The sequence below is a fragment of the Arachis hypogaea genome, chromosome 17, assembly GCF_003086295.3.
Source record: "Arachis hypogaea cultivar Tifrunner chromosome 17, arahy.Tifrunner.gnm2.J5K5, whole genome shotgun sequence".
Taxonomy (NCBI): domain Eukaryota; kingdom Viridiplantae; phylum Streptophyta; class Magnoliopsida; order Fabales; family Fabaceae; genus Arachis; species Arachis hypogaea.
In genome coordinates, this window is record NC_092052.1 from 109,339,357 (window position 1) to 109,411,445 (window position 72,089).

General features: G+C 35.4%; 3 protein-coding genes and 1 long non-coding RNA gene across 8 annotated transcripts; 2 read left to right on the forward strand and 2 right to left on the reverse strand.

Annotated features, from left to right (window-relative positions):
* Nucleotides 1-5,821: 5,821 nt before the first annotated feature.
* On the reverse strand, nucleotides 5,822-10,195 carry LOC112764868 (uncharacterized). Of its 2 annotated transcripts, XR_011875487.1 has the most exons (5): nucleotides 9,867-10,195; nucleotides 8,969-9,156; nucleotides 7,745-7,906; nucleotides 6,189-6,398; nucleotides 5,822-6,014 (listed from the first exon to the last, which is right to left on the reverse strand). It is a non-coding gene; the product is annotated as an uncharacterized lncRNA (long non-coding RNA). The 2 variants fall into 2 exon arrangements; XR_011875488.1 differs by lacking the exon at nucleotides 8,969-9,156 and having other exon boundaries at nucleotides 9,867-10,167.
* A 5,926-nt stretch (nucleotides 10,196-16,121) lies between these two features.
* LOC112766094 (cytochrome P450 82A3) lies at nucleotides 16,122-21,486 on the reverse strand. Of its 4 annotated transcripts, XR_011875489.1 has the most exons (5): nucleotides 20,465-21,486; nucleotides 17,156-17,546; nucleotides 16,913-17,034; nucleotides 16,666-16,710; nucleotides 16,122-16,534 (listed from the first exon to the last, which is right to left on the reverse strand). XR_011875489.1 is itself a non-coding variant. In XM_025811950.2 (4 exons), the coding sequence occupies exons 1-2, from the start codon at nucleotides 21,416-21,418 to the stop codon at nucleotides 16,917-16,919; spliced, it is 1,584 nt and encodes a 527-aa protein (XP_025667735.1). In that variant the 5' UTR covers nucleotides 21,419-21,486; the 3' UTR covers nucleotides 16,122-16,534; nucleotides 16,666-16,710; nucleotides 16,913-16,916. The 4 variants fall into 4 exon arrangements, 3 of the variants coding, with proteins under 3 accessions (XP_025667735.1, XP_072079315.1, XP_025667734.1); XM_025811950.2 differs by having other exon boundaries at nucleotides 16,913-17,546; XM_072223214.1 differs by lacking the exon at nucleotides 16,122-16,534 and having other exon boundaries at nucleotides 16,708-17,034.
* Nucleotides 21,487-24,026: 2,540 nt separating this feature from the next.
* LOC140180678 (uncharacterized) lies at nucleotides 24,027-25,111 on the forward strand. The gene is made up of 3 exons (XM_072221948.1): nucleotides 24,027-24,102; nucleotides 24,283-24,525; nucleotides 24,603-25,111. The coding sequence occupies exons 1-3, from the start codon at nucleotides 24,027-24,029 to the stop codon at nucleotides 25,109-25,111; spliced, it is 828 nt and encodes a 275-aa protein (XP_072078049.1).
* Nucleotides 25,112-33,039: 7,928 nt separating this feature from the next.
* LOC112763642 (protein ALP1-like) lies at nucleotides 33,040-34,097 on the forward strand. The gene is made up of 3 exons (XM_025809263.3): nucleotides 33,040-33,255; nucleotides 33,342-33,564; nucleotides 33,649-34,097. Exons 1-3 carry the CDS (start codon nucleotides 33,040-33,042, stop codon nucleotides 34,095-34,097), a joined length of 888 nt encoding a protein of 295 aa, XP_025665048.1.
* Nucleotides 34,098-72,089: the final 37,992 nt, after the last annotated feature.

The window sequence follows — 72,089 nt, forward strand, 5'->3', positions numbered from 1 at the left end:
CCACAGAGACTCCAGCTGTAACAGCTCAGACCACCCGCTAGCACGATATTGTTAGCTTTGGCACACAAGGCCTCACGGTTTTGCCTTTGACGATAGGGATGATGGCCAAAGCCCCACACTCACTCGTCAAAACGCGTCATGCTAGGGAGAGGTATCCACACCCTTATAAGGCATGCTTCGTTCCCCTCTCCAACTAATGTGGGCCTTACAATCCACCCCCCTAAGGGTGCCCAGCGCCCTCGCTGGCACATCGATCCGGGCTCTGGCTCTGATACCATCTGTAACAGCCCAAACCACCCGCTAGCACGATATTGTCCGCTTTGGCACACAAGGCCTCATAGTTTTGCCTTTGACGATAGGGATGATAGCCGAAGCCCCCCACACTCACTCGTCAAAACGCGTCATGCTAGGGAGAAGTATCCACACCCTTATAAGGCATGCTTTGTTCTCCTCCCCAACTGATGTGGGACCTTACAGTCCACCCCCCTAAGGGAGCCCAGCGCCCTCGCTGGCACATCGATCCGGGTTCCGGCTCTGATACCATCTGTAACAGCCCAGACCACCTGCTAGCACGATATTGTCCGCTTTGGCCATCATCCCTATCGTCAAAGACAAAACCGTGAGGCCTTGTGTGCCAAAGCGGATAATATCGTGCTAGCAGGTGGTCTGGGCGGTTACACCAGCTACCCGTCCTTCCAGTGATGACACCCCTTCACACCCTGCTTGAGTGAACATCGGGGACGATGCTACATTTTAAGTGTGGGGAGGTCGCCATCTCTGGCGTATTTTTTTGGTGAACCACTACATACTCTTTTTATTTTATTTTGCTATTTTTCTGTATTTTTCTCTTTATTTTTATTTTTATCTCTCAGTACTTATACATTGCTACTTTTATGTATTTTTACTCTATTTCTGCATTTTACATTTTAGTCATATTTTAGCCATTTAGTTTAGTAGCAATTCTAACTTATTAGTTATAGAAATTGTGGATTAATTAGTATAGTTTACCCTTTTTAGCATAAGGTAGCTTAGTGTAAATTGAAAATATAAAAAGGAAGTAAACTAGGAACTTGAACATAATAGACACAATCCACACAACTTGTATATATAGCATTATATGTTAGTTAGTTAACAACATTTCATCAAGGAGAAACACTAGAACTTTAAAGCCATTCAATATAAGTTTTACATTGAGAATAATGGGAATTTTTAACTAAACCTGCATGACATACATAATTGATATATGATTTTTGAGCTAGAGAACACACAGCTTGTGAGTTTTGAGCTTAATTGTATGGTTACATTCAAACCATAATTTTTATTCCTGTGTGTTCCACCCTTCTTTTGTATTCTAGTGTTCTTTAATTTGTTTAAATCTATATGTCTGATTATAGAATAGAAATACATACCAAGAGAGTGATTGAGGCCATTATTTGATTTTAGCTCACTTATCCCAAAATAGCCTACCTTTTACATCACCCTTGTTAGCTCCCTTGAGCCTTTAAATCCCCTTTTATTCTATAAACCACATTACTAGCCTTAAGCAAAAAAAAAAAAACAAACTAAAAATCCCAAGTCGAATCCTTGGTTAGCTTAAGATAGAAATTGTGTAGGGTTTACATGTGGGAAAACCTATTGGGAACATGGATGATAAAAACAAAAGGGTAGAAAAGTTGAAAAGAATAAAATAATTCAAAATAAAAGTTTTGGGAAGCATGCTCATGTGAAATCAAAATAATTGAATTACCATGTGCATTAAAAAAAAAGAAAAAAATGTTATTTTTCAGTAGTTAAATAAAGGGGACACAAAAGAATTCCCCAAATGTGAAATAAAGCAATGCACATGGGATAAAAATAATAAACATTGAAACATGAGCATGTAACATCAAAAGTGGGAAAATATGGGAGAATAGGTGAAGAAGCTTTGCTTTACAAAGTATGCATGTTAGGTGAGATCTTAGACTAATTAAGGATTCACTTTTTAGCTCACTTAGCCCTATACATATACCCTTACCTTTACCTTGGCCCCATTACAACCTTAACTAAAGACCTCATGATTTTTGGTATGTCTACATTCTATAATTGTTGATTGGTTAGATGAAGAACAAAGTTATAGAAAGTAAGAATAAAAAAGAAGAATAGAGTGATTAACCCAATAAACACTGAGTGATTAGAGAGTAAACACAAAATCCAGTGAGGGTTCAATAGCTCATTAACATATATCTCTGCTTGAATTATTAATTGTCTTACAAGTTTATAAAATGTTTTTCTCTCCCATCTCAACTGTAAAAGTGCTTTATCATTATCTAAGGTTTGGCTATATATATATATATATATATATATATATATATATATATATATATATATATATATATATATATGACTCCTTGAGAATGTGAATTAATTCAACTACATGCAAGCTTTATATACAAGTGAATAAAAACTAGAATTGCATGATGCATCTAGGTAGCTGCATTTAGATTAGATAGCATTGCATGGCATTCCACCACTTTAACCTAACATTACTCTTGGACTTAGCATGAGGACATGCTATTTGTTTAAGTGTGGGGAGGTTGATAAACCCATATTTTATGATATATTTTGTGCTTAATCTGAGTGATTTATTCAATCCTTCACCCACTTATTCATATTATTTGCATGGTTTTACTTTCCCTTCCTTATTACGTGATGTATGTGAAAAACATGTTTCCTATGCTTTAAAATTAATTATTTTAATTACCTTTATTCCCATTCGATGCCGTGATTAGTGTGTTGAGTAGTTTCAGATCTTCTAAGGCAGGAATGACTTAAAGGATTGAAAGGAAACATACAAAAATGGAAGGAAAATACAAAACGGAGTTTTTGGAGAAACTGGCATCCACGCGATCGCATGGGCGATGCGAACGCATGCCAAGCGCGAAGAAGCAGCGACGCGGCCGCATGACTGACGCGACTGCGTGACAAGGAAAACTCCGAATGACGCGAACACGTGACCCACGCAGACGCGTGACAGAGGCCATGCACCAGAAATTGCAGAAAACGCTCATAGCGAATTCTGAAACCCTTTTTGGCCCAAATCCAAGTCCAGAAGGCATAGACCAGAGGTTATGAAGTAGGGGAATTCATCCATTCAAAGGGAGTCTTCACTTTAGTTAGTTTACATGATTTAGATTTAGTTTAGAGAGAGGTTCTCTCCTCTCTCTTCTCTCTTAGGATTAGGATTTAGGATTTCTCTTAGTTTTAGGAGTGACTCTCGATCCCAGGTTCAATGTTCTTTTACTTTATATTTATCTCTTGTTTTCAGATACTTTAATGCTTGTATTAGTTACGTTGCCTATTTGGCTTATGCTACATTCATGTTACAGATTACTCTTTGGAATTAATGTTATTTGAGGTATTTCAATTTAATATTGCTTTCTTTTATTTACATTATTGTTATTCCCATCTGAAGACATTTTTATTCCAGTAGATTTACTTTTCTCCTTTTGGTCTTGGTTAAGAAATCAGTAACTCAGGAGTTATTAAACTTAAACATGATTGATAATTGTTATCTTTGTTAATTGAATTGAACTTCAATAATCCCAATCTTTTCTTAGGAAATAAATAGGATCCGAAGATCAAATCAATTAATCCCTTGACCTTCCTTTATCTTAGTAAAGGTTAACAAAGTGGAATTAAGATTCAATTCTCATCATCATTGATAAGGATAACTAGGATAGGACCTCTAATTTCTCATACCTTGCCAAAAGTCTATTTACAGTCATTTATTTATTTTACTTGCCATTTAAATTGCTTGTTCTTCATTTACTTCAATTGCTAATTAAATCATTCGCTCCTCATTCTCAAAACCCCAATTTACAATCTCCATAACCAATAATAAGAACATACTTCCCTGCAGTTCCTTGAGAAGACGACCCAAGGTTTGAATATTTCGGTTATCAATTTATTTAGGGGTTTGTTACTCGTGACAACCAAAACGTTTGTAAGAAAGGTTGATTGCTTGGTTTAGTAACTATACTTGCAACGAGAGTTTACTATAACCTCTAAACCATCAATCTTCAGTTCTTTCAATATGTTATTATTGTGTTGATTTTGGATGGATATTTTTAGATTTATTTGCAGCCCAATTAAGACCAGTTTGGATAAACAACTTAATTAAGTTCTTTTGAAAAAAAAAACCTAAAACATAAAAACTTATATTAAAAGTAGTTTATAAAAAAGTTATTTTGTGTTGAAAAAATTATCATAGAAGTACTTATTTTAAAGTTGTGTAAAAAATAGAAATGATAAAATAACTTTTGAGAAGAAGAAAAGTTAAAAACATATCTAAAAAATTGTACCAAACGTCATTAATGTATAACTTTTCATAATTAATTAGTTATTAATACATTATTGTAAAAGTTATAATTTATAATGAGATCGAACACCTAATAATTTTTCCTTTTAATTAGTCTTCCTCCTCTATTGGAGTTTTTTTTTAAATAAATATTTTATTTATGGATATATGTAATTTATAATTTATTTATTAATTTGTGCTGCTTAATTTATGTCATTTAATGTGTAAACGAAATAATTATATACGTATCTTATTTACACTGTAAATGAGATAAGACATAATTTTATTTGGGCGAGGACTCTGGTGTAGAAGGGGTGTGGCTTCTATACATGTAGAAATGTTGTGGCATTGTGAGATGATGACAGGTGTTCATAGAAAAATAGATTATGTGCTGTTGCAAGTCATGTGCAGTACGTGTTCAGCGTTCATCACGTGAGCAGTATGTTAATTTTCGTTGGTGATTAAGTGGATTAACACTAATTAGCATTCAATGATAATGGACTCGATGATGGTTTGAATTTTCTTTTTGTTAAAGAGGAGGCATTGCTAAGTTCAAGATGTAGATCCTGCTGATTACAAAAATATTTTTTAATAAAACAGACTCGATATAAATAAGATGGGTCATGAGAGGATTTTGTATTGTCATTTGAGCTAGTAAAAGAAACAAAAAAAAAAAGAAAAATTAAGAAAATGATGCTTTTGAAATAGAAAGGAATGCAGCATAAATGCCAAAAAAAAAAAACATTGGATGCAAGGAGGGGAAAGAAGAAAATAAAATGGATGAAAAGAAAAAGAAATTCATTTTGGTTTATAGAGATTTAGTGCATAATGGGATTAGATAAAGTTGGTTTGTTAACAATGCTGAAAAAATATAGTAGATAATAGCATGAACACTACAAGAAATATCGTTAAAATCAACGGCCAAATCGACGGCTTAACCGTCGATAATATTAAAATTCGACGGCAAAATAGACGGCGGAGGTGGTCGCTATTAAGCTTGTCGATTTTTTAAAATGCTAATAAAATCGACGGCTTGCCTAGCCATCGATAATAATTTAATAAAATCGACCGCTCTTCTGTCTGTAATATGAGTGTGAGGATTTTACGTTCTTACTAAAATCGACGACATTGCCGTCGATATTATTATATAAAATCGACGCCATTTCGTCGATATTTGATTCAATAAAATTGACAACATTTTCGTCGATAATATGCTTACTAAAACGGACAAACCAGCTGTCGATATTTGATCCAATAAAACCGACACAGTTTCCATCGATTTTTGTTTATAATATGCTTATTAAAATTAACAGACAGGGCGTCAATATTTGATCCAATAAAATCGAAACAGTTGCCGTTGATTTTATTATTTAAATACCGACAAATTTTTTTTTTGTCTATCTTAATTTAAAGTAGATACTAATAATAATAATAATAATATTAATAAACCCAAATAATATAATAGAAAAACACTATAATCACAAATTAGTAACAGAAATTATGCTTATATATAGCAAAATATGTTAGATTTCTTTCTGCCAAATGAAAAAAAAACAAGGTATTAAATATAAAATAATAATGGTTACATAATATGTACCAGTCTCAGCGCTAGCAGCGTCCAAAGATTGCTCTCCAGTAACCATTGTTACAATAGCAGCCGAACTTTGCCATTTAGAAACTATTAATAAAAAATAAATTAAAAAATAAAAGAAGAAGAAGGAATCATTATATATAACAATTGGTATTGAATAAAATTGAGCTATATACAACAAGTTTCTTTTTTATTTTTTTTTAAAGAAAATGATGTCACACATATTATTATATTATATATTCTACAAGTATAAATAATAACCTGGAAGATCAGTGGTTGAAACATTATTGGCAGGTGTAACATGGGTTATTGCTGCTACCGTTATTGGTTCTTGTACAAGAAAATTTGTGATATTTTTGCTTTGAACCCTGCAGAATTGAGTGTGCCTCTACGAAGTTTCTGGACAACAAGACACTTATCTCACCATTTCTGCCTCCCAAGACATAAATCTGTCTCATCAACATTGTTTGCCTACAATAACAATGACCAAAACATATTAAAATTATATATTTACAAAGATAAATTATACAATACTGATCATAGATAAATTATATATTAAATAAAATTGATGATGACTTAAAGCCATGTACTAAGTAATTTATTAGAACAGAGGCATAAGCTTTGAATTCAATATCTTCAAATAAAGAGATTAAACAAATACTTTAATTTATGGTTGCTTACCCTAGTACAAACAAAATCAAAATATACAACTCTTTTAAGAAAAAAAATTCACTCAAAGCATGAAATTTTTAATGAAACTTAAGATATTTGACTAAAATAAGGAATAAGACTAGCACACCATTCAGAATTAGCAAACTTAGAATAATAGTAGACTAATACACCAATCAATTGACAAGTAAACAATACATATAATTCATGCAAAAGTCCTCTGAGGCCATGAAAGATTCTCTAGTACAAATAGTAGAAGACAATAGCTTATGATACTCATTTATATATATACATCTACATGGTATGGACAAGGGATTATAATTGATGAACCATGACCTTCAAAACTCATATTCCAATACGAAAATGTAATCAGTGTTCTTCTATTTCAACTTATGAGTCTCACGCAACATTTTCTCAATAGAACGCAAAGATGAATCCATGCTTGTGAGTTGGCTTTGCGTGTATGCAATCCACTCATCTGCCATGGATCCAATCTACTCTCAATAAAAGCACCAATTAAATAAGTAACTACACTGCAAACAATTATCAAATCAATAAAGGGAATAAGAATGTATAGGTTAGAGTAAGAAGCAATGAAACAGTGAAAACAGCCTTGAACACAGGGAGCCCTGCACTAAGAATTCATAAGCATTATCAATGGTTATCTTTCATCCACTAGCAATTCCCTTTTAACAACCCATTTTTTCCAATCCGTTGCAAATAACTATGAGTTAGCACTGGCTAAATATCATCTGTGATGCACAACACTTACACTCTATAAGCATTTCTATTTTAACAATAACATGTATGTTATTTATATTTATAAGCAGTATCTTAAATAATAATGTAATGCAATGTCTGCAATAATGTAACAATATCATCTTGAATAATGTAAAGACTGCAAAATCATTATGCTGGTTATCTCAGCTACCTAGATTTCATAATTTTTCAACCATATCATATCAATTCATATGACATTGCTTGGTGTCCAATTAATGCAATAACTAAGAAGGATCAAAGACAGAACTTCAATAGATTGCGGAAAGCGGATATTGCCCAGCAAGTGATTGTGATACAAATCATTAGACAAATTAAAGCATAGAATATTTGAACTTAAGGAGTAAAAAATGAAACACAAAATAAATTACCTGTTCCCAGTTTTTCTTAACCACTGTTAAAGCAGAGTCATATGACTGTTGCCTCTCCTTCATTTGAGAAAATTTATTCTCAAGAGCTGTATGCTCTAGCTTCTGCGTTTCTAATTTCTGCATAAGCTTTTGATTTTGAAACTGAAGTACAGCAATATCAAGCTGTAATAAGAGAGCCACAAGTTCAATTAGAATCACCCATGCAGGTTATTACCTTAGTTCTTCCCATATGCTAGTGCTTCCAAGAGCCACAGTCAGGCCGAGAAGTGGCGCAGGGACCGGATCAATGCACAGCTTACAAGTCTAAGGAAACTAATTCCAAAAACTGATAAGGTACAATAGCTCATTTTAATTTTAATGTGTCTTAAATACTATAAGGTATTGCCATTTGAAACAGGGCATAGTTAATTTGAATGATACCATGAAAATATAAACATAATTAATGAATTTGTGAAGTTTCTGATCAAGAATATGTATATAGAAGGTGATTTAAACAATGTCGGATTATAAAAATTTATAGATATGATTTATAATATATGAATTTTCAATTCAAGTGTAACAAGTTGATCTTGCAGATGGACAAGGCAGCTTTACTTATGTCTTTTGAAATCATGTCTTTTGTCTTAAAGCAAAACAAATTAGCCACTAAATGTTCAAACACTTTTGAGGCTGAATCAAGTTGCCAACACTGAATAGTGAATAATGTGTCACCTACCATGACCACTTGGTATCATGAATGAATGGTCATTGTTTGCAAATATGATAGGAATCTAAGAGTTTGGTTGCTAAATCAATAAGCATACACTTGCATTTCCAAAACAGGATAAGAGCTTTTTGTGGTAGTAATTGAACAAGGTACCTTAGTACTTATATCAAGACATAATAAATCTTAAAAACCATTCGATTGTTATTGGAAAGAGTTGGATTTAGAATCCAAACTAAAGTTTGAATTAAGTTATTACTACTTCCATCAGCTGTTAAGTGTTATTAAAATACAATCCAAAAATAACAAAGAGTGAACAGAGCAAGTAACTAACAAATGCAAGCACAAATGACTAGAAATATAATATGCATCCAAACCAAGAATAAATGATTTGCTATCTGTACTTGTTATACTTGTTATCAATTTTTACTCTTTTGAGAATAGACATATGCTGACTCCACATTCTCTTAAAGCAAATTAAAGGCCCAACCCCAATGCCTATAATATATATAGTAACTCACCCTGCATGTACTTCAAGGTCCCATTAACTTTGCTTTCTATCTTCTTCTTCTTCTATACCATTGCTTCTCATTACTTATTAATTAAACAAGCCCAATATGAGGCACTCTCATTATATTTTAGTATTTTTCTTCACTTTAATTCTTACAACTCAAGCAAGACACCATCAGCTAAAGGGAGAGAAATCAACCTGAAAGTAGTAGTTAGCAAGAGGCTTTTATATTATATACTTTTCTATTCTGCCGAAAGTAGTAGTTGTAGTGTAGTGTGCTGTGTGGCAAAATAAGCTTTCATAAGAGATTATGTAGCATATTAGTTAATGTCAAAATAATAAGAATTATAATGATATAATAATTACTCATGCTCAAATTATAAAAAAGACTAATATAATTACTTTAGATCCAATAAGAGATCAGTGTGAAGAAGGATGTTAGGTACTAGAGATCAAGGAAAGAAATTGAGTCGTAATATGCAAAATGAAAGTAGAGGTGAATCTGCTATCAAAGAGAAAATCAGAATAACATTGATTATGAATTGAATTCTTAGTTACGATAGAAAGAAAGAGTTCAGCTAATTATAGTAATGACTAACTATACATAACTAACTTAATATAAAGTTGTTATCACTAACTAAAGGTAGCTACAAACAAAATTGATGAATGGAGGGTTTTTGGATTTCGATTCTTAGTCTTAAAACTGTAATTATAATTGTAATTATGTATCATGCATCTCATGCTTAGCTTATTCAAACCAAGCAATAAATAAAGCATATTTCATCAATCATGATGATGTCTTCATCAGCAGCAGCTCCTTCTAGTTACCGAAACCCTAATTCAATTCCAGCAGTAGTGAAGAGAAAGCGAAGTCAACCAAGAAGACCAGGCAAGAAATTAAAGAATACCTAGCTTGAAATCTGTTATTATATATGTGAATTGATGAATTGAAGCATGCAGATCCAGAGGCAGAAGTAATAGCTCTATCGCCAAAGTTACTAATGGCGAAGAACTGTTTCGTGTGCGAGATATGCAAGAAAGCAGGGACCAGATCCTACAGTTGCACCGGCGAGGGGCCGTGGAAGCTTCGGCAGAGGGAGAAGGAGGTGTTGGTGGTGGGCACGGGTTGAACAAGGGAATTTGGGGGAGTTTGCGTCTTTGAACTTTGGACGCGGGAGTGGACGCGGAAACATATGTTTTGTTAGAAACAAGAGACTGAGAGAATAATATGAAAAGTGTATTATTGAGTTGTGATAGAAAGTACAATATACAAGAGGTATTTATAGCTGCTAAATGAATCAGAGTAATAAAGGCATAGAATCCTATAATTAATATACAGATATACTACATAAATATAGACGATACTAAGTGATCCTAATTGATGCTAATGATTCTCTAACATCCCCCCTCAAACTCAAGTGGGAGCTAAGGATACCAACTTGAGTTTGGATAACAAAGTCCGAAAGCGAGTCGGGTGATGAGCTTTCGTGAAGATATCAGCAGTCTGATCCAGTGTCCCAACGGCAATGAGACGAACAGCATCAATAAGGATACGTTGTCGAACAAAGTGACAATCAATCTCAATGTGTTTGGTGCGTTCATGAAACACATCATTATGGGCAATCTGAATAGCACTGCGGTTATCACAAAAAACATCAGTAGGAGACGACTGAAGAGCACCCAGATCTTCGAGAAGCCAACGAACTGAGATAACCTCAGCAGTGGTGTCAGCGAGGGCACGGTACTCAGCTTCTGTGCTTGAGCGAGCAGTGAATGTTTGCTTCTTAGCACGCCAAGAGATGAGAGCGTCGCCAAGAAACAAACAGTAACCAGTAGTAGAACGACGATCAGTGGGATCACCAGCCCAATCAGCATCAGAGTATGCCTGAAGGGTCAAAGAGGAATGGGCAGAAAAATGAAGGCCATGAAATAGAGTGCCTTTGACATACCGAAGAATGCGAAGAACTGCCGCATAGTGAGTAGTACGAGGAGCTGACAAGAACTGGCTGAGGACATGAACCGGATAGGCAATGTCTGGTCGGGTGACAGTCAAGTAGACGAGACCTCCAACTAACTGGCGATAAAGTGTCGGATTATCCAAAACAGTGCCATCCATAGGGGTAAATCGAACATTAGGCTCAAGAGGAGTAGACTCAGTGCGACTATCTGTAATCCCAGCGCGAGCAAGAAGATCTGAAGCATACTTAGCCTGAGAGAGATAGATGCCATCATCGGTGGAGATGACCTCAAGACCAAGAAAATACCTGAGAGAACCAAGATCTTTCATCTCAAAAGTACGGTGAAGTGAGGCCTTGAGAGCAGAGATACCATCAACATCATCCCCAGTGATTATCATGTCATCAACATACAAAAGTAGAAGAACAACTCCACGTTCGCTTTTACGAATGAAGAGCGCATTCTCATGAGGGCTAGAAGTAAAACCAAGACTGCATATGGTAGTGCTGAACTTGTCAAACCATTCACGAGGAGCTTGCTTAAGTCCATAAAGTGCCTTGCGAAGGAGACAAACCTTATCAGAAGGACAAGGATATCCCGGAGGTGGTTTCATATAGACTGTCTTTTTCAAATCCCCATTAAGAAATGCATTCTTCACATCCATCTGACTGAGAGACCATTTTTTAACCGCGGCAATGGCAAGAAGAGCTCGAACAGACGTAAGGCGAGCGACAGGGGCAAAAGTCTCTTCATAATCAATACCATACTCTTGCGTACAACCTTGAGCAACCAAGCGGGCCTTATAACGGTCAATAGAGCCATCAGAGCGAGTCTTGATCTTGTATACCCATCTACTGCCCACAACTTCCTGATCAGAAGGAGGATCAACCAGATCCCAAGTGTGTGCTTTTTCAAGTGCCTGTAATTCTTCTTGCATTGCTTGTTGCCAATTTGGATTTGAGGAGGCTTCTCTGAATGTCTTAGGTTCATGTTGATGAAGAATAGTAGAAAAGCAATGGTAATCAAGAAGATGAGGAGGTGGATTCCTTACCCTAGAAGAACGAGCGGGAGGAGGAGGCATGACGGTAGGAGCAGGATCATCGTCCGGTCTGGAATCATCGGGAAATGGAGAAGGCGGAGGAACAGGAGGCTGTGGAGGGTCACTCGAGATAGAACCTGTAGAATCATCACTAGGAAAAAGATCAACATTGGGGTTAGTAAACAAAGGTGACTGAGTAGTAGGAATCGACTCAAAGGATGAGAACCGAGAAAACATGTGGTGCTCCCAAAAGACAACATGACGAGATATACGAATACGTTTAGAAAGAGGATCCCAACAACGATAACCCTTGTGTTCAGTGCCATAACCAAGAAAACAACACATACGAGCCCGAGGTTCAAGTTTACTATGTTCATGAGGCTGAAGAAGAACAAAACATACACAACCGAAAACTCGAAGAGAACTGTAATCTGGGGGGGTATGAAAAAGACGCTCAAAGGGAGTAACATTACCAAGAACAGAAGAAGGGAGTCTATTGATAACATGAACAGCAGTAAGAACAGCTTCACCCCAAGTACGCTCAGGACACGAAGAGGAAAGGAGCATTGCACGGACGGAGTCAAGAATGTGACGGTGTTTGCGTTCAGCTCTACCATTTTGTTGAGACGTACCAGGACAAGAAAATTCAGACAGAGTACCCTGTTCTGCAAGAAAGGCTAAGAGTTTGGAATCACGGTATTCCATAGCATTATCACGTCGGAAAACCTTAATGGCCTTGGAAAACTGAGTTTTAATCATAGTAGCAAAGGTGATATAGATCTGAGGTAACTCATGGCGATTAGTCATCAAATAAACCCAAGTAAAACGGGAATAATCATCAATGAAAACAACAAAGTATCGAGCTCCGCCCATAGAGGCAGTGGGAGCGGGGCCCCAAACATCAGAGTGAATGAGATCAAAAGGAGAGCAAGCAAGAGATGAATTATTGTGAAAAGATAAAGCAGGTTGTTTGGCAGTTTGGCAAGAAATACAGTCAAAAGATTCATTCGGAACCTGACCTAAAATACCCTGAGATACAAGAGGACGCAGTTTTCCTAAGGAGGTGTGGGCAAGACGTTGATGCCATAAGTGAAGGGTAGAGGGAGAAGAAGCAGCACAGAGATTTGGTACAGGAGGAATATGAAGACTTTCGAGTTCAAACAACCTTCCGACCTTACGTCCAGTCCCGATGATCTGTCCCGTCCGAGGATCCTGTACACGACAACCAGAAACAGAAAAGGTGACGTCAAAACCCAGATCAACAAGTTGACCAACAGAAATAAGATTGAAGTTTAATTTGGGAATGTAGTAAGTATCAGGAAGAGTAAGAGATGACTGAGATATAGAACCCTTGTGTGTTGCATGCAAGAGGGAGCCATTTGCAGTATTGACAGAAGGTCCATGTGTAGTTGCAGACATGGACGAGAAAATATTACGCAACGGAGACATGTGATTAAAGCAACCCGAGTCAAAGTACCATTTAGAAGTACCTGGAGGGCTCGATAAAGCAGCAGGGGTATTACCAGAAACAGAGAGAAGACGCTGTAGAAGAGATGCAATATCAGATAGAGAGACAGTGGTAGGTTCAGTAGTAGCAGCAACAGCAGAAGCAGGCGCAGGACGTGGTGGACGAGTAGGACAGGTAGTAAGCAAATGTCCCGAGAGCTTGCAATAACGGCAGAACAACTGTGAACAATGGTAGCTAATATGCCCTTTCTGGTGGCATGTGCGACATTCAACAGAGGGACAGCTGGAGAACGGGTGCCCGAAACGGTTACAGTTGCGACAGAAGGCCCCCTTTCTGTCTGTGGTAGCAAAAACATCTGATTTTTCCATAAAAGTAGTCATAGAGAACAAGGAGAGGAGAGAAAAAGTGCAATTTCGGAGCAGAAAATGAGGAAACGGATGGCAAAATCGGAAAGAGCTCACCAAAAAACCTTAGGGAGGGTCCCACTTGTCTGCCACGTCAGCGATGCGTCAGCGCCACGTGGCAGCACCGGATAGGCGGAAGGGGGGCACGCTGGCGCACAGGTGGCACGCGGGTCAAGGCAGGGTCGGGTCGGGTCATCGCGGGTCAGGGTTGCCAACCAGCTTACCGGGTGACACGTGGACGCTCCAGGGACGTCCGATCTGAACGAAGATCCAACGGCTGCTGAAGCTTCTGGATGAGAAAAAATGGTGGTGGACAGCGATGTTCTGACGGCGCGTGGAGGCGCGTGCGGTGGTCTTTGGCGGCGATCTCGGCGGCGTTGGAAAGCTGACGGAGAGAAGAACACGATGATACTGGAGGTGACAAACCAAAGCGTCGGAAACAGCTCGAAAATTGCGATCAAAGAGGCATGAGTGGCAGCGGGAGGGAAGATCAAACTGGTCGTGGCAGCGACTTTCGGCGGCGCGTGGAGGCGCGTTCCGAGGCGGATGGCGACGGTTCTGGTTTCGTTGGAATCACGGCGACAAGACGAACAAGATGGTTATGGGGATGACGAACCAAAGCGTCAAAAAGAGAACGAAAAAGGAGGCCAAAGAACACTGCCGACAAGGAAAAACAAAGGGGCTATGAACTAAGATTCATCGGAAAAAAAAAGACCTAAGCTCTTGATACCATGTTAGAAACAAGAGACTGAGAGAATAATATGAAAAGTGTATTATTGAGTTGTGATAGAAAGTACAATATACAAGAGGTATTTATAGCTGCTAAATGAATCAGAGTAATAAAGGCATAGAATCCTATAATTAATATACAGATATACTACATAAATATAGACGATACTAAGTGATCCTAATTGATGCTAATGATTCTCTAACATGTTTTTAGTGATAAAAATTGACGGTTAATTTATCGATTTTAATTTAAAAAAAACAACATATATAGCGTCTATTTTATAAATTAAATTTACACCGTTCATTCCATTTTAGAGAACAATCTTAACCATTTAAATTTATCGACAGCAACATTGTCGATATTTAAAATAATAAAATAGACGACATACTCGTCGATTTTAATTTAAAAAAAAACAACACATCTAGCGTCTCTTTTATAGATTAAATTTACACCGTCCATTCCATTTTGGAAAGCAATTAAGACCGTTCACATTTATCGACGGCAACGTTGTCGATATTTTAAATAATAAAATAAACGCTATATTCGTTGATTTTATTTTCGACTTCTGGTGCATCGATGATATGACGATAATAGAAAAAAAATTAATACATCATAAAAATATCGACGACCAAGCTGTCGATTTTAATATTTAATTTTTTTATTATAATTTTTAGTAATATTGACAGCAAGCCGTCGATAATTATCGACGGCAGAAATAGTCGTCGATTTTTGGCGTCGAAAAAAACGCTTTTTCTTGTAGTGGAATAATTTTCTTATTAGATCGGTCTGTATAGATAATAAGCTTGATTTTGGAAAGGATTAGGTTATACGAAATTAAAATGATTAATTTTTAAAAATAAAATGAATAATAAATTATGGAAAAGTATAGGGTATCAATATATTATCTGCTAATTTATTATCAACAATAATTAATTATTATATTTTAAATACATGTATAAGGAGACACATCCAAAAATACATATATAAAGACATTTCTATTAGACACAATCATAGAAAAGACATTTTTATTAGACACATCCACAAAGACACTTCTATTAAACACCGTCATAAATACGAGTTGGCAGAAGTGAACAGAAATGCTGTTGATAACGTAGCGGGATTGATAAATTATAAATTGTGTCTGAGATAATTAGTAGTAAATTTGAGCTATACAAGTGAAAAATTAAAATTGTGGAATTAGAGATAATATTAAAAAATTGTACTAGTATTTAAACTAAAATTGTATATTATTTAGAGTTAAACTATGGTGTTTATGAGGATGGATAAAAATATTGAAATTTTGTGAAATATTTAAAATGGTTAAAGGAAATAAGCAGCTTTAATTTCGACGAAATTGTTTTGCTTTTTTTTTTTTAACTTGTGTGAGCTAATTCTATTACTTAAATAAATCTTACTTAAATAACTTCGACAAAATAACTTTTTTTTTTTGGCATTTCTGCTGCATTCCTTTCTATTTTAAAAGCATCATCTTCTTAAGTTTTCTTTTTGTTTTTTGGTTTCTTTTACTAGTTCAAATGACAATAAAAAATTCTCTCATGGTCCATCTTATTTATACCGAATCCGTTTTATTAAAAATTTTTTTGTAATCAGCAGAATCTACACTTTGGACTTAGCAGTGCCTCCTCTTTAACCAAAAAAAAAATTCAGACCATCATCAGGTCCGTTATCATTGGAATGCTAATTAGTGTTAATCCACTTAATCACCAACGAAAACTAACGTACTGCTCACTTGATGAATGCTGAACACGTCCTTCACATGACTTGCAACAGCGCAGAATCTATTTTTCTATGAACACCTGTCATCATCTCACAATACCACAACATTTCTACATGTATAGAAGCCACACTCCCTTCTACACCAGAGTCTTCGCCTTTTATTTGGCTCTATCTTATAAACGAAATATGTGTATTTTTACCAAAACTTTTTCAATTTCGTCGTCCCACTACACCACTCATCCCTGTTTCAAATAATAATAAATTAATAAATACTGTCGATATTATTAAATTTTACATTATTCTTTGAATAAAATCCCAAGTCAACTGTGTAAATATTTGGAAAGATCTCCACAAGTGAATTGTTTAATCGTACCTTTTGCTTCTCTCTTGGGAGGGTCGATCAGCTTTGTTCAACTTTCTACACACAAAATCAAGCCTTTATTAATTGATACCGTACATATTTATAACAAGATGACGAAAATTATTACAAAGCAAACTATGCATTATTCATGTAACTTAATAGGTAATAGACTAATAGGTCCTTTCTATGAATGGTTTTCTGGTTAAGCAACCCTCTTGACCCGGTCAATACAAATTATTTCAACAAGCAACATGATCACCTGATCATGCTAAATCGTAAAGCCTGGAAGAAAGGCGTGGCTTGATGAGAACATCAAGTGGACTAGATTTCATGATTGTGAGGCCAAAGTCTTCGCTCATATCAATTGGTTCATCAGATGGCCTTGAAAATTCAAATGATTGCAAGAAAGTAGCCAAAGTTAGATGAATCATAGGCATGGCAAACGATAATCCGACACAGATTCTTCTTCCACTTCCAAATGGGATCAACTCAAAGTGGTTACCTCTGACATCAACATCTTTGTGAGTGGTAAGAAATCTCTCTGGCTTAAATTCCAATGGGTCTGACCAAATGCTGGGATCCGTGTGAATCTTCCATAAATTTGTGACTAGTTGCGTTCCTTTCGGAATGTAGTAGCCATTAACAAAGCAATCATCCGCAAACTCACGAGGTCCTGAGAAAATTGCTGTAGGGTATAGCCTTAATGTCTCTTTAACGATGGCTTGAATGTACACCAACTTACTTATGTCGGTTTCTTTTACAAGTCTTTCTTTACCAACATGGGAGTCCAACTCCTTATGTGCTTGTTCTATAGTGGCTCTATTGTTCAACATACAAGATAGGATCCATATAAGAGTTCCTGCAGTGGTGTCAATCGATGCTCCCATCAGAATCTGCAATGCACAGTTTCCAGAAGACAATATTTTCTTAAGTAAAAATGGGTAAAAACTAAAAATATAGAAAAGTAATAATGGCCTTGTAATCTCTTGTCGGATTGATTTAATTCCAAGTAAATTCTATCACACTCCTTAAAATAATAGGTAATTTGTTCATTATGATATATTAACTTTTAATGGAACGATATCTTAATTTGATTATTAACTATATTAATAATTTAAGTTATTTGAATTTAATTAGAATTAATATTTTAATTATAACAAAATTATTTTGTAATTAAATTATTATTTAAAATAGATAATTATATAAGTTTTTAAAATATTAATAACAAAATATTTTTTTTGAAAACAAAACTTTTTTACTGTCGTAACTTTAAATATTTTGTCACTCCTCATTTTTTTGTTATTCTCATAATTTTACCGTGAGGAGTAGCATCGACATCATAAATTTATATTAAACAACTTTTCATTAATTTAGTTAAATTAGTCTGGGAAGACCTTTAAATTTATAATTGTTGATAGCAACTAACATACAGTAATAATTTTCATGATTTATGCTAATTTTCATCCATCATTTATAGATATATCATAGTTAATTGAAACACACCTATTAATTGTCATTCTCTATTTGATCGGTGGTTAATTTAATTTGCGAAATAAATAATGTAATTTATAAAGACAACAACGACCTTTCCTTGTCACAATGACAACAGTAATAGATCCAAAAAAAATTTTTTTTAAGAAGAATAATTTGAAAAGAAAAAAGTTTAGTTATTAATATTTTAAAAAATTATATAATTATTCGTTTTAAATAATAACTTAACTACAAAATAATTCTATTATGATTAAGATATTAAATATACTTAAATTGAAGTAACTCAAGTTATTAATATAGTTAATAATTAAACTAAACTATCATCCAATTAAAAATTGATACATCATAAAAATTAAGTTATATATTATTTTAAAAAAAGTTTAGTAGAATTTACCTTAATTTTAACTATAACTATTTTTAAAATAAGTACACTAAATGAACTAAAATTTTATTTTTAATCCTTAAATAATTTAAAAAAATAAAAATATTGGATAACCAAATTAACTTTATAACCAAGCACCTCAAGACGTCTTTCACTATTTATCTTACTCACACGCTCAACATTTAGTAGATTCTCTCTTTCTTCTTTTTCTCTTCTCCTTATCTTATGTGTTTCATTCTTTTTCCAACTTATTTTTTTCATCTTTTTCTTCTTTTCTTGAGTCTTCTTTTTCTCCGTGGTCTTTTACTTTTTCTCATTTTTCTTCTATGTTTTTCTTTTTCTCTTGTATCTTTTTGTTTTATTTGTTGGGAGTCACTCATATAAAGACGCCTAAAACGTCTTTTTTTAAAGATATTTATATATAATCGATTAAATCATGTTATTTATGTCAAAATTAGGCTAGACAAATTAATTTAACCGAAAAAATGGTGAATCAAATCTTAAACTGATTTAAATTAATATTATTTTTTTTTATAAAAAATGACTATAATACTCTTATTATTATATATATTTTAAAAATTTTAAATTCTAACTCTACCATAGAAAAATAAAGGACTAAAATTTAGGATTTTCAAAATTAATATATATAATATAAGTATTTTAGCCATTTTTTATAATAGAATATTGTAGTCGTTTTCTATAAAAAAGAATATTAATTTAGATTAGTTCAAGATTTGATTCACCATTTTTTCGGTCAAATCAATTTGTCTAGCCTAATTTTGACAAAAATAATACAATTTAATCGATTATACATGTTAAATTTTAATTACTGAAAAATATCTTTAAAAGAAGACGTTTTAATCGTCTTTATCTGAGTGGCTCCTTATTTATTAGTTCGTTTCTTTTTATATTTTCTAAAGTTTTATGAAAAGGAAGAAGAATAAAAAAACAAAAGAAAAAAATAAAAAAACATGCATAAGAAAGAATACAGAAAATTTTTATACAAAATGCAGAAACTTTATAATGATAAATACATAAATTTTTTTTAAGGGAAGAAACATAAAATTTTAAAGAGAAATATATGAAGAAAATATAAAAATAAATATAAATTTTGTGACAACAAACACTTACTATTTTAAGATAAACACATAAATTAAAAAAAATACATAAATTTTTCGAAGATAAATATAAACATTTTTTATAGAAATTTTTTTAAAGGAAATACAATTTTTTGAAGATAAATATAAGAAAAACGTAGAATTTTATTGATGATAGATAAAGATTTTTTTATAGTAAACACAATTAAAAAAAAGAAAAGTCTAGGGGCCAGTAATTTTTGTGTTTTTTGGACAGCACTTAACCATCAAAACAAAAGTGAGTGATCTCCCACCATTAGATGTAATCTCACACCATTAAAAATACTATTAATGGTCAATTGATGATTACAAAACACCAAAATTGCTGACCCTAGCATTCCTCTTAAAAAAATAGAATACAACACAAGTTTACGACGATAATAGCGATAATTTTTTGACACTAAAAACATAACGTTTTAAGGAAAAAATATTAAAATTCATAAATGATAAACACAGAAATTTTGTGAAGATATACATAATTTTTTTAAAAATAATTATAACTTTTGAAAGAGAAACATAAAAAAAATATATAAATTTATTAAAGATAAATAGTAAATACAGATATTTTGTAGTGATAAATATAAAAAATTAAAATAATTTATGAGTTGTTCAAACTAGATTTTTGTGTTATTAAATTAAAATAATTTTATATTTTCAAAATTTTTGTATTAAAATATATATTATAAAATAATTTTTATATTATTCAACTTATTATTTTTGTGTTATTAACTTGCATCATTCAACTAAAAGATGAGGAAAAAGAAGTAACAATAATGAGGAGGAGTACACACAATATCCATACCAAAGTGGTGGATTTGATGATAGTATCGGCATCAAATCCTGCAAGCTCAGAACCATCAAGAATCGAAAGCATGACGTCCATGAAATCTTGACTCCCATCCTCGCCACAAGCTCTTCTCCGCCGATGCTCCTCCAACCACTCCCCCATAATGGCGTCCGTTTCCTTAGCTGTCTCTTTCATGGCTTTCTCGTGGCCGCCAAAGTCCAGCCACCGAAGCCAAGGAACCGCATCACCCACCAAAACCAACCCCAACTGCCGCATGAAATCCCTCAGGGCTTTGAGACACCGCTGTGCTTCTTCCTCTGACCCAAAACACCGCTTTCCCGCAACCACTCTAAGAAAGGTATTGAGCATCAACTCCCCAAACCACTTCCTCATCTCCACCGCAATATACCCGCCGGAGCCGCTGTTCTTCTTCTCAGCCCACAGTTTGAAAAGCGCTTTAATGCTGGCTTCTACTTCAGAGACGCGAACGTGGCTTGATAACTCGACTTGGCGATTGGAGAGCAATTCTTGGTTGGCAATTCTTCGAACTTCGCGCCAGTAAGGCCCATAAGGTGTGAAGGCAAACATGGCTTGGTCGTACGTCAGGCGTTCGATAGCGATGAGCCGAGGGCGCGATGACAGGGCAATGTCGTTGGTGGTGAAGCATTCCTTAGCGGTTTTCCAGTCGTTGATGACTACAGCACGTTGTGATCCGATCTTGATCCTGAATATGGCTCCGTATTTGTCAGCCATGGCACCTAGAGTTTTCTGAGGTGGCTGGGAACCGGTGAAGAGCCAGAGATGACCAATTATGGGCCATGCACCCGCCGCTAACGGTGGCTCTTTGCCTCCTCGGCTGCGGCCGACTTTGGAGCTCCGGAAAAGAAAGAGCAGTGGAATAAGTAAGATCAGAAAAACGAGACTGAGATTGTTGGTAGTAACGCTTAAGCAACTCAGAACTGAACTCATTATTATGATTCTGAGCCCTTCAGTTCTTGTTTGTTTCACAGCAGGCTCTTGCTTCTCACAAATTAAAGAATCTATAGGCTACCTTAATTATATAGAAGCCATTGCTGGTAAACGATAATATTTAAAAAATAATTAAAAATCAGTTTAAATTAAATAATCAAAAAGTTATTTTATTTAATATTTATTAATTATATTAAAATAATTATATAATTTTAAATATAATAAATATATAATTATAAATATTACATATTTACATGTATAAAATTATAAATATTATAGTATATAAATTTTAAATATTATCTCTCTGATATTGCGACAAATAAATTATGAAAAGTATTAGGGTCAACAAAATTTATAATGTTTAATTATTAATTAATTATTATCAATATTTTTAATAATATAAAATAATATCTAATAATATAAAATTAATTATTTTTTTTATAATTAAATATTGACTAAACTTTAACAAAAAAAATACCAACCCCTATACTTTCTGGTAAACTACTACCACGCCTTAATCTATTGCATCTTTAATGTTGTCATTTTGACAATAAATATCTTACATAACGTTACGTGGTAACTCTATCTTGTTGCTAAATCATTTGATGAATGATTGAAAGTCACTATTGGAAAACGCTAAACACACATATAGGACAAACTCTTGCGCAGCAACTTTTAGGGATCATTTTTTTGCAAATGGAAAAAAGCATGATGTAAAACAATGAAATGGAAGTTTAGCAAAAATATTTACTGTCAGCAGAAAAAACGCAGTTTACATTTTTCATTTATAAGCATTTCTTTTTTTTTTTTTATGTTTGAAATTAAACAAAACGCAACTTGCATTTTTTAGCTTGCAGCATTTGAAATTTTTTTGGTTTTTAGAAAAAGCAAGAACGCAGGTTGCGTTTGTTAGAGAAAATTTATTATTTTTTTTAGAGCAATGCTAGGGGGCAGCAATATTTGTGATTAGTAGCCATCAATTAGCCATCAATGATGATTTGATGGTGTGAGATTGGTGTGAGATTTCATCCAATGGCTCACCTTTCTTTGCTGGTTACATGCTGGCCAAAATGCAATAAAATTGCTGGCCCCCTAGACTTTTCCTTTTTTTAAAGTAAAACGCAGATTACGTTTATCAGATGGGCTTATTCTAATTTTTTTAGACGAAGAGAAAATACAGATTATGTTTTATTTGGATTGAAATTTTTTTTGAAATCAAAACGCAGCTTACATTTTGTATGCGAAATAATATTTTAATAAAAAGCGTTGCATATAAATTGCTAATGCAGCTAATTCCAACTCGCACCTCACTTCTGCTCCTTCACTTGTACTCTCATTCTCCCTTTTTTTCATGTATCTCATGCTTGTGAGATTTTTTTGGTTATTAGAAGGATAAAAAAAGTGAGAATACGAAGGATATTGTAAATATACGAGTGTATTATAACGGTGAGATTATACCAAACACACACGAAGAAGTAGCTTTTGTTTGTGAATGTCCGTTTTCATTTACTATTCCATACAGCACGAGTTTTGTAGAGTAGCAAAATGGTCTTTGTGTTAACATACAAAGTCACGTTTCGACAAGGGTGAGCAATATTTTGTACAGAAATCCTGTACAAGTATTTGGTGGGCTGATACAGTTTCAAATAATGTCCATCACTGACAAAGCAAGCATGCAGCAGATGTTCTATATTTATCGACAAACCTAATTTCACATGCCGGTGATAGAGCTGTACATTGAGTTCGAACAACATACGGGGCCGGACGCGTTTGACGAGGAGGTCAACGTTGACGAGCTTGGGAATATAGATTGGGAAGAAGCTAATAACGAAAGTGAAGAGGAGTTCGAAGCCAACTATGAAGTCGATGACGAAAACGATAACGGAGATCTGGCAGGCAATCCGGTAGTGCAGAATGAGGCGGATGGAATTGTAAGCCAGCACCTGTTTGGTGTTCCGTCTTTTATGCGGACTCTAGATCTCGAAGCCATGCATGCTTCAGAATTTTCTGAGTATGCGAACATGGGTATGTTATGATTATTAATTCAAGTTACCTACGGTGTTTATTTTATTTGCCTTGTTTGACTGATGGTAGTGCGCATGTCGTAGGTGAAGGCAATGCTGCAGCGGAATATGGTGAGTTTAGTGTTGGAATGGAATTTGGTTCGAGAGAGTCAGGGATATCTGCAATCAAAAGCTACACTATCTCTATAGGAGTTGATTACACTGTATATGAGTCTGAGCCGCAGACATTCTATGCGAAATACAAGGGTTATGGTGCAGATTGTGATTGGCTTATTCGAGATAGCTTGATTCGAAAGAAAGCTTGTTGGGAGATCAGAAGATATAATGGCAAATACACATGCACCATGGGTATGATTTCACAAGATCATGCCAAGTTGGACTCAGACACAATTGCAGAAGTTATTAGGCCATTGGTCGAAGCAGACCCGTCAGTAAAGGTGAAGTCTATTATTGCAGAAGTTCAATCCAGGTTCAATTACACTGTAAGTTACCACAAGGCTTGGTTGGCAAAACAGAAATCTGTCGCAAAAGTTTTCGGTGATTAGAAAGTTTCTTACCAGACTCTGTCAGTATGGTTGAAAGCAATGACTGTGAAGATGCCAAGGTCTCGTGTTCAAATTAAAACACTCTCTGTTTACCGTGAGAGTGAGGAGGTTCAAGGTGTAAGAGTTCTGCACCACGTTTTTTGGAGCTTCTATCCGTGTATTGTAGCATTTAGACACTGCAAGCCACTGGTGCAGGTTGATGGCACGCACCTGTACGGAAAATATAAAGTTTCACTTCTGGTAGCGGTTGCATAAGATGGGAACCAAAACATTGTGCCTATTGAATTTGCGATAGTCGAGGGCGAGACGGCAGACGCATGGGAGTTTTTCCTAACCAATTTACGGAGATATGTTGTTACTATTGATGATGTGGTTATTATTTCTGACTGTCATACCTCCATTGACGCTACAATAACTCGCAGTAACAGTGCATGGTCACCACCAAGAGCGTGGCACATGTACTGCATCAGGCACATCGGGTCCAACTTCTTAAGGAGGTTCAAGGCTCCATATTTGCATAAACTCGTGGTGAACACAGGTATTTCAACTCGTTGTTATGGTTCTATTCATAGTAAATTTGTGGCATCTGCTTATGATTAAATGGTTTGTCAACAGGCTATTCTAGGACGGAACAGGAGTACAACAAAAACTACCAAAGGCTTAAAGAGCGGGGTAAGGCATATACTCAATGGTGCGATGACATCGGTGTTGAGAGATGGGTGTTGGCATTCGATGGTGGTCATCTTTGGGGACATATGACGACAAACTTGGTAGAGTGCATAAATTCTGTCCTGAAGGGTGCACGCAACCTTCCTGTGACTGCCATTGTTCGGTCAACTTTCTATCGGCTGAATGAATTGTTCACTCGGAAGAGTACCGAGGCTCATGAGCGTCTCCGCAATGGATTCACGTATTTAGAATTTGCAACGAAGAGAGTTGAAGAAAGCTTTCGACGTGCAGGAAACATTGTGGTTAACCAATTTGACAGGCGCAACGAGATGTTTGAGGTTCGCGAAATGCAAGATGGTACCATTTACACTGTTGACCTTGTGCAACGACACTGCGACTGTGACCATTTCCAAGTCGAGCGACTCCCATGCACGTTGCGCCAACCAGCGTCTTGATTGGCAAGTATATGTGCACGACGTGTACAAGATGTCTAAAACTTGCAAGGTGTACAAAGGCGAGTTTGTTCCGATGGGTGACCCATCTACGTGGGATAGATATGAAGGAGCGAAGGCGATCACCAACTGGACATTGAGGCGCACGACAAAAGGAAGACCGAAGTCAACCCGCTACTTGAATGAGATGGATTCGCGGAATATGCGTGGTCCTCGCCGGTGCACTATTTGTGGACGCGAGGGATATAGCCGCAGCCGATGTCCTCAGCGCGCAGGTCCAAGCTCCGTTGGAGGTGATTAGTAGTTAAGATTTTCAATGTAACTTTGTTATGACGTACTTCACAATTATATGTTATTTTTTATGTAACCTCGTCATTTATTTTAACCTAGTTAACAATTTATAATAAATAAAGTTTTTAACCTCGTTATGTAACTTTTAATAAATAATCATTTCGTTCCAAAAGTGCAACATGATAATCTCAAACAGAGTTATACGAGAACAAAGCTAAATATGTAATAATAATAATACTAAATAGAATCATCTAAATATAAGATACGACACTGAATACAACTCTGAATACAAGATCAACTGCAACAGACTACTTCCTCGGCGCCTTTTTCGAATACAAAGATGGGGTGTATTTGTCCAGAGGCGCAGTCTATGTCTGTAAGTTATACGGATGACCCTGAGACACACCGGCATCCAGCCCACTACAAACGTCAGGACCACCAAAATCTGTCATGCTCGCACCACCAGTGTCATACAAACCGGAACCACTTATCCCCAGAGCACTAGCTCCACCAAGATCATACCAGTGCTGCAAGTCGTATCCCAAATCTCCTTCTTTCTGCTGTGGGTACTCATTCAAATCAAACAACTGGGAGCGTGGTGGTGCGGAAGGACCGAACGGATCTACGTGACCTGTCGACTGATCAAAGTCAAAGTCACTGGCATGACCTGAAGTGGCGGCACGACCACTAGAATGCTGAGATGTAGCAGCCCTTCCTGCAGTGGCGTTGGAAATAGATAATTTGTATCTCTTAGGACCTGAGAGAAGCTGATGGTGTCAGATCCACCCAACGGACTAAAGTGACCCTCGGCTGGAATTACCAATTGTGGTATGTAAGACTCAGGTTCCTGAGTTGGCTGTGGTTCAGGTATATATGGTGCCTGTTGCTGATATGCCGGCCACTACTGTTGCTCTTGGCCATAGGCCGAATCCTGAAACTGCTGGGCATATGCCGGCATCTGATACTAGTGCTCATATGCCGGGACCTGATAGTGGTGCTCATATGTCGGAACCTAATTAACAATTAATTATAATTAATAGTAATTAATGATAATAGATAAACCTAAACAATAATAATTAAGTATAATTTAAAACGGTAAAAATTAATAATAATAATAATAATAATAATAATAATAATACCTGAAACTGATAATCTTGAGGCGGGACTTGCTGCTGAAGGCCAGCTGGTTCTTCCTATTACTGCTGTGGTTCATCGGCGCCAACCTCTTTTTCACCTACAACTCTATCTGACAGTTGCAGGTGAATCCCATACTGTTGTGTGTACCACTCGTAGTACACTGGGAGAGGATGAAAGTCAATAATCTCCTCGCCTAACTGCAATGTGTTATAGCGGTCATATCTCCACCTGTTAACCCATTGACTGTAAATCTTTTTCTAGTCGTGGTTTTGTACTCCTGTCAACCGCTTGCAATGATCACGACCATGGTTGAACGCCGGGCCTGGTGGAAGCTGTTGCATCCCAAACTGTCGTCTAACTTGGTCTGTTGGGTGCCATTCTATGCACTCGAATGACACTAGCGGCGACTGGGTGGAGCACATAACCAAATGGGCAGTGAGGACATCTGGAACCCCCACTCCCATATACGGCCGCCATATAAATTGCACATTAGTTACCAAGAGGCCGATTAGAAAAATTATTCTTCTAAATAAAAACATTGGACATTAATGATTACAACTTACATCGTCAACTCCCATGTCATCGAGTCCTCGCCTAAAATGCGCTGTAGGCCTCCGTATATATCTTGTATGTCGGCGCCAATGACTCCATCTAACAAAAAATAGAATAATAATAATAATAATAATAATAATAATAATAATAATAATAATAATAATAATAATAATAACAACAACAACACCGTCGTGCAAGTGGAATACCAACATCGCTGAGCTGATCGCGTGGTATAGGTGCCAGGAGCCCAAACAAAAAGCAGTATTAGTGGGCCATCCATCTCTTTATAGTTGTATCGTGAAGCATGACACAACGATCTGTATAGGTGTGCCAGACTGGCTGCTCCCCAACTGTATCCTGAGATCCGGTAAAAATTCCAAAGTAGCGGTAGAAACTTCGAGTTCAATGAAGTAGTCGACTTATCTGAAAACACAACTGTTCCGAGCACGCAGAAAATGTGTGCCAGGACGTACCGCTCAACAGACTCCTGAGTGTCACACGGCTCGGTGTCTCTGCACCGCTGGACCCATGCAAGATTAATCTTCCCCAACACGTGATCTTGTGGACTGGGCTCCTGACCAAAACACGCAATGCAATTCTCCACCAAAAACTTGTGACTGCTGTCTGATCTACCCGTAACGACCTCCCCATTAATCCAGAGACCAAAAATATAGCTCATATCTTCTAGCGTCACTGTCACTTCACCGACGACCGGAAGATGAAATGTGTGAGTTTCCAGCCTCCGGCGTTCCACCAAGACACTCAGTAGTGTAGAATGACCTCTCATTTCGCCTACTCGCAAAACGTGTTGAAATCCAGTCAATGCCAGTGACGCTGCCGCTACCTCGTTAAAAATATCTGGCGGATCGAATTTTCTGGACAACAAATTCCTAATAACCTGCAAAAAGAAAATGATAATTATTAAATTCTAAATAATATCAGTTAACAATTTATTCAAAAAAATAGCAACAATAATTAAACAGTATTATTATTATTATCTTAAAAAATAATAATAAATTATTAAAAAATAATAAGTATTTATTTATTATTTATTATATAATGGCTAATAATAATAATAATAATAATAATAATAATAATAATAATAATAATAATAATAATAATAATAATAATAATAATAAAACGGTAACTAAACAGTATTATTGTTATTATTATCTTAAAAAATAATAAAAAAATTATTAAACGTTATTTATTTATCATTACAAAATAATAACAATTTATTATTATTATTAAACAGTATTATTTATTTATTATTATAAAATATTAATAATTTGTTACTATTATTTTACACATTATTTTATTATTATACTACTCATGATAACAATGTTTTTCAACAAACATAATAATAATAATAATAATAATAATAATAATAATAATAATAATAATAATGTCACTAATAATAATAATAATAATAATAATAATAATAATAATAATAATAATAATAATTTATTATTATCATCTTAAACAATATTCTACTATACTAATCATGATACCATTTTTTCCTTTTCAGACTTAAGCATAATAATAATAATAATAATAATAATAATAATAATAATAATAATAATAATAATAATATCTGATAACTAACAGTATGATAAAAAAGAACTATTATTATATCATAGACATCATTATTATAAACATGTAATAATAATAATAATAATAATAATAATAATAAATTTATTAGTTAAAACATATAAATAAAGAACATAAAAATAAATATATTTATTCATCGAAAAAAAAGGTTTACTTACTCATTGAAGATGATTCAAATATTCAATAATATGTTCTTCAGGTAAAGTAAAATTACAAACCATTTTTCTTTTTTCACTAAATAAAACCTCAAACCTTCACTGATTTTTTCTCTTCACAAACTTACTCCTTTTCACCCTTAATCCCAACATTTTCACTCTCAAAACTCTCACTCACAGCAAGTAAAATGAAAGAGATACTGAAACTCTCATGGCCTGTGTTTTGGTTATAAAGGCCGGCTCCACCACTCTAGCTCCTTTATACGTGTCACACATGTAGGTGGGAAGGCTGCCAAACACAGATTGCGTTTTGCCTGTGCACCTTGCCAAACGCATGTTGCATTTGGAGCTTTGAGGTATTGGCATGCAAAGACAGAAACACGTTTCGAAGCTTCGTTTTTCTCCCACACTAAACGCAAGCTGCGTTTTGCAGTGCATGCAGCTTTTTTTATTTCAACTCAATCAAAACGTAATCTGCGTTTTACAGGTTACTGATTTTAGCAGTTCCATATTTGTGAATTACACACCATGATACAATATAGTTGTACATCACCTTTTTTACTTCCATAAATAAATTAATTTCTGTAACTTTTAGTAGTTTGATCATCATTTAATTAATATAACTATTAAATTATTTTTAATAAATAAATTTTATCAATTTATATATATAAATTTTAAAAAATATAAATATAAATTATATTAATTTTTGTATATAAAATTTTGATAAATATAAATATAATTTATATGTTTTTTATATATAAAATATTTGTAAATATAAATATAAATTATTATTAATTAATTATTAACTAAAAATAATAATATTTAATAATTATGTAGCATTACTCCAAATATAGTATTGACTATTGACGCCTCACGCGCAAAATGAAAACACTGAAAGTGTGTGTGGTTGGAGGTAATACAAGTGTATTCCCAGAAATATTGAGATGGGAATATCTTATTCCCATGTTTGGTTCAATAGTTAAAAATTTATTCCTGGGTATATTTTATTCCCTGGAATCAAAATCCCACCCATTTCATTCCCATATCCTTCATAGGTATCTCTAATTCCAATGGGAATGGAATGTTAATAATAAACTAAAAAGACCAAAAATACCCTTGTTAATTTCACTCCAACCCTTCTCTTCAGATTTTTTTCAATTCATTTCAAACAAAATGAAACCCTAGCAGAGACCCCTCCTCCATGAAAACCAATCCCTAGCGAGGCTTTTCTTCAAATTCACGGAGGTTCCACCGGCATCGGCGCCGCCTCGCCGCCGATTTCGATTTCCACGACCACTGCGCTCCTTATTCTAGAAGAAAATCGTTCGCGTTCGTGTCATCATCACAGCTCACGGTTCCTATTCGTGCTTCCTGTTCGTGTTCATCGTCTCGAGTGGTGCTTCCTGTTCGTGTCGTCTCTTTCGCTTCTCTCCCTCCTCGCGTCTCAGCAATAGCCATCAAAGAGAGTTTAATTTGTCTTCTGCAACCTTGTTCATCTTTTTCAAGCACAAAATCTTCTTCTTCAGGTAAGGATCTTTTATTTGTTATTTATTTATTTTTCCTAAACTATGTTTGTGCTATAATTTATTGGCATGAAAGTTTGTGCTAGGTTTAAAATATTTTGTCAAATAGTTGATTCATTGCTGTTAATCTTATTATTGATTGGTTTGTGATACTGAATAAAATATATGGTTCTTTGAAATGCAATGTCATTAAGGAAGCATAACAAGAGGTTCTTTGATGATTACTACAACACTCAAAGCCCTTTGAAAAATGAAAGTAATTCTTTTTTGAAATTGGAAAAGGCTTTTTTTTACCTTTTGATCAATGTATATATAAGACAAAGACTATGGTGGATTGAATCAAAGGTTGAATGCTGAGGTTATAAAATAGAGTTGTGTTTATTTTTTCTCTGTTGATTCTGTTTTTAGTCATATGCTGTAACTTAGAATTGTTATTATTTTTTGGTCTGCATTATGAAATTTTGGGTTTGATTCTTGTGGCATAAGGATTCATAAAGACTGTGGAGTAAACACGCTAGTCCCTTTGCTTTGTATTCTCATAGCTTATTCATAGAATAGAGTAGGATATGGAGGAGCATGAATTGCTCCAGAGAAAGACTGAAAAAGTAGTAGTTACAAGCTAACATGTTAGAAACAAATAATAATTATATAACCTCTTATCAAGGACTAGTAATCATTCAAATGTAACTGTGAGAGTAAATAATAATAATAATAATAATAATAATAATAATAATAATAATAATAATAATAATAATAATAATAATAATAATAATAATAATACCATCCAAAGAAAGGATTGTGTCTTGGCCCTCCCAGTTTCGTAATCTTAATTAATTATAACATTACATAAGTGTGATCATGACCTTGCACCCTGTAGCTTTCTCCTTTCATATCCAACAATTCTTATTTTCGGTTTGGTTTTATTTTCAACTCCTCACTAGTCACTAGGTTTGTTCCTTTAGAATTTTCAATAAAGGCATATACATAGATAGATAGATAGATAGAAGAGTGAAAGTGAAATCAGGTAGAGAGGTTAATTAACAAGATAGGTATATGGCTGATGCATTTGATGAGGAGTATGATTATCTATTCAAAGCTGCTCTGATTGGGGACTCAGGGGTTGGGAAATCAAATCTGCTATCAAGGTTTTTGGGTCTGTATTATAAAATTTTGGGTTTGATTCTTGTGGCATAAGAATTCATAAGGACTGTGGAGTAAACACACCAGTCCCTTTATTTTGTATTCTCATAGCTTGTTCATAGAATAGAGCAGGATGTAGAGGAGCTTTCTTTGCTTTAAACTCTTGTATTAAATTTCTATGCTATTTGACTAATATTGTGATTCATCCTTCATCTATTTAGAAGAGAAAAAGAGAAAGCAGGAACAAATAAAAGAAGGGTAGGGGTAGAAACTTTATCTTTATACAACTAGCTCTAGTCCACCTCCAATTAAACTCATTTATATATCACCAACACACACCCATAGGCCGGAATGAATAAGCTACTAGAAGTGATTGAGTAACTTTGGGAGTAAAAAAGTTTGATTTGAATTGAGGAAGTAAAATGACTATGCAACAATACAGCAACAGCAAGTGAAGTACGTATGATAATGAACCAAAAAAAGCAAATAAGCATGCATTCATTCAATTTTTCTTTCCATGTATTTTCAATATTATCTAACTTTCTATATTGACTCCTAACATTGCTCATAATATATATTATATATGATCACTTCCCATTCTCTTTCTGGGAGTAATTAAGCATTTTTACAGTCGGTAACCTGCTTTAATTTAATTTTGGAATTTACAAGAGAAAATTATAAGCAGTAATTAATTAATCAGGATATATACAAATATTAGAGGGGCCGGGAATAATGTATACAATAATCATTCATCAGGAAGGAATCGGCCACCAAGATTTTCCATCATAGAAAATTGCATATTCTCAAATGGCTTCCAGTGACGCTTTCTTTGATTAATAAACCAATTGTTAATTTGCTTCTGATCTAGCCCTGTTGACTTAGCCAGTTCAATCTTGTCAGCTTCCTGGAAGCATCAACAATAGTTAATGTGTCAATGACTCATTTTGTTGTGTTTGTGCTTAGGTGACTATTTCTATTAACACTAATGAAGATGATATTGTAAAACGTTGGATGATTATTCATAATAACATTTTCAAGATGTGTTCCTTGAAGTAATCCTCTTGTGTTTAATTGATTTCAGTAGTAATCCCTCTTGGCTAATATATATATCATGTGTTGTGAGATGTTCTTTTGGCTATTAATTTTATTTTTTAAATGATAGAAAAAAGTTTACATAGAATAAATAAATAGTAAAGTCTTCTAACTAAATATTTTAATATTTTTTTTGACAGAATGGATCCCAAACAGAAGATGAGAGTTATTGCCTGCTTGATTTTACATTTCGAATTAATAAATGACCTTATGGTTAAGTTGTTGATGATTTGCTATGTTTTGATTATATTGCAATTGAAAAAAATGGAATGATAGTTACAGTAGGCAAGTAATAAGGGATGTTAGTGTCGATAGGATTATTTATTTTAGTGATCTAGCATGTATAGAAAACACAAGAATGGATAGATGTGCCTTTCATGCATTGTGTAACATGCTTTAAAAGGTTGGAAGGTTAGAACCAAGTAGGAATATGGGTGTGGAAGAAATGGTTGCCATGTTTTTACATATTATAGCACATGACGTCAAAATTAGAGTAATAAAGAGACAATTTGTGAGATCTGAAGAAACAATTAGTAGGCGGTTTAATGATGTATTGCTTGCTATTTTGAGATGTCATAATCTCTTACTGAAGAAACCTCAACCATTTAGCCAGGATAGAATGGATGAACGATGGAAATGGTTCAAGGTAATTTATCTTGCTAATATTATTAAACCTAATATGCTTGGTGTGCTTTAGAATTGAGTTAATTGATCTCTTTTTTTGGATTTTAGAATTGTCTAGGAGCCTTAGATGGTACTCATATCAAAGTCAATGTCCTTGAGGCTGATAAGCCTAGATATCGAAACAGAAAAGGCGACATAATAACCAATGTGCTTGGAGTGGTTGCTCCTGATATGCAATTTATCTACGTATTGGCAGGTTGGGAGGGTTCAGCTGCGGATTCTAGGGTATTGCGAGATGCACTATTTCGTAATGGGTTTAGTGTTCCCCAAGGTATTTTTATTGAGACTTTAGTATGTTATTAAAGTAACTATTTGATCTTTCATTAATTTTGTTCAATCTTATATGTTACACTAGGTCATTACTACTTATGTGATGCTGGATACATGAATTGTGAAGGATTTTTGGCACCTTATAGAGGACAAAAATATCATTTGAGTGAGTTTAATCCACATAATCAACCCAGTACAGCTCAAGAGTTTTTTAATATGAAACACTCACAAGTTAGGAATATCATTGAAAGGGCATTTGCAGTATTGAAAGCAAGATGGCAAATTTTAAGGGGAAGATCATTTTATCCTATTAAGACTCAAGGAAGAATTATAATTGCTTGTTGCCTTTTGCATAATCATATTAGAAGAGTGATGGTTGTGGATCCTATTGATGAGATAGAAGATCAAAATATACTTGGAGTAGATGGTGAGACGATCCACCATATTGAGACAAGTGATGCTTGGGGTAGATGGGGAGATCAACTTGCACAAGAAATGTGGAACCAATGGAGAAAAAGACATCACGCTCGATAATTATAATAATTTTTTATGTATGAGGCTGTCTGTCGTAACGTTGATTTTATTTTGTTGATGTGTTTGTGTTCTTGTATAAGAGTTGTGCATGTATGCTTATTAGTGCAAGTAATTTTTTACTTTTGAGACTTCTTTGTAACTTTTATTTGGATAATAGAAATGTTTTTTTAGTAAATTTAATTGTGATAATGTTAATTTTAATTAAAGATATTTGTTATTAAGGATATTTTAGTAAATTTAAAAAGATTAGAATCGATAATAATTTTAATTAAACCTATTTTTATTAAGGGTATTTTAGTAAATTTTTTATTAGAAGTATTTTTGTAAATTCAAAATGTAAAAAAGTAATAATTTTAATTAAACATATTGTATTAAGTGAAATTTTGGAATCAATAATAATTTAACTAAAGATATTTGATATTGAGGTATTTTAATAAATTAAAAAAAAATTAGAATAAAAAATAATTTTATTTAAATATATTTGATATTGGGAGTATTTAAGTAAATTTTTAAAAAAATTAGAATCAATAATAATAGGAATATTAGGAATATGTTAGTAATAATTATTTTAATAATAATTATTTGATATTAAGAATATTTTAATAATTTAAAAAAATTTAATCAATAATAATTTTAGTTAAACATATTTGATATTGGGGTATTTAAGTAAATTCTAAAAAAATAAAATCAAGAATAATTTTATTTGAACATATTTAATATTAAAGGTATTTTAGTAAATTTAAAAAAATTAGAATCGATAAACAATTTAGCTAAAATATTTGATATTAGGGGTATTTTAGTAAATTTTAAAAAAAATTAGAATTAATAATAATTTTAGCTAAACATATTTATTATTAGGGGTATTTTAGTAAATTTATTATTAGAGAAATTTTGTAAATTTAAAAAAATCAATGTAAAAAAAATAATATTTAATTAGCTTTATATTTATTTTTTAGTTATTAATATTTTAATTTGAATGAGTAAGGGTAATTTTGACATATTAAATAATATGACCAAAAATTTAAACTCAACCAAACAAAAATTTATTCATTCCTAAGATTATTACATAACATTCCAAGATATTAAATTTTATAAACAAACATAGATATTTTATATTCCAAATAATCTTATTCCTAGACATTATATTCCTAAGAATGATATTTCTAATAATAAAATTTAATCTTTGAACCACATACACCTGAAGGGTCGGAATGCATCCGGTTTGGAATATCACTTGTCATTTTCACTCTCTTTTCATCCCTTTTGTTTGGATTGATATTTATGAATATTTTCTCTTTGGAATAGTTAATAGTTATGTAGCATTAATCAAGTTATCTCTTTATGAATCGGAGAATGGCCCTAGAGGACCAAATGGTTTGTTTGGATTGATATTTTTGGGTGATTTTTTTTTTCTTATAAATTAAAGCTATTTTTTGTAAAATTTTAAGCATGCTTGAATTTTTTTAAAATATATTTTTATTTGTTTTTTTAAAACGAATAATACATTACTTTAAAAAAGTTTTTTAAGAAATATTTTAATTAATTTTTAAAAAAATATCTTTTATTATAATCTATGATGCAACAAACACTAACACTGACACAGACATGAAACACGATACGATACAGGACACATGGATACACCAATTTTAAAATTTTATAAGATTCGATATATATAAAATATTTTTTAGATAAATTATAATAATATTTTAATATTTTATTGATATTAAAATATAATTTTTTAAATACTTTTAATATTTTTTTAATAATATAAAGTATTTCAAATATTTTTTATTTTAATAAATAATAATATATATTATTTCTAAACTCATTTCAATAATACATGTTAAGAATAAGATTGGATACACTAATATGTGATGATATTTAAGTGTCCAACATGTTCAGAAATTTTTTTTTTATTTTTTTAAGACACAGTTAGATATAACAGACATAACGAATATGTACGAATGTCGTATCCAAAATACGTCCGACACATAAACACAACAACTCAATAAAGTATCCATGCTTCATAAATCATAATCAATAATTATAATTTATACTCTTAATCCTAATTTTTTCTCTAAATCTTAATTTTTTTTCTCCAAATCTAATTTTCTTTTCATATTTGTATTTATATATTCCCTCTAATTTTCTTTTCATATTTATACGCTCATCATTATTTTGATTTAGCACAAAAACACTTTTTAAGTATTATGAGGCTATGCGACTGGAAATTGATCCCTATGATCGAAGTTATATACTTTATAACATAGGCCTTATTCACACAAATAACGGAGAACATACAAAAGCTTTAGAATATTATTTTCGGGCACTCGAACGAAATCCGTTTTTACCCCAAGCTTTTAATAATATGGCCGTGATCTGTCATTACGTGCGACTATCTCCACTATAGAAAAAAGGCTTTGTACATATATATCGTTCAAAACTACGATTTTTATCAGTTGTAGCAAACAAAAAAACTTCATAGAATAAAAAAAAAATGAAGAAATAAAGATATGCTTAGATACTTTTTTCTATGAATAAAAGATCCATTTCCAGTTGTTTTGATAGACGGAGACGGAATTGTTAGAGCCGATGTTCCTTTTCGAAGAGCAGAATCAAAGTATAGTGTTGAACAAGTAGGTGTAACTGTTGAGTTCTATGGTGGCGAACTATATAGCATATATTTTGGGTATATATTTTTTCTTTTAGATTTAGTTCTAGAGCTTTACTTTCTTATTATTTGTGGTTAATTATGAGTTTTTACTTTAATTCTAGATCAACTTTTCTTTCTCTATTTCATTCACAATTGCAATACATTTTTTTAGTTATTATGTAAAATTGCAATAAAAATATCACATCTTTGTAAAATTTCAAATATAACTTAGAAGCTTTTCAAGAATGGAAATTTCAAATGACGCAGGCTTATTTAAATTAAATAAATAAAGTATTTTTTTGATATGTCCTTTTATGTAATTTATTTAAATATGTATTTTTTTTATCCAAAAGTACTTTTAACATTTAAAAATTTTTTCTAAAAATTTATCTAAATATAAAATAGTTTTTTTTATTAATTTTTTAAAATAAAAAATAAATACTCTTTCAAAAAGTCAATTTAAATATAACCATGGATTTGGACGATCAGTTGGGTGGACCCCAGTTCTATACGGATTTTGCTGAGATCATACGGGGTGACGACGTTCATCAGTACCAGAGCCCGATTCCAGGCGGCCCTTCAAACCCTACGGAGTATAGGTCACAGCCAGCGGATGTACTGTCCCAGGTTCCTGAGACCCAGCTCCCGGTCGACTTGAATGAGCCCGCAGGCAGCCCGTACGACACTTGGTTTGGGATGGGGGGACGCCACCATCTGCATTTGGAGTTGGGGCACAGGAGGCTCCGCCAGGAGATCGGCGAGCGGCTAGGGTTAGGCGTTTGACTCGATGTGGTACAGGCTCGCACCTACTTGGTCCATTTGGAGGCGACCATGATGTTGACGGTGACCAGCAGTAGCGTCCGATTCTCTTATTTCCGACAGTTATCCATGTATGAATTATGACTTATTTATTTTCTGTTAGGGTTAACGACTTGTGACAGTTATATCTGTATTAGTTATGTAGTTATACCTGTATTATTTTTGTACAACTTACTGCGAATGACGATTATATTTTGTATCAATTCGTGCATTTTGCATCATGGATTTTAAACCCTAACATATAGACACCACTATACTCATAATCCGCTACAGGGTGTAGCAGATTATGCACAAACGCCATTTGGTCATAAACCGCTACAGGGTGTAGCGGTTTATGAGTAACTCAGCCCTCAACGTAATCCGCGATACCCTGTAGCAGATTACGTGCAAATGAGTTCCGCTACAGGGTGTAGCGGATTATATATAGTTGCTTTTGTTGCATTTGCGTCTGGAAATTGCCAATGTTGTATTTGCGTAAAGGTTTTCTTCAATCATTTTATATGTGTAAATTGCCCTCATTTATATTTATGCGCTCTGCACGTTTTTCGTTGTTTTTCTCTTTCCTTATCATCGTCACCAACACCTCCTCCTCCTCTTCTTCCTGTAAGACCGCAAATTTTTTAAAAATTAAATAAAAAATTTATTTATAATTTATTATATTTAATTTCTTAGTTATGATTTAAATATTTAGTAATTGAATGATAATAAGGATTTTATATGTTTTAATTTGAATAATTAGATTTTTAGCTCTATTTTATAATTTAAAAAAAAATTAATTTAATTATCTCCAAATATTGAATTAGAGTATTGAGTTGAAAATAATTTATAAATTGATGATTAAATGATAATTTTATAGATATTATTATTGGATTCAAAATTAGTTTTCATGTACTCTATTACCCTTTAATTTTATTAAATTACTAAATTACCCAAAATCCGCAATTTCATACACAAAACCCTAACCCCTTCTAACCTAACCCTAATTGCCAATGTTTTCCTTTCTTACCAAATCCAGCAACAGCCTCAAAAATTTCCATATATATATATATATATATATATATAGAGAGAGAGAGAGAGAGAGAGAGAGGAGATCAGAGAGAAGGACACGCTGCCATCGGTCATCGTCACGCCACCGTCGCCGCACGCCGCTGCCACTGTCAAGGTTGCTGTCACCATCGTCTTGTGTTGTAGCCGCGTCGCCATTGAAGAAGAGGAGAGCGAGGGACCCACGAAGCAAACACCGTCGAGTCGAGTTTAAAGGAGAGGGGTGTGATTCACAGGCGAGATGGAGAGAGACAGTCACGAAGGGAAAAGCGCTGCCGTTGTTGTTGCTGTGTGTGGGCTTCACGAAGAAAGAGAGACGAACGCGAAGGAGCCATCTCTGGTTTGTGCTTTCGTGCTTTTACCACCGTCGTGTCGTCACCACTGCAGAGGGATTTCCATCGCTGCTGTTGGGAAGGGGAGAGCCAGAGGAAACCATCGCCATGCATGCTGTTGTTGGAAGAACAGAACGAGGAAGGAGGAGAAGGGGGTTACCGTTGCCGTTCTTGTGGATTGGAGTTCATCGCTGGCTGCTGCTCTATCTCCGAACAGTTGTGCCGCTGTCGGTGGTGATCGGAGAAACCACTACAGCTATTTTGCATTCCTTCACTTTCTGTCATTTCTGTCAGATTCCGCTGTTATCGGTGAGGGCCGTTGATTTGCAACATCTCCATCTTTTGTTTCTCTCTTGATACGGTGAGTTTTTCTTGTTCTGGAACTCTCGCTGTTAGCGATTTGTTATAATTACTGAGGATTTTGTGACGTTAATATCTCAGGGTTGAGTTACTATCATGTACGGTTCTTCTATGGCTGTCACTGCTACGGAAAATGGTTGGATTTGATGTCGTTGAATTTGGGCCAAGAGAAAAGGATTTTTAGACGCTTTTTGGCTCTGTAGGTTTTGACTAATTGAGGTAGGGGATTTTATTTTGAAATTAACTATTTTAAACTATGAATTCTATGAAAGTCTAGTGAGTATTTGCAAATATTTATGATTGTTTGGAATGACTGAATGATGAGTTTGAGTTGTATTTGTGACTGAATTTGATGAATATATATTTAATATCTTGATTGTTTAGGAATGCTGATAATTCTGATTATTGAGTTGGAAAGTTGGTTTGATTGAATACTATGTAAAATGATTTTCTTTTCTTCGTATGGGGTTAATTTGGTATTGAAAATAAATCCGCATTTGAAACAATTTGAGACATTGGGAATGAGATTTATTGATTTATCAAAAAAGATTCTGAGGATCGGTAAAGATTTTGACATTGGAATATGTTTGATTTGTTGGTATTGAATTATGATTTGAAAATGATTTCTGATATTGGAATTAGTTTGAGTTATTGAAAATGATTGAAAAGAGGTTGAGAATGGTTCGGTTGGGACCCGAAAAGGGTGGCAAAGTCTGGGTTTTAGGGGAGGTGCTGCCAAAATTTTTATGAAGTTGAGGTTTTGTTTGAAATGCTATTTTAAAAGATTTGGTTTTGAAAAATTAAATTATTTGAGATTTGTTTAGTTAAGAAAAGATTTATTCTATTTTGAATTCGATTTATTAAGAAAAGTATAGTGTTTTAAATCCAATCTTTTGAGGAGAGATTTTGTTTTAAGTTATTGGTGTACGCGAATCCCCACACTTTCGTACAACTGTACCAGCAAGAGCACTGGGTCGTCCAAGTAATACCTGAGCGAGTCAGGGTCGATCCCATGATGATTGTGGTTTGAAGCAAGATATGGTTATCTTGCAGGTCTTAGTCAAGCGGATCAGAAGGTTATGTTTAGAAGCAGTTTGATTGTGAATTTGAAAGGGATTAGTAATAGGAATATAGTTGAGGATTGGAGTTGCTTTGTCTTTCTGAATTAACTCTGGTAGTACTGTTTCCTTTGCTTGTGAATGATTTCTTCAATGGCAGGCTGTATGTGATTGACGCTGGTTTTAGCAGCCGCCAATACTCCTCCGGATCTGAACCCCAGGGTTAGTGCGGATCTAGTCTACTTGAGGATGAAGCTCGCACATTCCATTCTCCTTAATGATCATACTCAAAATGCCACAGACAAGGTCGAATCTTCCGGATCGTAGGATGCTGCGCCTTTGGTTCTAGCCTCTACCACAAAGACCCTAATCTCCCCGTAAATCATTGTCCGATAAAAGATGCACTCTGAACCCATGTAGAATGTGATAACCTTATGACAGTTCAAAGCATTCATATTGATGAAAAATGAATATACATCTTAGAATTAATCACACACGGATCGAAGAGAAACAGTAATACTTTTATTAATTCATAGGACTCAGCAGGGCTCCTCCCCTCAACCTAGGAGGTTTAGAAACTCATACTAATGTGAAAAACAAAGTGATACATGAAAATATGCTGAAAGTATGCGTGATGTTTGAATGATTATGTAAAATACACTTTAAATATTAAACAGATGACTAGTAAGGGTAAAACAGTCTATTTAGTGCTAAAATCCACTTCTAGGGCCTACTTGGTGAGTGTTTGGGTTGAGCTTTGATGAGATCCACGTGCTATGAGGCTCCTAGGATGTTGAACGCTGGCTAGGGGGTCCTCTCTGGGCATTTGGACACCAGGTCTCTCCTTTGGGCACTGGACATCTGGAAGGGGGCAGGAAACTGGCGTTGGATGCCAGTTTTGGGCCTTCTAATCCGAAACAAAACATAAAATATTATATATTTCTGGAAAGCTCTGAAAGTCAGCTTTTCATAGCCATTAAGAACGCTCTATTTGGACTTCTGTAGCTCCAGAAAAGCTCTTCTGAATGCAGGTAGGTCAGATCCAGACAGCATCTGCAATGCTTTCTCTGTCTCTAAATAAGACTTTTTCTCCAGCTCTTTAATTTCAGACAAAAAATACCTAAAATTGTACAAAAACACAAAAACTCATAGTCGAATCCAAAAATGTGAATTTAATACTAAAACATATAAAAACTTAATAAAAACTAAATAAAACACACTAAAAACTATATGAAAATGATGTCAAAAAGCATATAAAATATCCGCTCATCATAACACCAAACTTAAACTGTTGCTTGTCTCCAAGCAACTAAAAATACAGTAGGATAAAAAATAAAGTTAAGGTACAGTAAAATTCAAAGTTTCTAATGAAGCTCAGTTACAATTAGATGAGCGGGACTTAGTAGCTTTTTGCTTCTGAATAGTTTTGGCATCTCTCTATCCATTGAAGCTCAGAGATGTTGGCATCCTTAGGAACTTAGAATTCAGATGATATTATTGACTCTCCTAGTTAAGTTCTTTTTTATTCTTGAACACATCTTTTTAGAGTCTTGGCCGTGGCCCTAAGCACTTTGTTTTCCAGTATTACCACCGGATACATAAATGCCACAGACACTTTTACTGGGTCAACCCTTTCGGATTATGATTCAGCTTTGCTGGAATCCCCAGATAGAGGTGTCCAGAGTTCTTAAGCACACTCTTTTTGAGTTGGATCATGACTTTAACCACTCAGTCTCAAGTTTTTCAGTTGACACCTTCACGCCACAAGCACATGGTTAGGGACAACTTGGTTTAGCCGCTTAGGCCAGGATTTTATTCCTTTGGGCCCTCCTATCCACTGATGCTCAAAGCCTTGGATCATTTTACCCTTCCCTTTTGGTTTAAAGGGTTATTGGATTTTTGCTCTTACCTTTTAGTTTAAAGAGCTTTTGGTTTTTTCTGCTTGCTTTCTTTTTTATTTTTTTCGCCATTTTTTTCGCATGCAAGCTTTTTCTTTTTCTTTTTGCTGCTTTTTCTTACTTCAAGAATCAATTTTTGGATTTTTCAGATTACCAATAATACTTCACTTTCATCATCATTCTTTCAAGAGCCAACATTCATAAATTTCAACTTCAAATATGCACTGTTTATTCATACATTTAGATATCAAAAGCAATGCCACCACATCAACATAATTAAACTATTCTTATTATAAACTTAAAATCATGCATCTCTCAATTCTTTTCAATAAAATTTTCTTTTAAGCAAGGTGAGAGATATATGGAACATTTTACATCTTTAAGACATGAAATACAAATGATCATGCAACTAGAATAAGAGAACAGACAAATAAACAGACGGAAAACAAAAAGATAACATAAGAAAAGGAGGTAAAAGAGAACGAATCCACCTTTAATGGTGGCGGCTAGTGCTCCTCCTTAAGGATCCAATGTGATGCTTGATCTCTTCTATGTCACTTCTTTGCCTTTGTTGTTCTTCCCTAATAGCCCTTTGGTCTTCTCTAATGGCTCTTTGGTCTTCTCTTATTTCATTGAGGGTGATGGAATGCTCTTGATGCTCCACCCTCAATTGCTCCATGTTAGTCCTTAGTTCTTCAAGAGAAGTTTGCCATTGATCCCAATAGCTTTGAGGAGGAAAATATATCCCTTGAGGCATCTCAAGGATCTCATACTGAGGGGGCTGCACAGGCTCTTGTGCATGCTCTCTAATTTGCTCCATCCTATTCTTAGTGATGGGCTTGTCCTCCCCAATGGAGATATCTCCATTTATGACAATTCCAACTGAATTGCATAGATGATAGATAAGGTGTGGGAATGCCAACCTTGCATTGGTGTGAGGCTTCTCAGCCACCTTGTACAATTCTTGAGGAATCACCTCAAGTACTTCCACCTCACTTCCAATCATGATGTAATGGATCATGATAGCTCTGTCAACAGTCACTTCTAACCAATCGCTAGTGGGAATGATGGATCTTTGGATAAATTCCAACCATCCTCTAGCCATGGGCTCAGGGTCAACCCTTCTTAGTTGAATGGACTTGCCTTGGAAATCCTTTTTCCACTGTGCTCCTTCCACACAGATATCTGAGAGCACTTGATCTAATCTTTGATCAAAGTTGACTCTCCTAGTGTAAGGATGAGGATCTCCTTGCATTAGGGCAAGTTGAACGCCAACTTCACACTTTTTGGGATGAAATCTAAGATTCTTCCTCGAACCATGGTGCTCCAATTCCTTGGATTTGGGTTCACACTAGTGTCATGGTTTTTAGTAACCCATGCATTAGCATAGAACTCTTGCACCATTAGAATTCCAACATCCTGAATGGGATTGGTTAGGACTTTCCAACCTCTTCTCCAGATCTCTCATCGGATTTCCGGATATTCATTCTTCTTGAGTTTGAAAGGGACCTCAGGGATCACTTTCTTCTCTGCCAATACCTCATAGAAGTGGACTTGGTGAGCTTTGGTAATGAATCTCTCCATCTCCCAAGATTTAGAGGGTGTAGTTACTGCCTTTCCTTTCCTCTTTCTAGAAGATTATCCAACCTTGAGTGCCATGAATGGTAATGGAGAAAAAAGCTATGCTTTTCCAAAACCAAACTTAAAACTTTGCTCGTCCTCGAGCAAAAATAAAGGAAGAAGAAGAATGGAGTAGAAGAAGAAGAAATAGAAGGACATGGAGGGAGAGAGAGGGCTCAGCCTTGTGGGTGTATGAGTGTATGAGAGGTGTGTGTATGAAGGGTGATGGAGAGGGGTATATATAGAGTGGGGGCAGGTTATGATTCAGCCATGGGTTGGGTTTTAGGTGGGAAATTTGATTTTGAAGTGGGTGGGGGTTGGTGGGAGTTATAATGGATGTGGGAAAGTGGTATGGATGTGATTGGGCTAGGGTTTATAGGGAAGTATGTACGGGAAAGTGTGTAAGTTAGTGGGGTAGTTGAAGATGTTGTGGGACCCACTGGTCCTGAGAGGCTAGGGAATCCAGATTCCCTGCTTCTTTGCACTGGCGTTTGAACGCCCAAGGACTGCTCCCTGGCTGGCGTCCAACGCCAGCAATGCTGCCCATAAGGGGCGTTGAATGCCCAGCAGGGATACCCTGGCTGGCATTCAACTGCAACACCCCATCCAGAGTGTTCTATTTTTACTGCTGTGAATTCTGTCTCTATTCTGACTGATGCACATGATCATGAGTCTATAAACATAAAAATAAAAATAAATAATTAATTAAGGTTGGGTTTCCTCCCAAAAAGCGTTTATTTAACGTCACTAGCTTGATGTTTAACTCCTTACGGAGGTATGGACTCAGATTTTTTCCCCTTGCAGTGAACCTTCTTCCTGTCTTCTCATGAATGAGCTCCATATGCTCTAAAGACAGGATACGACTCACTGTATGTAGTAAGACTGGCTTCTTAGTGAAGATAACTCTCATGCCAGGCGAGAGGCCTTCAGTTGGGACTTTCTTGTCCCTCCAGCAATTAGGTACTTTCTTCTTAGTACCTTTGTGCTTAGAGCTTGTTGATGGCTGCCCAACACCAAACTTAGAATTGATGTCTAAGGGCTCTGTAAAGCTCTGCACAAAAAGAGAGGATTGGAACACTAGGTGTTGCACAGTTATCTCTCTTTTAGAGGGAGAATTGGGATGAGGCATCTTGAATAAGATGTAATCTTCCCCTAGTTGTAGGGTCAGTTTTCCCTTAGCCACATCAATGATAGAATTGGCTGTGGCTAGGAAAGGTCTTCCAAGGATGACACAGTCATCCTCATCCTCTCCCATGTCCAAGACTATGAAGTTTGCAGGGATGTAGTGGTTTTCAACTTTCACCAAGACATCCTTTACTAAGCCATATGGCTTCTTCATTGCCTTGTCTGCTATCTCTAGTGAGATGTTTGTAGCTTGCGCCTCAAGAATTCCCAACTTCTCAATTAAAGAGAGTGGCATGAGGTTGATGCTTGACCCTAGGTCACACAGAGCCTTTTCAAAGGTCATGGTGCCTATGGTGCAAGAAATCAGAAAGCGTCTAGGATCTGGAAGCTTCTGAGATAGCCTCTGCTTAACCAAAGCATAGAGTTCTTTGGTAAGCAGTGGAGGTTCTTCCTCCAGAGGCTTTGTACCAAATAACTTGGCATTCATCTTCATAAGAGCTCCTAGGTACCGAGCAACTTGCTCTTCCCTAGTGTCTTCATCCTTATCCGAGGATGAATAGTCATCAAAACTTATACATTGCAGAAGTGCATGCAAAGGAACCTCTATGGTTTTTGCATGAACATGGGCTTCCTTTGGTTCTAGAATAGAGGGTTCTTGAGTGAGATCTAAGCACTTAGAGGGTGTGCTTTCACTGGCGTTTAACGCCAGCTCGGTTAGCTTATTGGGCATTAAACGCCCTTGTTGTCCACCCTTACTGGCGTTAAACGCCAGTCCCTCTATGCTTTTGGGCGTTGAATGCCCAGCAGGGATGTCTTTGCTGGCATTCAACGCCAGCTTCCCTGGGTGTGTGGGCATTGAACGCCCAGTGAGGGGTTCCTCACTGGCGTTCAGCGCCAGAATGGCTGCATGGTTGGGCGTTGAACGCCCAGTAAGGAGTTTCTCACTGACGTTCAGTGCCAGAAAGCCTGCCTGGTTGGGTGTTGAACACCCAGAAAGGGGTTCCTCACTAGCGTTCAACGCCAGCTCTGCTGCCAGGATGGGAGTTGAATGCCCAGTGATATGTCCTTCACTGGCATTCAATGCCACCCCATCCTCCTCAGTTTTGGCCTCTGCCTCCATGGTTATGGCCTTGCACTCTTCTCTTGGATTCACCTCAGTGTTACTGGGAAGAGTGTCAGAAGGAGTCTCAGGGATCCTCTTGCTCAGTTAACCAACTTGTACCTCCAAGTTTCTAATGGAGGACCTGGTTTCATTTATGAAACTCTGAGTGGTCTTAGAGAGGATGGAAACCAAAGAGACTAAGTCAGAGAAGTTCTTCTTAGAGGTTTCCATATTCCCTTGAGAAGATGGGAATGGTGATTTGTTATTGAACCTATTCTGGTTCCTTCCACCTTAATTGTTATTGAAACCTTGCTGAGGTTCTTTTGATCCTTCCATGAGAGGTTAGGATGGTTCCTCTATGAAGAATTGTAGGTATTTCCATAGGGTTCTCCCATGTAATTCACCTCCTCCATGGTGGGTTGATCAGGATCATAAGCTTTTACTTCAGTAGAAGCTTCTTGAGTACTGCCAGCTGCAGTTTGTATTCCAGTCAGATAATGGGATATCATATTGACTTGTTGGGTCAAGATCTTGTTCTGTGCCAGTATGGCATCCAAAGTATCAATCTCAAGAACTCATTTCTTCTGAGAGACTCCATGATTTACAGGATTTTTTTCAGAAGTGTACATGAACTGGTTGTTAGCAACCATCTCAATGAGCTCTCTAGCTTCTGTAGGTGTTTTCTTCAAGTGAAGTGTTCCACCTGCAAAGCTGTCCAATGAAATTTTGGACAATTCAGATAGACCATCATAGAACACGCCTATGATGAACCATTCTTAAAGCATGTCAGGAGGACATCTCCTGATCAATTGCTTGTATCTTTCCCAAGCTTCATAGAGGGATTCAGCTTCTCTTTGTCTGAAGGTTTGAACTTCCACTCTAGTTTTCCTCATTCTTTGAGGGGGGGAAAGAATTTAGCTAGAAAAGCATTAACTAGATTTTTTCAAGAGTCAAGACTCTCTCTAGGTTAGGAATCCAACCATATCTTAGCTCTGTCTCTTACAGCAAAGGGAAAGAGCATAAGCTTATAAACCTTAGGATTTACTCCATTGGTTTTTACAGTATCACAGATATAAGAACTCAGCTAAAAACTGATATGGATCTTCTAATGGAAGCCCATGAAACTTGAAGTTCTGCTGCAGAAGAGAGACTAACTGAGGCTTAAGCTCAAAATTGTTATCTCCAATGGCAGGTACAGAGATGCTTCTGCCATATAAGTTAGAGGTAGGCATGGTGTAGTCACCAAGGACCTTTCTTGGCTCCACTTGAGGTTTGGCCATGTCTCCCTTTTCTTGTTCAAAACTTTTTGAAAGGTTTCTTCCAGAGTGTTGTGCTTTAGCTTGTTGCAAGAAGCTCCTCCTTAAAGTCCGTTCAGGTTCAGGATTAGGAGTCAAGAGAGATTCTTTATCCATGTTCCTGGTCATAAATAAGAAAAGAAGAAAAGAAGAAAAGGAAAAAGGAAAGGAAGCTTCTATGCCAAAGGGCAGAGAACTCCTAGTGAGATGTGAAGAAAGTAGAGAAATTTAAATAAGATAAGAGATAAGATAATAAAAGATTTGAATTTGAAATTAAAAAGATAAGAAAAGATAAAATAAGAAGTTAAAAAGATTTGAAAAATATTTTAAAGAAAGATAAGATTTGAAAAAGATTGAATTTGAAATTTGATTTTGAAAAAGATTTAATTTTGAAATTTGAAAAAGATAAGATAAAATTTGAAATTTGAAATTAGAAAAGACAAGATTTTGAAAAAGATATGATTTTTGAAAAAGATATGATTTTTAATTTTGAAAAGATTTGATCTTTGAAAATTGACAACTAAGATAAGATAAGATAAAAATTTTAAATTGAAATATGAATTTTTATTATTAAAAAATTCAAAAATTAAGTAAAAATATAAGAAAAGATATATATATATATATATATATATATATATATATATATATATATATTGAATTTAATGATGAAAGAGAAAAACAAGTAAAAGACACAAGACTTTAACTTTTTAGATCTAGTGCACCTTATTTTCGAAAATTTTTTGAGGGAAACACAAAGGGACACCAAACTTAAAAATTTTAAGATCAAACACAGAGGACTCAAGAACACTTTGAAGATTGACAAGAACATAAAGAGCAAGACTCAAGAACTTCAAAGTACACAAGAACATAAAAAGGACACCAAACTTAAAATTTTTAGAAAACTAAGACACAATTTTCAAAAATTAAAAGAAAAACAACAAGAAGACACCAAACTTAAAAATTTGACACAAAATTTAAACAAAGAAACTATTTTTGAAATTTTCTTTTTAAAAGAAATACTCTAAATTTCGAAAATTTACTCAATAAGAACACAAACAAAGAAACTATTTTTGAAAATTTTTAGAAAGAAAGACTTGAAGAAAACGAAAATTCAACAAGAACAAGGAGAAAAAGACTCAAAACAAGAACAAAGATTAAACAAAGAAAATAAAAATATATTTTTAAAAAGGTTTTTGATTTTTCGAAAATTGAAGAAGAAGAAGAGAAAATAAATTACCTAATCTAGGGAGCAAGACAATCCGTCAGTGTGTCCAAACTCAACAATCCTCGGCAACGGTGCCAAAAACATAGTGTACACGAATCCCAACACTTTCGTACAACTGTACCAGCAAGTGCACTGGATCGTCCAAGTAATACCTGAGCGAGTCAGGGTCAATCCCACGAGGATTGTGGTTTGAAGCAAGCTATGGTTATCTTGCAAGTCTTAGTCAGGTGGATCAGAAGATTATGTTTAGATGTAGTTTGATTGTGAATTTGAAAGGGATCAGTAATAGGAATATAGTTGAGGATTAGAGTTGCTTTGTCTTTCTGAATTAACTCTGGTAGTACCATTTCCTTTGCTTGTGAATGATTTCTTCAATGGCAGGCTGTATGTGATTGATGCTGGTTTGAGCAGCCGCCAATACTCCTCTGGATCTGAACCCCAGGGTTAGTGCAGATCCAGTCTACTTGAGGGTGAAGCTCGCACAATCCATTCTCCTTAATGATCCAGTACATTCCCAACGAAGTCGTGGATTAGCCGTTTGAGAGACGTATATTCAAGCTGGTGGTTCATCATTATCCGATGAAAGATGCACGCTGAACTCATGTAGAATGTGATAACCTTATGCCAGTTCAACGCATTCATATTGATGAAGAACGAATATACGTCTTAGAATTAATCACACACGGATCGAAGAGAAACAGTAATAATTTTATCAATTCATAGGACTCAACAGAGCTCCTCCCCTCAACCTAGGAGGTTTAGAAACTCATACTGACGTGAAAAACAAAGTGATACACAAAAATATGCTGAAACTATGCATGATGTCTGAATGATTATGTAAAATACACTTTAAATACTAAAAAGATGACTAGTAAGGGTAAACCAGTCTATTTAGTGCTATAATCCACTTCTGGGGCCCACTTGGTGAGTGTTTGGGCTGAGCTTTAATGAGATCCACGTGCTATGAGGCTTCTAGGGCGTTGAACGCTGGCTAGGGGGTCCTCTCTGGGCGTTTGGATGCCAGGTCTCTCCTTTGGGCGCTGGATGCCTGGAAGGGGGTAGGAAGCTGGCGTTGGATGCCAGGTTTGGGCCTTCTAATCCAAAGCAAAGTATGAAGTATTATACATTGCTGGAAAGCTCTGGAAGTCAGCTTTGCATAGATGTTGAGAACGCTTCATTTGGACTTCTGTAGCTCCATAAAAGCTCTTCCAAATGCAAGTAGGTCAGATCCAGACAGCATCTGCAATCCTTTCTCTGTCTCTGAATTAGACTTTTGCTCTAGCTCCTCAATTTCAGCCAGAAAATACCTGAAATTGTACAAAAACATAAAACCTCATAGTAGAATCCAAAAATATGAATTTAACACTAAAACCTATAAAAAATTAATAAAAACTAAATAAAACACACTAAAAACTATATGAAAATGATATCAAAAAGCGTTTAAAATATCCGCTCATCAGTTATGATGAGTTTGGTTTGTTAAGATAGAGAAAGAAAGAGAAAAGATAACACGACGTGTGTGTTATGAAATGATTGAGAGGTCACACGAAGGTGATGGAAAGTAACTAGTTGTGGTGTCGATGTGAAAATGTTAAGTCGTGGGCTTTATATATAAATGATTGTGCGGGGATGCTGTGTATATGGAATGGCTTCCAGGAGAAAGGGACACATGCTTCAGCTGGAGAATTAGCACCTGCAAGTACTTGCAGAGGTCATGTTCGGCATACTTCAGCTGGAGAATCAGCGCCTACAAAGGTTTGGGACCTTGCAGAGGTTATGCCGCTGGAATGTCTTATCTGACTTGTGAGTTGGATTGCATCGGGTGCAGGTCAAAACCGACAAATGAGCTCATTACCTGCGTAGGATAGACATGCATCTTGTTGTTTTCACATTTGCATTTGGTTGTGTTTGTTTGTATTACTTCTTTGTATTTGTGCTGTTTGATTTGTTTGTGTGTTGGTTTAGATCTCTTGCTTGTAGTGTTAGTTGACGGGTGTATTGAGGTGAAATGTTGTGATTGAGAAATGATTATGTGGCTGAGAGATGGTTAATAGGATTAATTTTGTGATTAAAATCTGTTCAAGGTTAGAAATTTAAAGAAAAAGTAATTCTTATCTAAAGTAAAACTAAAAGTATATTCAGGGATTTGATAAAAATGGTTTTATTGAGTAAGATAATTATTTGCATTTTATTTCATTACTTTTACGGTATTTTCATTCCCTACTGAGAACGTGTGGTTTGTTCTCACCCCTAAATTTTCCACCCTTTCATTGACACAGGTTCAAGGACTCAATACGAAGCTGCAAGCGATCAGTTTAGATTTAATTTATGATTTCTGTTGCTTTTATAGAATTCCCTCACCCTTGTTGTTCAGGTTTTTTATTTTATATAGAGGGATAAGTGTTATATTTGAGTTTTGTTTTGATTTCTTGTGTATAACATCTATTATTATTAATATTATGTGATTATTATTATTTGGAGATCTTTGATATGTGTTTTTTAATTAATAAAAGAAAAATTTTCAGTTACTTTCTATAAAGTTGAAACGCAATATCGAACTAAAGGCTCAATGTTAAAAATTAAATAAGGAAAATAGGTTAGTAACGCTTTACTTTTGGTACGATCATGACGTACTAATAGTTAGGGTGTTACACCTCCTTTCCTCCTCTTCTTCCTCCTTTTCTCGTTGGACTTTTTTATTCTTCTTCTTTTTCCCCCTTCTCCTCCATCATCTTCATCATCATGATCATCATCGTTATAGCATCATCATCTTCTTCTTCTTATACATATCGTTGTTATCGTTATTATTGTTATTGTTATCGTTATCGTAGAAATTTTGCCATATTGATGGCGTTGCCTGATCCAAAAATTTTGCCATAGAATTTTCTCAATTTGTGTTGTTGCAGCAAGTTTTGGTGTAACACGAAGATATTTAAATGTATTATTAAAGAATGTTCGGTGCTTTTATACTGATAAGTTCTGCATAATTCAAAACTCTTCCTCTTTCTCTTTCTCCTCCTCATTTTCTGGTAATTCTTCTTTTTTTTTTTAAATCATCATCACTATCTTCTACTTCTTTTTTCTTATTCATCTTTCATTTCTTGTTTTACCTTTTCAAGTTTCTTCTTCTTTCACTCTTTCATAACAAAAATAAAAACAAAAAAAGAATCAAACAAAGAAGAAGAAGAAACACATAATGCTTTAAAATTACTTGGAAAAGGATGAACCTACATTCATTCAACTAAAAGAAAGAAAAAAAAGAAGAAGAAAAAAATATAGCATTAAAAAAAATATTTTTGTATTGTTGCAGTAAATTTCGGGGTAAAACTAAAATATTTAGGTGTATTGTTTAAGAATTTTCGGTGAATTTATACTGATAAATTCTGCATAATTCAAAACTTTTCTTCTTCCTCTTCCTCATCTTCTGTTGCTTCTTCTCTTTTTATTATCATCACCATTTTTTCTTACTCATCTTTCCTTTCTTTTTTTACCTTCTCAAGTTTTTTCTTATTTTACTCTTTTTTAACAAGAATAAAAATAAAAAATCAAACAAAGAAGAAGAAGAAACACATAATCTTGCAAAATTACTTGAAAGAGGATAAGCATTCAACTAAAGAAAGAAAGAAACAAGAAAAGAAGAAGAAAAAAAATGCAGCATTAGAGAAAATATTTTTGTATAGTTGTAGTGAATTTTGGGGTAAAATTAAGACATTTAGGTGTATTGTTTAAGAATTTTCGATGAATTTATATTGATAAATTTTGCATAATTCAAAGTTCTTCCTCTTTTTCTTCCTCGTCTTCTGCTGCTTCTTATTTATCTTTTTCTTCTTGTTTTACCTTCTAAAAAAATACATAGTATTGTAAAATCAATAAAAAAAGGAAGAGGAAAAAGTGCAGCAAACAACAGTAATAAAAAGAATGACAAAGAGGATGAAACATGCGAAGAAAAATGAGGTAGAACGCACATAAGAAGGAGAAGAAAGAGGAGGAGGAGGAGGAGGAACGCGGGATACAAACGTTGGAGAAGGAACACGGGATACAAACATTGGAGGAGGAACGTCATGATTTCACGCGCGTGTTATGAAGTGGGTTTTGTTGGGTTAGGGTTAACTTGTATAAACTTGTATGATAAAAGGACTTGTATGTGTAGCAGGTCTCTATTTTATTTTATATTGGCCAGTATTTTTAGCCAACAACCTATACCTTTAGTTTAGCAGCCTACCAACATATTTTTGGCCGACATTTCTAAACATTACTAACTAATTGTTAATAAAAAATAATTGATGGATATCAGTGGCTAGGAGATAGGGGGCTTGAATCTTGGCCTCTTTTTACTTTGCTTGATTAATCTTGGAGTTGGATGGACCTTCTGGATTCTGGAGTGCTACCTCAGATGAAAGATAGGAGATTATTTTATTTTGGCTCTTATCGAGGAAGGAGCAATCATAGAATTACGTGCAAAGTGTATTACGACAAAGTTTACCTGGATAGAATAATCAGGAGATAATTTTGTTTTGTCTTCTAAAATGCAGAACCAGAACCAGAGGAGAGAAAGTGAAGTGAGACAGAGATATATCCTAGTTCAGCTACTCAGTGCAATGTAGCCTACATCCAATCTCCATCACAAAAATAACGGAATTTCACTATCTTTGAACAAGATTACAAACTCTAATTTTTCCTAGGATTCTATCCAATCCTATTTGGGACAAATCCAGTTTCTAACCCAAACCATATTTGACTAGAAACTCACCCTAACTTTCAACAGCAAAGTACTCACCCAACTTGTAAGAAAATTTTTTCAAGATCATGACAACAAAACAGAAAAATTTACAAAAAATTTTTGAAATAAACATAGGCTTTTCTCCAAGTCTAACTCTCTTGCCTTTTTTCACTTAATGGCTTTTTCTTACAAACCTCATAGTAATGCCTTTTACCATTGAAAACAAAGAGACTAGACTGAGAAAACAAGATATTCAATAAGAACCATGAAGGAGAAGAATAGTCATAGCTCTGTAAGTTATAGGAACCCAAACGTTGTGCTTTCACTCCCTACTTCAATCCTTGGTTGTTCACCCCTTTAATAGAGGTGTGAAGCTTCCAAAGTTTGAAACTTGCTTCAGCACTTGTTTGACTTCTTCTCCAAAAAATTAGAAGTAGCAATAACGTCACACAGAGGAGAAATAGAGTAAAACAGTGACTGAATCATACATGCATCTATACCTTCTATCTTTTCTTTTAACTTTTTTTAAATTGGTTTTTGAATCTGATTCGTGCATTCTTGCTTTGGCTCCAAGTTTGATTCTTGAGCGTTGATTCACAGCAGATTGTCACCATCTTCAATATTTTCAACTTTCTACTTTTGTATATGCAAGGAGAAGATTTCTTCACCGAGCTTCAATGAAGCACAAAGATGGAAATGCTTTTTGTGATTTGCCCATCGGATGTGATCTTTTCCTTAGCCCTAGCCTCTTTGACTTTCCCTTCTTTCTTGGATTTGGTAACTCCCTTTTGTTCTTTGAGTTTGTCTTAGCTCAAAGCTTTCCTTTTTCTTCTGAGCTTTCACGTGGGTGTTGGAAGAGAGAGAAGAGAGAGTTTGGTTTGGCGGTGTGATGTTGGTTCAGAAGTAAATGTATCTCATTATCCTTAGTTAGAAACCAAGTGAATGGGCTTGGATGTAGACCACCAATTTGGGCTTGTGATTGTTCTTGGGCCAATTTTCTTGTTCTTCTTTCATGTAGTTCAGCCACTCATTCTTTGGATTAATAGTGATGGTATGAATGCTTGGTTTAAGCTGAACCAATTTTGGACTTCATTAGTTTGTTGGGCCTATTTTCTTGCTTCTTGGGCCAGTGTGATTAAATTAATTTCCAACACACTAAACAAACTAATCATACACATATTTGGCTTTTATTCCAATAATAATGTTTAATCATCATCTTTAGAATTAAATGTTGTTAGTTCTTCAAACTCAACAATCTTTCCCTTGATGACAAACATTATGAAATGAATTAAAAAAGAAATAAGAAGAGTTTTAGAAACTTGCTTTTGATGTTTCCTTTGATTTGAAAACTCTCCCTTTCTTTTAATCACTAGGCTCCCCATGAATGTTTGCATTTCTCAACCTGTTATGAACAAATTTTACATAGAAATAATATCAAACATCTAAGAATTATCCAAACAATTTTGTATCTTAGGAAACCAATTTAATCATTAGCCAATATTTACAAGGCTGTTTACTTGTTAAAAAAATCACCATCAAAATAGTCTTGAAACAAACATTAATCAGAGCTGCTTAGTCAATAACTCAGATACCAAACAGTGTTATGATCAATAATCAATATTCATCATCAGATCAATATCTATAATCAGATATGCTAATAATAGCAATTTCAATATAACAGTTTCAATTTATTTTCACAACACTTACTCCCCTTTTATTATCAAGGAGGATAAATCTGCACAAAAGTAGTTCAATATGGAAATGATAAGTGCAAAACATGTAATGTTGTTAGTGTCAAAGTTAAGTATCTATGACTAATAAAGTAATCCAATAGTAAACAGTATCCAAACAAGATAATCCAAAGACCAGACGTCAGAAAACAAATTTTTAAAATAGTAGTATCATCAGATAGGGGCTAAACATCAAATCCCTCATCATCGGTTCCAAAAATATCTTCTTGCTCGGACATTACTTGGTCATCTTCCAAGGAATCTATGTATTTAAGTAGCACTTCAACTCGGCTTTGAGATTTCTTAAAGGAGTTCTCATTTTGAATTGCTAGTTTCCTAGCTTGTTGGCTCGAGTTGATCATTTGTTTAGTGAGATTCACAAATTCTTGTAAGATATCCTTGACAATGCCATTCATTAAGTACTTGTGAGAGGATGATGTCCCTGTAATAGATGAAGGAGGAGTACTTTCATCGTCTTTTTCTTCCAAGACCGTGTCCTTGGCTGCCTTTGTGCCGTTGTCTTTTGATTGTTTTATTGCACCACTGCTGTCAAGATATGAAATTATGTTTTCTTGTGTCTTATTGCTCATATCAAAACTAAAATACTCAAAGATTCAAGTTAAAATTATGCCATATGGAAGAAAAATATTTTTATTACTTTTGATACAATCATACATATGGCACATCATCTAGTAAGCAAATGAGATTTCAGTTTTGTTGAGTATTGCATAGAGGACCAATGTATCACAGAGAATGACTCTTTGAAATGAACCACTTTGGGACATGAGTATGTGAGTGATGAGGTGGTGAAGTTGCGCTTTGGCTGGACCTAAAGCTCTATCATTGGGCGTAACACCATCCATGAGGGATATATTTTCACATATGTTGGCCAATACAACCTTATGAGAGATACCCAGATTATTATCCCATTTTTCAGAAATGTAGGCATTAACGTCAGCATCATAATAATCGAGGGCTCCACCAATGGAATCTTTGTTCAAATAAATTTGATGGCCTTTAACATGTGAGTGAACAGATTCCTCACTATAGTGTATGTTTGCATAAAACTCTATGACGAAATCAGGATAAACAGGTTTTCTAATTTCAAAGAGTTTTTCCCAATCTAAGTAAATAACATTTTCAATGAAATCAATTTCTTTTTTGGCCAATGCCTTTAGGTCAGCAATATAAGATGAACACAGAGGTCTTTTAGAAATAATATCTATATGAAACTCAAAATTCATACTTGAAGAAAAGCAGAGAGGATCATAATGAGAGTGAAGACGTTTACTGAATTGATATTTGAAACCTACTAGATCAGGATTAGCAGGTTCTTTCACTGAGTTAAGAAAAGATCTTCTGTTACCTTTGGAGGGGCAACTAGAAGGAGCTAAACGTCCTTGAGGACGAGAGGATGAACGAAGAGGAGGAGAAGTTGGTGGTTCTTCATTGTCATGGGTCTCTTTCCTTTCACTACATTTGCCCTAGAAGTTCCTGCTTCTTGTGGCGCCAAAGAGGGTATTGCGAGAGGTGGTTTTTGTCCTTGCCATAGGTTCGGGTATAGGAGAGGAATGTGAGGAAGAGTGTGAATGTATGTGAATGTGGGTGCGGGCTTGTTCCTTTTGTGGAGGGTATTGTAGAGGACACATAGTCCTTGTTTCTCTTCTCGTGGCAACTTTATTTCTCATGGTTAATGAAATAATGAATGTGGTAAAGAGAATATGGGAGTGGTGGAAAAGATGAGAAGTTATCGAGTAATAACTGCTTTAAATGCTTAGTGCATCCCCTCTTTTTGAAAACAAAAAATGATAAATGATAGGGGTTTTGAAAAAATTGAATTTTAAAACAAATGCACGCAATTTGAAAAGACAAGTCAGTTAAAAGGTTTGAAAAATTGAAACTGATTTGACTTGAATGAAAACTCTAAAAGCAAATACCCTTTTTTATGTGAATGATCAATGCAAGCAATGAAGCCCACTTCATAAAATAGAGTTTCTTCCTTTTGTGTCCAATGGTGGTTTTAAGGAAACACAATGGACCACCAAGGACTTAGTTTTGAATCATTTCAATTAGAAGTACCAACACTTAGTCTGAAATCCTGTAACCTAAAGGGAGTCATTATCTGTCCAGTTTTATCTACTGTCGACCTGAGAGACATAAACAACTAGAAAATAATTTTATCACATTTAGTTCAAAAACTTAGCATCAACAATCCCTAATATATTTCATAATTTACAAAATCTATCTTCACACAAAGGTTTTGTAAAAATATCAGCCAATTGATCATCAGATTTCACAAATTGTATTTCAATACTGCTCTTCTGCACATGTTCTCTAATAGAGTGAAACCTCACTTCAATGTGCTTGGTTCTTGAGTGTAAAACAGGGTTGGTGAAAATGTTAATTACACTCATGTTATCACAAAGTAAGGGGATACTATTGACTTACAATTTGTAATCTGCAAATTGATTTTTCAGCCATAAAAGTTGTGAACAACAAGGAGAAGCGACTATGTATTCAGTCTCAACAATGGATAATGCAACAGTAGTTTGCTTCTTGCTTGACCACACATTCAAGGGCTGTCCAAGAAAGAAATAAATCCCTAAAGTGCTTCTTCTATCAACACGGTCTCTGACAAAATCTGCATCACAAAAACCAACTACACATAACTCATCAGATTTGGGATACCAAAGACCAAAATCAGCAGTGCCATTAATGTATCTAATAATCCTTTTTACAGCAGAAAGATGTGATTCTTTTGGATGAGATTGAAATCTAGAAAAAACTCCAACACTATGAACAATGTCCGGTCTAGAGAAAGCTAGATACATAAGAAATCATATCATTCTTTTATACCTTGTTTCATCCACATCTTTCCCGCATTTCATCCTTTTCAAGTTTGAAAATTGGATGCATAGGTGTACTCATTGGTTTGGAGTTTTTTAAACCAAATTTCTTTACTAACTCCTTGGCATATTTATCTTAGTGCACAAAAATTCCACTAGTAGTTTATTTGATTTGGAGTCCTAGAAAGAATGTGAGTTCTTCCATCATACTCATATCAAACTCACTAGACATTAATTTTCCAAATTCAGCACACAAGGCTTCATTAGCCGATCCAAATATAATGTCATCCATATAAATTTGAATAAGTATAAAATGATAATTAGATTCTTTAATAAAAATAGTTGTATCCATAGTACGCCTTTGAAAACCATTTTTCAACAAGAAAGAGCTAATTCTTTCGTACTAAGCTCTTGGATCTTACCTCAAACCATAAAGTGCTTTTGAGAGTTTAAAAACATGGTTTGAAAAATTTTTATTTTGAAAACTAGGGGGTTGAACTACGTATACTTCTCTATCAATAAATCCATTCAAAAAGGAACATTTAACATCTATTTGGAAAAGCTTAATCCTTTCGTGGGCTACATATGCAAGCAATAATCTTATTGCTTTCTTTCTTGCAATCGGAGCAAATGACTCATCAAAGTCAATGCCTTCCTCTTGGTCATACCCTTGAGCCATTAGTCTAACTTTGTTTCTAACAACACTGCCATTCTCACCTAATTTATTTTGAAAGATCTATTTAGTACCCGTTACCTTCTTACCATTTGGATTAGGCACCAACACCTAAACCTCATTCTTTTCAAATTGACTAATTCTTCTTCCATTGCCTTCACCCATGAAGGATCATTGAGTGCTTCCTTCACGTTTTGAGGTTCCACTTGAGAGATAAGAGAAAGCTCATTAAGTTCGATCCTTCTTCTACTTGAGAATCTTGTGGTAACTCCTTGAGATAAATCTCCAATAATGAACTCATGTGGATAGTTCTTCAGGAACTTTCATTCTCTGAATTTTGCTGAAGTGATTTCAAGTTAGGTTTGATTGGGTTCTGCACTGTTGAGATTTCCAAAATTCTCTACTTTAGTAGGAGACAAAATAGAACTGTCTCCTATAATTTGGTCTGTAGAATCAGGAACAATATTTTCTAATATGGGTTCTGATTTGTCTTAACCTTGGATCTTTTTAGAGCTTAATTTAGTTTCAATTCCTGCATCATCCTCCTCAATAACACTTAAAATTGTGTTAGAATCACAAAAGGTGACATGTATGGATTCTTAAAAAATTCTATGTTTCTTGAGGTAAACTCTATATGCTTTGCTAGTGGTTGAATAACCAACAAAAAATGCCTTCATAAGATTTTGGATCAAACTTTCTAAGATTGTCTTTTAGTATTTAAAACAAAATATTTGCATCCAAAAACATGAAAATACTTAAGGTTGAGTGATATTCCTTTCCAAAGCTCATATGGTGTTTTCTTTAAAACTTTTCGAATGATGATTCGATTTAAAATATAACAAGCAGTGTTCACTGCTTCAGCCCAAATAAATTTTGGAATTTCATTTTCACAAAGCATTGCCGTAGCCATTTTTTGAAGGCTTTTATTTCTCCTTTCAACAATCCCATTTTGTTGAGGTGTTCTAGGACATGAAAAATTTTGAGATATTCCAAATTCATCACAAAATGATTCAAAATCTTAGTTTTCAAATTCTTTTCCATAGTCACTTCTTATGGAAATAATTTTTACATTTTTTTATTTTGAGTCTTTTTGCATAGAGTTGAAAAAGCTAAAAAGGCATAATTCTTATGAGCTAAGAAAAGAACCCATCCAAATCTTGTATAATCATCAACCACCACCAAGCCATAGTGTTTACCTCCTAGGCTTTGAGTCCTAGTGAGACCAAAAAGATCAATATGTAGCATTTTCAATGGTCTTTTGGTAGAGATGTCATCCTTGGGTTTGAAAGAAATTTTAGTTTGTTTATCCAATTGACAAGCATCACAAGTTATGTCCTTGTCAAATTTAATTTTTGGAAGACCTCTAACTAAATTATTTTTTACAAGCTTAGAAATTTGAAATATGCTATCATGTCCCAATTTCTTATGCCATAACCATTTTTCAGATTTAATAAAAGTAATACATACTACATTTTGTTCTTTTAGTTCTTCCAAAGTGAGTCCATATACATTATTGCATCCTTTAGCTACAAACAAATTTTCACAAACAACTAAGCATTATAACTTTTTGAAAATAACCAAGTAACCTAAATCACATATATGGCTGATGAGCAGATATTTTATACGCTTTTTGGCATCATTTTCATATAGTTTTTATTGTGTTTTGTTTAAGTTTTATTATATTTTCATAGGTTTTAGTGCAAAATTCATATTTTTGGATTCTTCTTTGAGTTTTTGTGTTTTATGATGATTTTAGGTATTTTATGATGATTTCAGGTATTTTCTGGCTGAAATTGAGGAGTTTTGGCAAAGTCTGAGTCAGAGACAGAAAAAGGACTGCAGATGTTGTTAGGATCTAATCTCCGTGCACTCAAAGCAGCATTTCTGGAGTTACAGAAGTCCAAATAGCGTGCTCTCAACAGCTATGGAAAGATAACATCAAGGGCTTTTAAGAAATATATAATAGTCCATACTTTGCTTTGGAAATGAAGCCCCAAAACTGGCGTTCAACGCCAGCCACCAGCCTTATTGCTAGCGTCCAATGCCCAAAGGGGAGTAGCTGGCATCCAACGCCCATTCAGGAGTCCAAAGCTGGCGTTGGACGCCCAAAAGGGAGCATTAGCTCGTGGCTTCCCTCAAGCTCAGCCCAAACACTCACCAAGTGGGCTTGGAAAATGGATTTTCGCACAACCAGACTAGTCTATCGTATTTATGTAATTCTTAGTTATTAGATTAGTATATATAGGAGAAGATCACCCTTGTTTAGGATCTTCTTCCTCCCCCATTCAAATTACATTGCTTATTGTATAGTATGAGTCACTAACCTCCTAAGGTTAAGGTTAGGAGCTCTGCTGAGTTTCATGGAATAATAATATTACTATTCTATTTCAATATGTTCGATTCTATTCTCTTATGCAACCTCGTTCTTCATCTTATGAATTGAGGGTGACCCGTGACAATCACCCTTGTTCTACATGGGTTCCGTGCGAGTCCTGGTCCAGATAGCGTTGAACCAAAGCTAGAGATTGCATTGCGAATTCCAATAGAGTACCGGGACAACTTTGGATACGTGACATGAAATCCCATTGAGCGTGGGTAAGTGAGGTCTCTGTGGCATTAAGGCTATAGTAAGAGAAGTAGCACTTTCTGATCCGAAAGATCTGCCTCGTCTGTGGCACCTTGAGTAAGATCATGAACGGGAGTGGATTTCTTATAGCTTCATCTTCTGCTACAGTGAGAAACCTAGAGGTGGCTTGATGAGAGGACATGAGTCACTTCAACATGGTGGATTGCTGCAGTAGAGGAGGTTAACTTGATGAGAGGACATGAGTTAATAACTTATGACTGCCATTGAAGGAATCAGAAAGTTATTGAAGAAGACAATAAGAAAAGTTAATCCGGAAAGACAAAGCATCTCCGAAACCTCAACCGTTCTCATACCATTTATTTCACACCTATCTAGTAATGTTTTATTTAATTATCTATTTTATGCATTTTTCTCGTGACAACTATATTTTCTATCCGCCGAACTAAGATCTGCAAGGTAACTGATGCGTAAGCATCTTCTCTATCTTTTCCTAGTGAATTTCCATTCAAATTGTTAAGTTTAATCAAGATTTAAATATCTTTTAGCCACTATGGATGATACTTTGAGTTGTGTACATTTCCGTTTATTTCAGGTAGCATTCGGATGGATTTGACGGAGTTTTGTAGCAGAAAAGGAAGAAAGCGAATAATGCTGTCAACCCCGACCTCCTTGCAATCAAACAGAAATAACTTTAGCTACAGAGATCCAATTGATGTGATTCTAGAGACATTGGAAAGCTAACTTTTAGAGCTTTCCAATGATATATAATAGTATACCCTTTTCTTCCATTTTGCATGGCCTTCTCCATGCTGAACTTGGCTCTTTCCAAGTTCAGTGCCAGCCTAACACTCCAAGGGAAGAATCATGCATCACCCCACGCTGAACTTGGGTAGACTCAAAGGAAAATAATGAAGATGCCATTGTCTCCTCCATGCTGAACTTGGGAATTCTCAAGTTCAGCATGGACCTTAATGAAACAAGTGGTCCCCAATACGTCCAGAGGCTGCACGAGAAGCAATTAATAAATTTTGATTTAACTTTATTTCTTTTATAACTAGGAAAAGATATTATTTAATTTTTAGAAAATATATTTTATATTAATTAGGATTAGATATAAAAAGGAAAAGAATCAGCCCTTTGGGCTCTTCTCTTCTCTCTTACCTCATTTGGCAATTTTTAGTTTACCTGAATCCTAGTTTTTCTCTCTGAATCATGACAATTAAACCTCCATTGTTAAGGTTAGGAGCTCTGTCTATTGTAAGGGTTGGTACTATTATTTTTCTATTTTAATTCATGTACTGATTTATACTTCAAGAATTGTTTTCGTTCTTTATTTTATGAATTTGGGTGGAACGAAAGTATGACCCTTGTTCTAATTGAGTTCTTGTATAACTTGGAAAAGCTCTTTACTTGAACAACAGCTTGAAAATATATTCTCTTAAATTTTTAATTATCTGGACTGAACGGGATACATGACATATAATCCTCTTATATTTGGGTAATTAAGATTTCTGTGGCATATAAACTAGAATTGAACTTCACCCTCTAATTGGAATTAAGTGACCAAGGAATTGGTGGTTGATGAATTTTAGAAGAGACTAAAAAGGTCTAAGGAATTAGGGTTTAGTCACATATAGTTTGCCATGAATTAAATCTTACATGATTAAAATAGTTAGTAAGAAAAGTCAATACGGAAAATAGATATCTCTGAAACCTTATCTATTTCTCCATATATATATTTCACAACTTGTTTACTGCTTGCTTTTCTGATTCCCTGAATTTACTGTTTATACTTTTGAACTCTCAAAACACTATTTTCTATTTGTCTAACTAAGTAAATCATTTAACCATTGTTTCTTAATCCATCAATCCTCGTGGGATCAACCCTCATTCACTTGAGGTACTACTTGGTACGACTCGGTGCACTTGCCGGTTAGTTTGTGGTTACAAATTTAACACCAAGTTTTTAGCACCGGTGCCGGGGATTGACTGTGATTGACAACTATTAGTTGTTTGATTGCTTAGATTAGGCGTTTTAGCTTTGAATTTATTTTAATTTTGCATCTTAAATTTTTGACTTTTTCTGGTTTTATTTTTCCTTAATTTCTGAATTTAAATTTGGTGTTCTCTAGTTATTTTTATTTTATTTTTTCTTAATTATTTGGGTTAATAATTTCAAATTTTTTGTCTTATTTTAATAGTAATTTTCGAATTCTAGTGTTTATTTTATTTAGTATTTTTATTTTATTTCGTTACACAGATTACCTCACTGGGAATTCTCTGCACTTTGATGTAGAGAATCCCATCTTTTTTTGTCTTCTGTCTGTTGATGAGCAGGAACAAGGAGAAGGAATCTCTGTTAGACTTTGATCCTGAACCTGAAAGGACTTTCAGGCGACATTTGCAACAAGCAAGACTTTACAAGGCTGCAGAGTCCACCATGGATCATAATAATGCCGCTAATGCCAATGTGGCAAATCCAGTTGGGAATGAGCAACCTAGAAGAGTGCTTGGCTCTTACACTACTCCTAATACATACCTTTATGGCAAAAGTATTGTGGTGCCTCCTATAGCTGCAAACAACTTTGAACTAAAACCACAACTAGTCACTCTTGTGCAATAAAACTGTCAATATCATGGACTCCTTCAGGAAGATCCCAATCAGTTTATCTCTAATTTTCTGCAAATTTGTGATATTGTGAAAACTAATGGGGTGAACCCTGAGGTGTAAAAACTTATGCTCTTCCCATTTGCCTTGAGGGACAGAGCAAAGTTGTGGCTAGATTCTCAACCCAAGGAGAGTTTGGATACTTGGGATAAGGTTGTCACTGGGTTTCTTACTAAATTTTTCCCACCAAAGAAGCAGACTAAGATTAGGGTGGAGGTTCAGACATTCAGAAAGAAGGATGGTGAGACCCTCTATGAAGCTTGGGAGAGGTACAAATTGCTGACTAGGCAATGCCCTTTGGACATGTTCTCTAAATGGACTCAACTAGATATCTTTTATGAAGGCTTGGGTGAAATGTCCAAGATGTGCTTAGATAATTTTGCAGGTAATTCATTGCACATGAAGAAGACACCGGAGGAAACTATTGAGCTTATTGAGTTGGTTGCTAGCAACCAATATTTATACTCATCTAACAGGAATCTAGTGAACTCTGAGGCTCCTCAGAAGAGAGGCATTTTAGAAGTGGAAGCTGTTGATGCTCTTCTTGCTCAGAACAAGCTTTTGTCTCAGTAAATAAATCTAATTACTCAATAGTTGAGTGGAATGCAAGTTTCAGCTGTCAACACTCAAAATTCACATCAAGAGGTCCCTTATGACGTGACAGGTAATTTTATGCAAAATAAAAATTATGATTATGCTCAATCTTCTTCTGAACAGGTCAATTACATGGGGAGTGCTCCTAGAAATCCCAATAATGATCCCTATTCTAAGACTTACAATCAGGGGTGGAGAAATCACCCAAATTTTGGGTGGAGAGAGCAACCTCAAAGGCCACAGAATTTTAATAATAATTCTCAGGGTGGTTTTCAACAGAATAATTTTAATAACCACCAGTTTCAGTCATCTCAACAAGCAACTTCTCAGCCCTAGCAGAACAATGATTTGGAAGCAATATTGGCAAGTTTTAGACAGGAAACCAGAGCATCAATCAAGAACTTGGAGATTTAGATGGGTCAATTAGCCACAAAAGTTAATGAAATTGATCAGAGGACCACTAATAGCCTTTCTAGTAACATAATTCCAAATCTAAGAGCGGAATGCAAGGCTATCACCTTGATAAGTGGACAAGTGGCAAGTACGGAAGAACAAGTTAATAAGGAGCCAGTTGAAAAAGAAGCTCCAGAGGAGAAGAAGGAAGAAGTAGAGCATGGCCCTCCAAAGCGTGCAGACAACCCATTCCCAGACTTTCTTGACACTTATCCTACATTGCCAAAGGCTCCCGAATACAAGCCTAAGATGCCATATCCTCAGAGACTTCAAAAGGAGACCAAGGACAAGAAGTTTTCAAAGTTCTTGGAAGTCTTTAGAAAGTTGCAAATCAATATTATTTTTGCTGAGGTTTTGGATCAAATGTCTCTCTATGTCAAATTTATGAAGGAGTTGTTATCAAAGAAGAAGCCTTTAAAGAGAGATGAGACAGTGGTCCTGACTAAGGAATGTAGTGCCATCATTCAGAATAACTTGCCAAGGAAAATGCTGAATCTAGGGAGCTTTCAAATTCCATGCACCATTGGGAGCACAACTTTTGAGAAAGCGTTATGTGATCTGGGATCAAGCATCATTTAATGCCCTTGTCTGTGATGAAGAAGCTGCAAATCCAAGAGGCACAACCTACAAGGATAGCATTACAGATGGCAGAAAAATCTATAAAGCCTGCATACGGATTAGTGGAGAATATCTTGGTCAAAGTGGGTAAGTTCTTCCTCCCAGCAGATTTTGTGATTCTTGACATAAGAGAGGATGAGAATGCCTCTATAATTCTAGGAAGACAATTCCTAGCCACTGGAAGAGCTCTGATTGATGTGGAAGAAGGTGAATTAATGCTTAGAGTGCATAATAAGGAACTAGTCTTTCATGTCTTCAAAGATATACATTCAGCAGGTGAAGAAGAGAGGTGTGTAACACCCCAATTACCCTAAGCCTTACCTCTAGCCGTAAAGCAAAGGTTAATAAGAGGTTACGATAGTCCTAAGGCTTATACATATTTATATATAGAAGGGAATATTATATTCTAGAAGCTTGATGAAGGATTAAGCTCAAAGACAGAATTACAAAAGCGTAAAACGTTCACACGAAGCTAATGCACAAGGCACAAGGTTTTGATGTAAAATAATAAAACATATATATAGATACAATATTATTGTAATCATAGAGAACTAGCCGCAGCTTGCGGAGTTTAAGCCGACTAGTTACAATTAGAAAGATACAGAGTTTTAGAATTAAAACAGCTTATACAACTTATCTCTCAAATAAGCCTCTAAGGCCATAAAGATAAATATACAAGAGGTGAGAGAATACTATGACGAAAGTAAAACATTTATAAACAAGGAACGAACCATACTCCGCTCTGTCACCATATCCGCAATCTCACCGAAGTAGATTACGACCTGCATCTGAAAAACAACAACAAAGTATAGAATGAGAACCGGAGGTTCTCAGTATGGTAACAGTGCCCAATGATTTAAGATGTAAGGCTCCGGGACGCCGAAGGCAATTCTAGAACTTCACATCGCATACGGGTATCCAAGCTTAGAATAAAATATAATTAACGTAAACCTTAAACAATAAACATGGTTTTCTAAACCTAAGGGAATTATAGCTAATACTAACCACACCGCTGTATCCCACAGCCATCGCAAACCTAACCTCTGTGCGATCCCATCGCCACCGCCTACCTAACCTCCTAGCATCAGACAATCACAAATAATGCAGGCAAGTAAAACACAGATAGTATTCATTTACAGCAAATAATTCAAGAAGTAAGTAAGCATGTTATACAATTAGGCAAACTCAAGTAAACAAGCCAAGCAAGCATATAGAAGATGCACATGATGAATGTCTATCCTATTGGCTCGTGATATCACTTGTCGGTCCGTAGATGCCAACCCGACACATCCTCCCAGATGTAGCCTTTTCTGCCACGTCAGAGACATAGTTTCCTGCACACTCATACAGCAGCAGTCTACTGCGTCAGATATATAGTGCCCAGCACACTCCTGTAGTAAAGAGTCTACTACGTCAGGGATATAGGCCTCACACACTTCTTGCAGTAGAGAAGGAACCATCCACAAACAATTCATGTAGCAGAACAATCTGCCATGCCGGGGATATGGGCCCCGCACACTCTCAACCACAACTAGTCATGTAGCAAAACAATCTACTACGCCGGAAATATAGGCTCCGCACACTCTCATATAATCCAATCATACCCTCATCATCCCTTTTCACGTTCTCAACTTAACACAACCATCATCAATTCATGATTCTCCATTCTGAACTCATCAGTTCATCAATTTCTCAATTCATTGCCAATAATCACCCAGTTCACTACTCTTCCTTCTCTCTTAACCAAACTCATCCCCAAAACACCAGAAACCTAAGCCTCTGTCCGCTAACTTTTCAAAAATAATCATCAACTAAAACCCTTAGCTTATTTCCCTTATTCCCATACTCAAATCTAAGCCCAACAGCCTTAAAATGGTGTTATAGAAACTTACAACCTTGTTGGGAAGGTGAAATAGTTGAAAACAAAGTTTAAATTTATGAAACAGGTCGTGTACGTCTGCACAGGGGTGTGCGTACGCATGCCCAGGAAGATTTTCAAAGTGTGCGTACGCATAGGGATTTGCATACGCACAGGTACTGATCCTTCCCGACTTGTGCCTGCACACAGGGCTGTGCGTACGCACAGGTCGTAATTCTTCGTTGATGTGCACGCACACAAGCTGTGCTAACGTGGCAAACAGCACGGCCTTCCCTGCCTTTGCGTGCGCACAGGTCTGTGCGTGCGCATAGGTTTTAAAAAGTGCAGGGTTGTGCGTGTGCACGCACATGGCTGTGCGTGCGCACATATCAGAAATCCTGACATTCTACAACTTTGCAGAATTTCAGATTTTTAACACCAACTTTGAATGATCATAACTTCCTCTACAAAAAATCCAAATTTTACAAACTTTATATCAAATTGAAGGGTTTTCAATGGACTTTAACCCTAAGTAAATTTCAGCAACTATTGAAAATTGAGGCACAAGTTATGACCCTTCAAAGTTCACTAAAAACTAGTTTTTACCAAAAACCTCAAAACTTTAATTTGAACCAACTTTCCATTCAAAACCAAATCAAAACCTACCAAATCACCATAAACTACTACCACACACAACAACTTACCTCTTCATATCATTCTTTTCAATTTCACGTAATTTACTCAACCATTATACCATATCTCACTACCAAATCCATAATTTCTTACTCAATCATAATTTCACACTCATAATCATAATCAATCAACAACAACCTCAACTACCAAAACAAATCATCATAAATTCCAATAATCATTATTGTTCATACCTTGGGTCGAGCTATGCAACCCGGGATGATCGAAGACAAGAAGACCGACCATCTCAGGTCAGGCTCCCCAACCTTTTCCTTTAAAAGAGGTCGGCCAGATCGATAGTAGAGGCCCAAAGCAGGCCCAAATAAAGGAACGCAACCCAAATCTAAAGGCAGCCTGATGAGGACCAAAAGCATGGTTTGGATTTTTACACTAAAAATAGGATTGACGTTGCAAGTATAGTCCAAACCCAACAATTGATCATCAATCAAATTATAATTCTAAAGATGTCACAATTCAATACAAAATTAAACCGAGAGTATTTAGTCTCCCGGGTCGTTCTCCTTAGGAACTAATGCCAATGAGCGCACACAATTTTGGTTGTGGAAAGCAAGGGGTGTTTTCAATGAAGAAGTAAGAAATAAAGAGATAAAAGAACCAGACAAAATTGCAATTAATAAACTAATGAAGGAACAAAAGAACTATGTATGTAATATAAACAAATAAAACTATAAAGTGATTGAAAAGTGGTTCAAAACATAAATAAAACCTTGACTTGGGATGAGTTATGGAATTCCTTCCTTGCCATAACCACAACTATGATAATTATGATGGATTAATCTCACTAAGTCAACCCTTAACATCGAAGGATAAGTCAAGTGAGCATAATTGTTATTAATCCACAAATCCTAGCTAACTTACTAATTACCTTAGTAAAAAGCTAGCGTTAGTGGAAACAATAACAATTAACAACCCAAGAATTATCACTAAATATTGGACATTATAGCTCTAGTAATCCATAAACTCATTTTTCCCAAGCCAAGGGTGGAAATCTACCCCATAACTAGGGTTGACATTTCATCAAACACCTAGCATGCATATTCACAAAACATGGCAAAATTGGGAAAATGGTAAAAACTATAAACCATAAATGATCAAAATCAATAAAAGCAATTCAAACAAACATATAAGAGCCATCAAACATCAAATTAAACAACTAGGAATCCAAAATTGCAAAACTATGTAAATTGGCAAGAGAAATGAAAATAAGAGAAAATGTAGAACAAGCAATGTATTAAAAGAGACAATTAAAGGAATACTTACAATAAAAGTTGCTAGAATCCAAAATCAAACTTGAAGTATAAAATGCTACAAACCCTAACTAAAACCCTAAGAGAGCAAAACCTAAAACTACACTACACTACTCCTACTATGTGTTTTTCCTAAACTAAGATGGCTCTCCCTTCATATGTGTTGCATTCCCCTTCATATAGCACTTGATTTCAGCATCCAAACCTTTCAAAATGGGCCAAAAGAGCCCCAAAACGCGAGTCCACGTGACTTTTTAATGGAGGCATGCGCTGGTACCTGTGCGGACGCATAGGTGTGTGCGTACGCACGCATGCTGATTTCTATTTTGTGCGTATGCACGCATCCTTGTGCGCACGCACGCATGGCTGAGCTATTCTCCTTTTTTTTCTTCATGTTTTCTCCCTATTGCATGCTCCTCTTTCATTCCCAACAAGCCATTCCTACTTATTCATCTGAAACCACTCACAAATAACATCAAAGTATCGAATAAAAGGTAAATGGAATAAAATTAGTCAAAATAAGTACAAAAGAACATGTTTTCACATTTAGGCACAATCTAGAGAGAAAACACAAAAGTATGCTATTTTGGTGCTTAAGTGTGAGTTCATGTGCTAGAATCCATCAAATTTGAGTCAAAATATACCAACAAATATGGACTCATCACAGCCCAAAGCCTAGAAAGATAAAGGCGGTTCCTCCTATAGATAAGATGGCCTAAAAAGATAAGATAAGATAAACTATCTTATCTCCAGAAAGGTCACTCCACACCATTATAAATACACTGGAGCACCCAGGTATAACTCATGCTCTGATTCTATTAAAAACTTGCCTAAAGCATGAGCTAACTTAAGCATCGGAGTCTCTTGCAGGTACCACCACCCTCCGGTGATGAAGGATCAGCAGCACCACCAAATCCAACAAGTCGGACACGGCAGCTCCGGCCACCACCGCGGATCTTGTCCGAGATCGACCTACAGTTTCAGGTAACCCTCAGAACATTGGCGCCGTTGCCGGGAAACCTGGAAGTCATCCCATCATCATGGCGGACAACCTGGACAACAACCACAACTTAGATTTAGAAAATAGAACACCGCAAAAGAACGCGGACATCACATTGAAAGATACGCCTCAACCAAATGGAGAGAAGCATTCTCCAAATACAAAAATCCTAGATGCCCTTCAAGAGCAACAGAATCGTCTCAAGCAACTCGAACAAGAGGCCGAACATCAGCGTGAGGCCGAAAGGAACCTTCGGAGAGAAACAAGACGACGCCGAGAGTTAGAGGACAAGCTTCTAAGGCTCGAAGCCGATCTTAAAAACAAAACCATTCGATCCAGTCATGAAGACAGCTCCCACAAAGATCAAGACCCGTTCACCAAAAAGATCATGAAAGCTAAAGTCCCCAAGAACTTCAAAGCTCCCGACATGACCCTGTACGACGGTACCTCTGATCCAACAAAGCGTGTCTGGACATACAAAGTCTGCCAACAGAAGCAGCCATCATGGGTCTCATCAATGGCCTACGAGAAGGACCTTTTAGCCACTCCATATCAAAAAAGCATCCTACATCTTTGAACGAGGTACAGGAAAGGGCAGAGAAATACATCAACATGGAGGAAAACTCTCGACTAGGAGAGAGCTCAAAACCTGGATTCTCCTACCTATCTCGGGACAAGGATAAAGATTCCAAGAAAAAAGAAGATCAACCCGGGGGAGAAGCCTAAAAAATACCACAATTACACTCCTCTTCGGGTATCCCTTGTGGATATTTACCGAGAAATATGCCACACAGAGAAGATCCCACTACCTCGCCCAATCAAGAGCAAAAAAGGAGGGGAAATCAGACAGAATACTGCGAGTACCACCGAATCTACGGACATCCTACCAACGAGTGCTTCGACTTAAAGAATGTCATAAAGAAACTGGCAAGAGAAGGACGACTAGATCGGTACTTAGCCAGCAAAGCTGATGAACCTAGAAAAAGAAGAAGGGATGAAGAGGTCGGACGAGCTGATCGACCACCTCACACCCCAGAGAGATATGTCCATATGATAAACGGAGGATTTGCAGGAGGGGGATCTCTAAATCATCTCGCAAAAGGCACCTTAAAGAAGTATATCACGTCGGGGAAGGAGAGAGGTCAGCCGACCCCCCACTATTACCTTCACCCAAGAAGATGTAGCAGGCACTATCCTGGGCATGATGATCCCATGGTCATTACTATCATATTAGCCAATGCAAATCTCCACCGAACACTGGTAGATTAAGGAAGCTCCGCAGATATCTTGTTTAAGTCCGCCTTCGACAAACTCGGCCTACAAGATAAAGAGCTAAGAGCATATCCAAACAGCTTGTTCGGACTTGGAGACACTCCAATCCAACCACTTGGTTATATCTCACTACATACAACCTTTGGAAAGGGAACTTGATCAAGGACACTCAACATAGACTACATTGTAGTCGACGTGAGCTCAGCTTACAATGCCCTGATAGGTCGGCCAACTCTAAATCAACTCGCCGCAGTAGTTTTAACTCCACATCTATGCATGAAGTTCCCAACTCCAGAAGGGATTGACACGATAAAAGAAGACCAGAAAATTTCATGACGGTGCTATAATAAAAGTCTGAACCTTAGAGGCAAAGGAGAAAAAATCAACACTATCGAACTCGGGGGAGTTAGAGCTCGCGAAGAACTTCATCCACAACCTGAAGGCGAGATCGAAGAAGTCCAGATCAGAGATGCCCTGGATAAAA

Excerpts from the sequence above, each read along its gene's own strand:
- LOC112766094 (XM_025811950.2), bottom strand. The coding sequence starts at position 21,418 with ATGAGTTCAGTTCTGAGTTGCTTAAGCGTTACTACCAACAATCTCAGT. Across the intron at positions 17,547-20,464 it reads TCATCAAATCCACCACTTTG|ATTCTGATGGGAGCATCGAT; the intron begins GTATGGATATTG and ends TGTGCATTGCAG.
- LOC112763642 (XM_025809263.3), top strand. The coding sequence starts at position 33,040 with ATGGGTGTGGAAGAAATGGTTGCCATGTTTTTACATATTATAGCACAT. Across the intron at positions 33,256-33,341 it reads AACGATGGAAATGGTTCAAG|AATTGTCTAGGAGCCTTAGA; the intron begins GTAATTTATCTT and ends TTTGGATTTTAG. Across the intron at positions 33,565-33,648 it reads TGGGTTTAGTGTTCCCCAAG|GTCATTACTACTTATGTGAT; the intron begins GTATTTTTATTG and ends ATGTTACACTAG.
- LOC140180678 (XM_072221948.1), top strand. The coding sequence starts at position 24,027 with ATGACTGTGAAGATGCCAAGGTCTCGTGTTCAAATTAAAACACTCTCT. Across the intron at positions 24,103-24,282 it reads TGAGAGTGAGGAGGTTCAAG|TCGAGGGCGAGACGGCAGAC; the intron begins GTGTAAGAGTTC and ends AATTTGCGATAG. Across the intron at positions 24,526-24,602 it reads TAAACTCGTGGTGAACACAG|GCTATTCTAGGACGGAACAG; the intron begins GTATTTCAACTC and ends GTTTGTCAACAG.